Here is a 68,526-nt window from a genome sequence, read left to right on the forward strand (position 1 = left end):
TAGTTGAGAAGGATGCTTGCCTATGTAAACTACTGGTTAGGGTGGGAAAGGTCGAGGAGTAGAAGGAAGTGCATGAGATCATTGTTTCTAAATTTTTGTTTTTCTTCTTCCTGTATCTTGGGAGAGCAGGGAGACTAGGGGAAGCCACACCCAGCATCCTGTGTCAGTACCTGGGGATGAGGAATGCCCACCCAATGTCTTCCCAGGTTTCCCAATGTGGAGCATGCTCCATTCTGCTCAAGTGGTTTTGATAATTCTGAAATGCTGTTGATTTTGCCAATCCAAGGATCCATTGGCTGACACAGTCCACCTTAGAGTCTATATTCGCCTAGATATTTGCTGTCAAGCTTGGCTAGGGTAGTTGTCAAATTTGTTCTAAAAAAAGGATAACATTTCAGCAGCCAAATATGAAACACAAAGGAAATGAAACCAAAAGCAATTGCCTGGTTCTGAACTATGCTTTTTAAAATTCCTGTTATTCAAGGTAAATGATAGCTGAGCCTTCCTGTCCTTTAGCCTCTCCAGAACTCTTGAGTCAGACAGAATGAGTTGGCATGTGAAGTCTTAGTTAAAATGTTTTAGGAATTTTAACTTTGGCGTTTTTCTCGTAAAAATTGTCTCCAAGCTTTCTACTTGCTCTTTTCAGGGAAGGCTTTATTTAGTAGTTTTTCTTTTTGTGAACTTACCTTTTAGTTCCATTTTCCATGAACTTTTCAAGTTTTATTGATTTATTTGAGAAGCAGAATGGCAGAGGGAGGTAATTCATCCACTGGTTTACTCCCCAAATGTCTACAACAGCTGGAACTGGGCTAGGCAGAAACCAGGAACCAGGAACTCCATCTGGGTATCCCAGCAGGGATGGCAAGAACCCAAGTACTTGAGCCATTATTGGCTGCCTCCCAGGTGGGTTAGCAGGAAGCTGGGTGGGAAGGTAGAGGTGGGGCTTGATTCCCCACACTTCAATATGGACTGTAGGTTTCCTAAGCCTACATAACCAGCTATGTCACACATCTACTCTTGGGGGCAACTTCAGCATATTCAGTATTATGCAAGTCTGGCATTTTGGAGAAGAGTGAACTGAGGAAGGTATTGTTTTGGTTTTAGTTCTGCTCTTTCACAATGCTCCTTTAAGACACAAAATGACTTATCTCCTTTTTGAGCAAAATTCAGGAAGATTTTGCTTATGACATCCAGGTCATGAAAGTCATTGAAAGAATTCATCTTGTGACTATGTCTTACTAATTTATGTGGTCTAATGGTTGCATTTGAAGCCAATTAGTCACCTCTCCTGACATTTGTTCTTGGTAATGGTTCTCTTAGAGTTTCCTGGATCTTGTGATTGAGATGGAGAAACTAAAGCTGGTTGCTCCAGATCAACTGGATTTATTAGAAAAATGCCTAGAGACCATCCACAGAATAGACCTGAAGACAAAAATCCAGAAATACAGGCAATCTGGTAAGAATAGTCTTGGACTCTTGGTGGCCTTGTAAGGGCCTTGTATATATTTGGTATGGTTGGTTGATTTCATTTGTTGGATGGGTGTGTGGAGTGGAACAAGAAGTCCCACATCCCTCTGTAGCCTGTGGCTTCCAGATCACATCCTTCTAGATCCTTCATATTCCAGAGTGACTGACTCCCCTGCCCCTTATGACCATCACCTTAGCCATCTGCAAAATGCCTCCAGTCATGCTGGCTTTCAGGAGAGAGCCTACACCTCTGTTTTCTGCACAGGCAGGCAGAACTGTTGGCACTCAGGGTTTTTAAGTACTTGCTGAGCCCCGTTTCCTTGCTCCAATACTTAGTCTAATGACCACTGCTCCGTATAAGGGTAGAGTCAATTGAGGTTCCATGGCAGCCCTGCATGCGCCCTGCCTTTCATAAAACCTCCTTATGGAATGGGCTTTGTTGATTAGACCTTCCCCCGACCCCACTCCTCCCCTGCCTTTACCTTGAACCTTGACTTGGGCTTTGTTAGCCCTTCCCTGCTTCCATAGCATCGTGGCTGAGAGCCAGTGGTGCACCCCTTACCCCCCCAGACTCCAAATGACTAATAAAAGGCCAAGAACAGGAGTGACATTTTTAGTCCCTTCTTAGTGAACCATTATTTGTAATTTGGTAAGGTGGTCAAGAAGGTTTTGGGTGCTTTAGGAGATGGTGATTTGGGTGTTTTCAGAGATTCAGAAATGTCAGATTGAGACACTGTTGAAGAGTTGATTGTAATGCATAAATCTTAATTCCAGACCTCTTGTCTGCTTGTCGAGCTCCAAGAGTGGGAGCAAATTATACCAATGGTGTTCACGCCTCTCTCCTGAACTTGACTCTCAAAGATCCTTCATGTAACTTAAGGGTAAGTTTGGAGCAAATGTATGGGATCCCAGCAATTTAAACTCTATTTTACTATCTGAACCAACTGTGATACAAATGTATATTTGTTTCAAAAATATGCATACCTACTTATGATTACAAAACTAATATGTGTCCTTTGATATATTTGGAGAATATAGAGAATTATAAAAGGAGGAAACTAAGTCCATTGTGTCCAAAAGACAACCACTGTTCATATTTTGTTGTACTTTCTTCTGGTCTCTTTTCTTTGTATGTTTGAATGTATGTCTTTTTGTGTAGTTATATTAACTTTCATTGTTTATTTTTTCTTTGAAAGTATAATTTTTTTTTGAAAGACAGATATACAGGAAAAAGAGGCAGAAAGATCTTCTGTCTGCTGGTTCACTCCCCAAATGGCTGTAATGGCTGGAGCTGAGCTGATCCAATGCCAGGAGCCAGGAGCTTCCTACTGGTCTCCCACAAAGGTGCAGGATCTCAAGGCTTTGGTTATCCTCTACTGCCTTTCCAGGGATCTGGAAGGGAAGTGGAGCAGCTGGAACATGAACCTGTACCTCTGTGGGATCCCAGTGAATGCAAGGTGAGGACTTAGCCACTAGGCTATCGCACCAGGCCCCAAAATTTAACTTTTAAATACATAGAAATTGCCTATTGACAAAAAAATTTAAAGTATCATAAGAGCTTTTTTAAAAAAGTTTTTTTTCCTGCCTACTTCTTTTTTTTTTTTTTCCTGCATACCTCTGTTGTACCATTCCTTAAAGTGTTTTCCCAGAGGCAAGCATTGTTAAGCAGCTTCTTCTGTAATCTGCAAGTGATAGTCTGTGGTCATATCTTTCGTTTCTTTTATACAAACGGTAGTACAACATTCTGATTCATTCAAAACTGTTTCTCATTATTTTTAGTGACTGAGTGTAATTGCATCTCTTAGAAAGAGTACACATATTTAACCCTTTCTTGTTGATGTGTCTACTGTTTGCGTATGTCATTATAAATGATGATGGAAAATAAGTATCATCGTATGCTTATCTTCATGCGTTTGCTTTTTATTGAGCTTGTTTTAACTCAGCAAGAATTATTTTGTTATTGAGGGATGAAAGTTCTTTTGTTGTAGCTCATTGATATAAATATCATATAGTCATTTACATTTGTTGTGATAGATTTAGGCACTACCACGTATATTCAGAAGTTTTCTTGGGTTGATCATTTGTCTTGTAAAATTATTTTTTATGTAAATTTATCATTATCTCCACAAAAAGTTCTGTTGAATTTATAATGAGGAATTAGGCCAGAGTATAATTTCATGGTTAGATTATAAACCCTTTGATAAAATGATGCTATGAAAACATTAGTAACTCCTGTAACATCACTGGCTTTTTGGAGGATATGAGCTTAAAAAGATATCACTGAGCAATAGAATTTGAGAGATTAAATGATATTAAGGGAGTCTGGCATGGTAGCCTAGTGGCTAAAGTCCTCGCCTTGCATGCATCAGAATCCCATATACGAGATGGTTAGTATCCTGGCTACTTCACTTCCCATCCAGCTCTCTGCTTGAGGCCTGGGAAAGCAGTAGAGGATGGTCCAAAGCCTTGGGACTCTGCATGTATGTGGGAGACGCAGAAGAAGCTCCTGTCTTCTGGCTTTGGATCAGCTCAGCTCTGGCCCTTGCAGCCACTTCGGGGAGTGAATCAGCAGCTGGAACATCTGTCTCTCTGTCTCTTCTTCTTTCTATAAATCTTAAAAAAAAATCGAAGGAAAAGTGATGTTAAGGATTATACTGCCAGCATCCTCACGGAACATAGCAGGCAGACCTAGGCACAAAGAACATTAGGTGATTGTCTACTTCTACTAGCTGACCGAGTCCTGCTCTGCCAGTATACAGCTGACAAACCATGCAGGAATCAGATAATAGCTTAGATACATCTTTTTTTTTTTCTAAAAAAAAAATAATGTAGGCTTTATTTTCTCTGAGTCTCCATGATACCAAATCATGAGACTAATCTGGATTCACATTCAGATTTTCTGAGTTTTGTCTGTTCTAGTCTACCTAATAGAGATTATGCTGTCGTCATTAGTTTAAAAACTGTCATATGTTCTTACACTCTATTTCTGTTTTGAATGTGAAGTTACGCATGTCCATCGTCTCTGGGAACTCATATACGTCATGTATCAATTTCTACTGAAATTTGCTCCATGTAGTGTATCCCTCGTCACTCCCTCACTTGGAGAGCAAGCACTGTGGCATATGAATTTGGTGAATTCCCCCACAAGATTTAAGCAATGAATACCTAGGTGTTAACTCAAACAATGCTATAAAAAAAATAAAACAGCATTATATGACACAGGTTACCAAGATATTACTGAACAAAAAGTTTGTATGATGCTGCAATACTGCCTTTAAAATGTAGCCTTGATTTGTAGTTCTCTCTTTAAAAATTTTTTAACTTTAATTTTTAGCAGATTCAGTATGATTTAGATCAAGTGTAAGAATGTGCTGGTATTGCCTCCTCCTCCCTTATGCCTTCCCTGCTTCCCTTTTCCTAATCCCTTTCTTTCATTCTTTCTTTGTTATTGAGGTAGCATATTTTAAATTTACACTACAGCAAAAAACCTTAATATTTCACCAAATAAGAAGCTTAACAAATAAAATTTTTAAAAATCCCTACTTTAGTAAGAATACAGACTGGCCATAAATGATAATGAAAATGGAAAATGATCATTTCTCTTTCTGATAGTGTGTTAAAGTGAATGTACATCTGTATGGGATGCTGGCATTGCGGGTGGTGGCTGTGCTTGCTGCACCACAATGCTGGGCCCATTGTCCTCATTTCACAGATGAGGAGACAGACCTGGAGCCGGTGAATAACTTGCTCGAGGTTTCCTAACTGGGAAGAGGCACAATCAGGAGTCAGAAGCAGGTGTGTCTGACTTTTAGCTCCCACTCATGACCATACTACACTTCATTCCTGTGTTAAAGGAATAAGGTGTCAATCTCACGCCTTAAAAAGTCGCTTCAGTTTTGGTACTCCTGTAGCAACTATGCTATTACATTTGGTTTTATTGAGTTGTTTTGAAACATTCTAATATGCTGATTTAGTATATCTATATGTTGATTGCATTTTTTTGCTTTTTAGAAAAAGTAATCTGTTTGTTGGCAATAAGATGGGACTTATGGAATTTAGACTACTTGTTGTTCTTTGTTAGGCAACTTAACTGTGAAGGTGGTATTTTTATGTTTTTCCCCGAGGAAGAATCCTATTGAGATATTTAAAGAGGTGAGATAGTGTGTGCCTCTAAAAAGGAAACTCACAGGCAATGTGACCTTATTCTTTCTGTTTGAAGCTACAGAATGGAAGAATTAAAGACCAAAGGCTTGTGGAACAACTTGGCATTCAAAGTAAGACCAAATTTTCTTTATAGTTACTCCTTCCTTGTAAATGCTTGATAATTCAAGTACATAATGTTGCCTTTTTACGGTTGGCAGTTTCCTGTATCTAAATATTCTAATTAATTTTTCAAGCACATTTACTGGCTTTCCTAGGTATCAATGGGATACACTTATTTAAATGTGAACACCAGCTTGCTCTATTTTTATCATCTTGATTTTGTTTCCAAGAGATGTTATGTTTATTCCTGAAATGAAGCTATAACCAGGCTGTGTTAAATAGTAATCCGATCATGATAATAAACTGTGTTAAACCAAATACTGAGTGGCAGTAAGAAGGAAGGTCAACAGGTTCTCACGGAATAAGGCTAAAGGATAGATGATACTCCCAAAGAGAAAGAAAAAAGAAGAATCACAATAGAAAACCTTGGTCGTTCCTACCCATAGGACCTCTGTCTTCTCTTGGGGAAAATGTCTGCTCTTGAACCCAGGGTGTCATCTTGTAGACATTTATTTCCGGGACTTGTGTTGAATGATCAGCATGTGGCCAGAGACTCAGTCACACACTGAAGGGGCAGAGGCTGTGCCTCACTGGGCCAGGAAGCATTGTCTGGCAGGCTGCTGGCTGGCAGCTTGGAGGGCACCTGTGTGATGTGGATGAAGGCGGTGATGGCCCCCACGCCCGATCACTATCCTGTTGGTGGGCTGATGGGCCGCTGTTGCCCCTGGAATCTGGGCAGCATTTTGTCCAGGTGAGCTGGGTGGTACAGTTTGTACCTGTCATTCTGCTCTAGCAAAGACTACTAAGAAGTGAATAGATACTGTAAGTTATATCATATTTCTTTTATTTATTTAGTTAAACCTGATGGCCAATATACACTTGCTCATATAACGATAGGTGGAATATAACTTAGGCTACCAACACTTGGTGATCTTATTAGAAAACTTTTACCTGCAGTTTCTTGGACTTGATTTATTTATTACTAATAAAAAGCTTCTGAGAATTTGATCTTAGTCTTATGGGAATTTAAGCTATTCGAAACAGGTATTCATATGAATTTGGATTTGCCAATAGATGTCTTTTTTTTAAAAAAAGATTTATTTATTTTTATTGGAAAGGCAGATATACAGAAAGGAGGAGAGACAGAGAGGAAGGTCCTCCATCCAATGGTTCACTCCCCAAGCAACCACAACAGCTGGAGCTGAGCCAATCTGAAGCCAGGAACCTCTTCCGGGTCTCCCACGTGGGTGCAGAGTCCCAAGACTTTGGGCAGTCCTTGACTGCTTTCCCAGGACACAAGGAGAGAGCTGGATGGGAAGTAGAGCTATCGGAATTAGAACCGGTATCCATATGGGATCCTGGTGCATTCAAGGCAAGGACTTTAACCACTATTCTATTGTGCCAGGCCCTCTCACTAGATTTCAACTGAAAGATTATGATGATGATAAGTAAAACTTATCGAGCTTTTGTTAAATACTTTTAAAATGAGATATGTCACAAAGATTATTTTGTAAGTTTTGCTTATTTTGTGAATATTCATGATAAAGTACAAAAGGTAAAGTGAGATTTTCTCTTAATTCTAAATGTCAGAGACAGTACCTGTAGACTCTTTTATGTTTAAGTATGTATATATGCGTGAGTATATGCCTACAAATATATACTTTTTTAAAACAAGATTTATTTATTTGAAAAGCAGAGTCAGAAATGTTTTCAGGGAGACACAGACTTTTTTTTTTAAGATTTTTTTTTTTATTGGAAAGTCAGACACAGAAAGATCTTCCATCTCTTGGCTCATTCCCTAAGTGGCCACAACAGCTGGAGCTGAGCTGATCTGAAGCCAGGAGTCAGGAGCTTCTTCCAGGTCTCCCACAGGAGTGCATGGTCCCAAGGCTTTGGACCATCCTTGACTGCCTTCCCAGGCCACAGGCAGGGAGCTGGATGGGAAGTAGGGCAGCCAGGATTAGAACCACTGCGCATATGGGATCTTAGTGGTTGTAGCGAAGACTTTAGCCATTAGGCTACCACACTGGGGCCTAACATTCATTTTTGTACTCATGTTTATAATTAGAATAGACTTCTAGAAATAGAATGTTCAGTACAGGATATAGGCTACTACCCTTAAAAAAATAACAAAACTCTTAACTTACCCAGCAAAAGCATTCACAAGCTCGTTTTTCCTAAGCATTACCAGTATGGGCATTTCCTTTGCCAGTTCTCCTTTTACAATGCTCTTACAGGCAGATGTTAGTACTTCCGTTTCCAGTTGAGTAACCCATTGAAATTTGAAGAGGATCACAGAGTTTGTTAGGACACAGTGCTAGGGTTTGAGCCAGCCACTTTGTGGTTTCTAAAACTGGTGTACTCCACTTCCCTCAGCTAGTCAAGTTGTAATCTGGCCAAATTTGCGTTTGGCTCCTCTATATTGGCTGGTCTTACTATTTTCTAACTTGCCACTAACGAAGTTCCCTCATTGTCTCCTCGTGCCCCTGGATTGTGGGGCTTTGGTCATCTGTTCTGAGGGGCCAGCTCACATGCACCTCCATTTCTCCACCCTAAACTGTTCCCCATGGGTGTCATCTGTGACTTTGGCTCGCTGGAGGAAGCTGTCAAGACTGTTGGGTGGTGAGGTTACTAGGGACTCTGCCCAATACAAAGTCCTGAGTCTATTCTGCCAGTTAATCGCTGTTTTTTGTTCCTTGTATGGGAAGAGACATGGAAAGGATTCTTGCACTTGCTTTTTAAAAATGTATGGTTTCCACTTAGCCTCTGGGTTGCAATGTGGATTTGTGTTTTCTTATTAGGTTCTTCTGTACTGTTTGTAAACATTTAGTTTATTTTTATTTGAGAGTGAAACACAGAGAGAGGGAGACAGATCTTCCATTTGCTGGGTTGTTCCCCAAATGGCCTCAATGGCCAGGGCTGGGTCAGGCAGAAGCCAGGAACCAGGAACTTCTTCCAGGTTCTCCCATATGAGTTTGAGGACTCAAGGCCCTGGGCCATTCTCTGCTGCTTTCCCAGGAAGCTGGACTGGCTGTGTAGCCACTGGAACTCACACTGGTCCCCATATGGGTTGCTGGCAGCTTAAGCTGCTACACTATAGCACCAACTCCAGGTTCTTCAGTTTTAGTTTGGAAGCTTGGGGCTGAGAAGAGCTGAGGAAGGAAGAAATCCTTGTGGAAATGAGGGAAAAGAAGCCATGTGATGTCAACACCCTCGGGCAGCTTGGGTGTGGGCTTAGGTCTCCTGCAGCCTGCTACATGACTGCTCTCTCATCCTCAGGAAGGCCGGTGAAGAAGTCCGTTCAGGAATCAGGAGCCTCGGTGCCTCAGGTATGGTGTAAATGAGCTGATTTGGTCCTGTGTGGAATGCACAGTATGGGTGCAGAACAGTGACTTTAAAATGACCTGTGTGAGAAGAGTTCCTTGTGACAATGAGACATCAGGAGCTCCCTGAGCAGGGGACCTTGAATGTGGTGAAGAGGAAGGAGATTAAAGTGGATGCAACAATGATCTTTGGAACACAGGGAATTTCTGAAGTGCCATCCAGCTGAGTGATTGCTGAGCCCATGAGTGGGCAGCCACATGACTTTGAACTTTCACATATTCCAACCTTTGTTTGGGGTGATGCCTTTTCTCCATAAGAGGCCACAGAAGGTCACACTTTGTACTGATTTGGCAAGAGACCGCTTGTGTTGCTTCAGCTTCATGTGGCGATATAGGAACCTTTTTTGTTTCAAATTACTTTTATCCTACAAAGCTCAAGGATGCATAAAGAGACTGAAATTTTTGTTGAAGAAATTGGAATAGTTCATTAGTCTTAAGCACATTTCCTTAATAGTGGACAAATTGGTTTAAAGGAAAATGTCAGTTGCAATGACTTCATGGTGACTCACCTGCTGAAGGGGTGTTTAAGGAAATTCAGTTGAAAAGCTGTTGGATGGGGGGAACTTACGAAAGTAGAGCAGTATGTAGAGTATTTAACAACCCATGCCTTCCATTCCAGCACCTAACAGAAGAGAGATACAGGATGCGGAGCAAGCCCCTGGGAATCTGCCTGATAATTGATTGCATCGGCACTAACATAGGTATGTGTGGAAGCAAAAGGTTAACAGAAGTCCCCACCTGAGGTTACAACAGACTAATCGTGTGTGATTAACCCCAGCTGCCCTAACACATCACAGCAGACAGTGACGTGTGTCTCCTCCTGTATGTCACAGCCCAGTGTAGACTGGATTGCGTGAACTTTGGTCCATGTGGCCATTGAGTAGCTTAATCCTCATCTGAAGCCTTGAATCCTCTGCAGGGTCCATTGTCCGATGGGAGGATGGTAGAGAGGATGTGTGAGGATCTCGTGATGACTTGCTCTGAAGCTAGATTGGAATGTAGTCACTGTCCCCAGCTGACTTCAGAGGATGTGGATTAGTTGGTCCAGTCCAGTGTCAGGAGAGTGAACTGATTTGAGGAATATGTAGCCTGATCTCTGGCACCTGCTGGATGATGTAGGAGAGCTGGTGAGCTGCGATCCTGCATTTGCATCCTAGATGGTGGGGCAGGGTAGAGTCTTGAGACCCAGGGGACGTTTGCAGTGTGGGAGGCCCTCTGACTTCAGACTTTCTCAGGTGCCCCGTGGCTTACCTGTGGACTGTGAATGTGGGGACATTAGCACATGAGACTGATGTATGTTCACTAAGAGGGCTGGACATCATCTGATCCGCTTGGGTGTCACTTGGGTTTCCTGTCCTTTACTTTGGTTTTTGGCCTGAGTTTGTTTCACCAGTCTGTCACTATTGTTTGTATTTGGATGCCTTACTTAAACGGGCAAGGTATCAAAAGAATGACAATGTTTAATTATTTATCTCTTCCTTAGAAAGATTGATCATCATTTTTCCAAATTTTTCTAATTTCTCAGCAGTTTCTTAGAATACATCAGAATATCTTTTAAGATCACGTAAAATGTTATCACTGGGTTTCTAGGAAGAGTGTCTGAGAGAAGTGAACAAATATGAGACTGAATTTCCCAGGATTTCTAGTGTGACCCTATATTTTGTTAGTGAGAAATGTCCTCATCTCAGCCATAGATAAGTGCCCTGTCCATGCTGGCCATCAGTACACAGTATGAATGGGGATGTATTTACTCAGTGAGTCACTTCCTCTCAGACTGTCCTCCATCCGTGCTGGCAGTCAGTTTTGTCACATTCCTCAGTGCTGACACTCCCAAGAGCACATGATGCTGTCTGTTGGGCTTGTTACCTTTTTCTTTTAGGGAGAATCAAAAGATAAAAGTGTCCTTGGCCGTGACCTGGAAAACTGCCGTTTGTGGCTTGGATCCACAGGTCATGCATGTTTCCACACTGGGTTGGGGTCCCTTGCAGGCTGGGGTGGTGGAAGGCTCTGCATTCCAGGAGCATGAGCAGGGCTGGGGCATGACGACAAGGGGATGGAATGAACAGCTCTTCCTTGTATCATAGTTCGTGACTCTGGGCAACTGTTCAAGACACTTTAGTACTCAATTTCTTTTTTAATAAAGTAAATTAATAATAGGCCCTACCTTTTAGCAAGGCTGGGCAGAGTGAGGGAGTCCATATTTGTAAAACGCTTAGGACTGTGGCTGGAAGTCAGATTGGCTGGAGCTGCACTAATCTGAAGCCAGGAGCCAGGAGCTTCTTCTGGGTCTCCCATGTGGGTGCAGGGTTCCAGTGCTTTGTGCCGTCTTCAGCTGCTTTCCCAATTCACAAGCAGGGAGCTGGATGGGAAGCAGGGCTGCTGAGATTACAATCAGCACCCATATTGGATCCTGGTTCATATAAGGTGAGGACTTTAGCCACTAGGCTACTGCACCAGCCCACCTTTATTTACTTTTAAAAATTTATTTGAGAGAAAGAGAGAGAGAGTGAATTCATGAGACCACTCTTATCCACTGGTTCACTTCCTAGGTGCTTGGCAGTGGCTGCTTGTGCTGAAGCCAGGAGCTAGGAATTCAATCCAGGTCTCCATATGTGTAATGAGAACCCAACTACTTCAGTGTCTCTGCTGCCTCCTAGGGTGCTCATTAGCGGGAAGTCAGAATTAGGAGCTGGAACTAGAAACTGAACCCAGATAGTCCCATGAGGGTTGCTGGTATTCTAGATGGCAGCTCTACCACCAGCTCAGCCACCTGCCCTTGCTTGTTTAATTTTACTTGCAAATCCTCAGCAAGCACTTGTTGTGGCTTTGGCTTGCTTTGTGGAGTCTGGCCTCAGACAAGTAAGAGGTCGAGAATCCGGGGACTAGAGATCTGCATGGGCTGCCAGGGTGGGACCACATCCCCACACACTGCATCACACTGGAATGGAGGCTGATAACCTGAGAGATTATAATAAGGGGCAACCTTTTGGGATCTATTCCTGTTAGTCATCAATCTGAATGGCCACAACAGAGGAGATTTTAAGTATGAAATCTGAGATACAGAGCAAAGAGACTGATCAGAGAGAAAGCTACAAGAGGAGTGTAGAATTGGAAGTGGAGTTTGTGCCCCTTATCTTTGGCCCAGGAAGTGAGCATGTGTTGGCTGCGTGTGTATTGGTACCTCTGTGTTCTGCTTATGTGGCTACTGATGAGTGTGTATGTGAGCCCCAAGAATGAGAAGAGAAGTTCTAGGCAGTAGGTCCTTGCAAGTTCAACATCTTGAAGATGGAGTACTGGGCAAGCATGGGCCGGAGAGGGGCTGCCGGGTGCTCAGCACAGCCTCCCCCCTGAGAATTTGAGTTCTATGAGCTCCAGCTCTTTTTTTTTTTTAAGGTTTATTTATTTTGCAAAATCAGATATACAGAGAGGAAGAGAGACAGAGAGGAGGATCCTCCTTCCTATGATTCACACCCCAAGTGACCGCAACAGCCCGTGCATGTGAATCTGAATCCGAAGCCAGGAGCCAGGAACTTCCTCCAGGTCTCCCATGTGGGTGCAGGGTCCCAAGGCTTTGGGCCGTTCTCAACTGCTTTCCCAGGCCACAAGCAGGGGGCTGGATGGGAAGTGGGGCTGCTGGAATTAGAACCGGCGCTCAAACGGAATCCAGGTGCATGCAAGGTGAGGACTTTAGCTGCAAGGCCACTGCGCCAGACCCAACTCTTTCTGTCTTAAGGAACACAACAAATAATTAGGCTTGGGACATCTCCCAGGCCCAGGGGACTCATGAGCAAGTGACAAGCCCGACAGTACTTCCCTGGCACTGGGCTTCTTACCAGTGAAGCAGATACCAGCTGAGACTCCAAGCAGCAGGGTACTCCTCCTGGTTGTGAAGTAGAAAGATGCCATCCCCTCTTCCCACACTCTCCAAGCTTCCAGCTCTTTATTTTCCTCTCCTAGGGACCTTGTTTCCCCCCACAAAGGACTCTAGCCTAGAGCCCTGTTTTGAGTACAAAGTGGTTTTTGTTTGATGCTGTACTTTAGTTCTTCTGTTCCATCTTATCAGCAGAACACTATCAAGAATGATTATGTGGCATTTCCTTTATCTGTGTCACTTTGCCATATGGTTAATGAATGCAGAAGGCAAATAACATTGAGGCAGACAAAATAATTTCCAGTTAAAATAGAACTTTGAAAGAAGCAGTGAACGATAAAGACTAACTTGATGTGATAATGATTAGTGGATATAATTTATTAAATACCTCCATTAAGTTATTGCCTGTAATGTTGCCATCCCACACGAATGCCAGCTGCTTTGCTTCTCATCTAGGTCACTGCCTATGCACCTGCAAAAGTAGAAGAAATGGTCCAAATTCTTTGGCCTTGCCACCCATGTGGGAGATGCAGATGGAGATCCAATCTTCTGATTTTGCCTGGCCCTGATATGATTGTTGCAGCCATTTGTGGAGTAGAACAGCAGAAGGAGCCAGGCCCGAACCAGGTCAAAGCCAAGAGCTTGGAATTCCATCTGGATCTTCCACACAGATTGCAGGATCCTGAATGCTTGGGCTGTAGTCCACTCTTTTCCCAGGGAGCTGATCAGAAGAGGGGCAGTTAGGACTCCATGTGGGATGCTGGCATTGCAGGCAGTGGTCTAACGTGATACCCCATAACTCTGGGGTATCATCTAATACCTTCATTAAAAGATCATGCAAATCCTCCTAGTGCTTATAGCTTGATTCATTCCTTTGTCCAAAAAGTGTATGAGCAGTATGCTTGTTTGTGAGTGAAATGAATTTCAAGGCTATGAGGTTGTGTCTGGTCTGTTTGGCAGAGGAAAAGACTGGTCAGTCCTGGTGTGTCTTCTTTGCAAGTCCCTTGGCACACCAGGCCTGTGCTGGCCTCTGTTGTGAGTGCCAGCCCTTTTAATCTTGTTAGGAATGTGGACCCATGGACTTTGGAGGTTGGCCTGAAGCTGTAGATGTGTTGTAAACTCCCGAATGAGGAATGGTATTTGCAGATTTTATGAGGAAATGTTTTTTCTTTCTTTTTTTTTTCACATTGACTGCTTTTGAAAAGCTTGAACAATGTTCTGTGCTTTGTAAATAGGCTAAGATTTAGACTTTTCTAGTAGACATTTACAATTTCTATCACTTGCATAAGTAAACTTCATCTTACTTTTGAAAAAGATTTAACTAATTAACTAATTTAATTATTTTGCAATAGCAAGAGAGAGATATCTTTTGTCTGTTGGTTCACTCCTTTTTTTTTATAAACCCATTATTTATTTTTTTTTTAAGATTTATTTTTATTTTTATTGGAAAGGCGGATATACAGAGAGGAGAGACAGAGAGGAAGATCTTCCATCGGATGATTCACTCCCCAAGTGAGCACAATGGCCGATCCTATGCCAATCCGAAGCCAGGATCCAGGAACTTCTTCTGGGTCTCCCACGTGGGTGCAGGGTCCCAAGGCTTTGGGCCGTCCTCGACTGCTTTCCCAGGCTACAAGCAGGGAGCTGGAAGGGAAGCGGGGCTGCCGGGATAGAACTGGCGCCCATATGGGATCCTGGGCGTGCAAGGCGAGGACCTTAACCACTTGCGCCACCGCGCCCGGCCCTATTTATTTATTTATTTATTTATTTTCACATTTTATTATTATTGCTATCATTCTACAATACAGTTCCATATTCCCCTATTCCCTCCGCAATACCCTCCCCCCCCAGTTCCTTTATATCATTATTAACATATAGTTCTTCATACTCAGTCATATGTTCATCATTGCGGGCATGGACAATGGCAGAGAGTCCAGAATCCTATTGTCAAAATATAATATAAACAGTTTCACTAAGTCCATCTTTGTCTGGAAGCAGAGATGCCGACCACACTGCATCCTCACATCTGGTTGATAGTCTCCATTACATAACTACTGTACATTCCCTTAAATGAAAAGTCATGATACAGAATCAACAATAGAAAGAAAAATAGAAATTTACAATGCCATGAAGTTAAATGACATGTTACTAGATATGACAGTCTCCATTGCACAACTACTTTATCTTCCCTTAAATGAAGAGCCACAAAACAAAATCAACTTCCGGAAGAAAAAAGAAATTAACCACACCAAGAAGTTAAACAACATGCTATTAAATGTATAACGTGTAGCTGAAAAAGTGAAAATCAAGAAGCTTCTTGAAGAAAATGATGCCACTGCATGATTTATGAGTCATTGAATGATTTAATCAGAAGAAAGTGTTTTGAAGAGATGAAACCAACAGAAGACAACAAAACCCATGTGATGTAGTTTCTGCTGATCTTTGTTGGAGTGTGTCTCCTCCCAACAATAAACAGATGGGTTTTGTTTTTTAATCCAGTCTACTAATCTATGATGTTTGATTGAGCTTAAGCAATTTACATTCAGAGTTAAATATACATAGGTGGTACTTTGGTCCTGTCATTTTAGGAATGGGTTGTTCATTGATTTAGTCTTCTGTTGTCATTTTACTGGGATGTTCTTCCCATTTGCCTTTGGTTTTGGTAGGTGCTATTCCTCTTCTCTGTCAAGAGAACATCTTGAAGTATCATTTGTAGAGCAGGTTTGGAAGAGGCAAATTCTTTTAGCTTTTCTTTACTCTGGAAGAATTTTATTTCATTTTCAAAGATGAAAGAAAGCTTTGCAGGGTATGTTATCCTAGGCTGACAATTTTTTCCTTTTAGAATCTGGAATATGTCACTCCATTCTCTTCTTGCCTGTAGAGTTTCCTGTGAGAGATCTCTTGTGAGCTTAATTGGCCTTCCTTTATATGTCAATTGAGGTTTTTCACGTGCACATTTAAGAATCTTTTCCTTATGTTCAATTGAAGAGAGCTTGATAGTCATATGTCTTGGTGAAGATCGCTTTTGATCAAGCCTGTTGGGAGTTCTGTGTCCCTCCTGGATCTTGTTTCCCAATTCTTTCTCCAGATTAGGGAAATTTTCCTTGATTATTTCCTTAAATACATTTGCAAACTCAGCTTCTCTTTCTGCACCTTCCGGGACTCCCATAACTCTTATATTTGGCCTCTTAATAGTGTCTTTCAATTCTTGAATACTTTTTTTGGCCTGATCCAGCTCTGCTTCCAGCTTTTTGTTTGCTTCCCCCTGGTGACAGGAGATATCTGCCAATTCTGAGATTTTTTCTTCTGCTTGCTTCATTCTATTTTGGAGACTCTCCACTGTACTTGTAATTTGCTCTACTGTGTTCTTAATTTCTGATATACCAGCCTTGATTTCCTTTACTGCTTCCTTAAATTCTTTGAACTCTTGCATTAACTTCTCATTTTTTACCAGAATCTTTAAAATGAGTCTTATGGATTCTGTGTCCCCCATTTTCTCAATGTCTTCCTCAGTGAACTCTGAGGTTGGCATAGGGTTTTGCTCCTTTGCAGGGGAGTTTTCAGTAATATTCATTGTGCCTTTGTCTCTTCTTTTGCTCTTGGTCATTGTACTTCTGGTTAGCAGAGTCTTCTTCTTGGGGCAGGTTTCTAAGCTGTGTCACCCACAGGTCTAAATGCGATTTTACTTATTGCAGTTGGTACACAACTTTTTGCTTGCAGCCACTTGTGCCACAACCTCCAGCGAGTTCCAGGTCTGGCTTCTTATGTCAGATATCCACTGTGGTCACCACAGCCCAGCTCTTGGCTCACCACTCTCCACTTCCTGTGATACCGTGCTGAGGCTGCACTGTGGTCTCTGCAACCTTTCTCCCTCTTCTGGTTGGAGTGTGTTCCAGGATTAAAGAGACACCAGGTGTCCTATCTAGTTAGGTTGTTGGTGACGCTGATCTTTTTGGAACTTGTTGGACGCTAGGTCTGGGTGCCACACGGACCTGTTTTGACCGGTATGATGCCACAGTCGGTATTATTTTCCTGCAGGACCTCAGCGAGTTCTCGCGAGCTCAGCACATGCGCAGTTCACTGTTGCCCCTGCAGTCCCAAAGCTTTTGCCACAGTGCGCAAAATGGCGCCGGACGTGCTACCACAATTCTTGATCTGCTAGCTGACAGATCTGAGGGTTACCCAGACCTGCCCTGGATGGAACCCGTAGAATGCCTCGTTGTTGCAGTTCACCGAGTCAGAAATGAGCACACTCCCTCTCAGAGCATGCTCAGTCCTTTCCCTTGCCCTTTCCTCCTTAGGCAAAATGGCGAACAATTCAGCTCTAGGGGGCTGACTGGGCTATGAAATCCTTGCTGTTCTCGCACTGCCCACCTGGGACCTGCTGCTCTGTCTCTGCTCCTGGTCAAATCAAACGGACCAGCAGGACACACTGTTCCCTGTCTGGGTTCACCTCCCAAGCTCCCAGTCAAAGTCCCTTCCCACCTGGTTGCTGATGGAGTTCCGGCTGCTGATGGAGTTTAGATCATTCACTGCAACACCACACTGCTGTGCCCACTGCTTTCCTGTGTCTGTCAGTCTCCAGGTACCCCTTTGCTGTTGTTCTGTCCTTTCGTATTTCCTGAAATATGTCCTCTCTGCTTCATTCTGGTTAAATGCTTCTCGGTCTGTTTAAACGTGTCCTTACCCTATTCCGCCATCTTGATTCTCCCCCCTATTTATTTTTTTTTAAGATTTATTTTTATTTATTTATTGGAAAGGCAGATATACAGAGAGGAGGAGAGACAGAGAGGAAGATCTTCTGTCCAATGATTCACTCCCCAAGTGAGCGCAACGGCCGATCCTATGCCAATCCGAAGCCAGGATCCAGGAACTTCTTCTGGGTCTCCCACGTGGGTGCAGGGTCCCAAGGCTTTGGGCTGTCCTTGACTGCTTTCCCAGGCCACAAGCAGGGAGCTGGATGGGAAGGGAGCTGCTGGGGTTAGAACCGGCGCCCATAAGGCGAGGACTTAAGCCGCTAGGCTACGACGCCACCGGGCCCTGATTCACTCCTCAAATGGCTGCAACAGCCTTGGAAAGCCAGGAGCCAGGAACTCCACACAGATTTTCCATGGGTCCAAGATTGTCTTCTGTGGCCTTCCCAGGTCCCTTAGTAGGTAGCTGGATTGAAAATGGAGCAGCTGGGACTCAGACCAGCACTCCTGTAGGATTCTGGCATTGCAGACATTGGATAACCTACTATACCACAGCACCCTCCCCCAGAAACTTCTCTTGACATGCAATTGACATGTTTATTAATGATAATAATAGTGGCTAAAGTCCTCGCCTTGCAAGTGCCGGGATCTCATATGGCTGCTGGTTCTAATTCCAGCAGCCCTGCTTCCCATCCAGCTCCCTGCCTGTGGCCTGGGAAAACAGTTAAGGACAACCTAAAGCCTTGGTACCCTGCACCCATGAGGGAGACCCGGAAGAGAGTCGGGGTCCTGGCTTTGGATCGGCGCAGCTCTGGCTGTTTCAGTTGCTTGGGGATTGAGTCAATGGTTGGAAGATCTTCCTTTCTGTCTTTTCTCCTCTTTTCTGTATATCTGGCTTTCCAATAAAAATAAAACAGATCTTTTTTTTAAAAAAGGTTCATACAAAAGAAACTACTAGTAGTGATTTGTGTTTTACAAAGAAGTTATGTAGGGGCCCGGCGGGGTGGCACAAGTAGTTAAGGTCCTCACCTTGCACACCCGGGATCCCATATGGGCACCGGTTCTATCCCGGCAGTCCCGCTTCCCTTCCAGCTCCCTGCCTGTGGCCCGGGAAAGCAGTCGAGGACGGCCCAAAACTTTGGGACCCTGCACCCGCGTGTGAGACCCAGAAGAGTCTCCTGGCTTCGGATCGGCATAGTATCGGCCATTGCGCTCACTTGGGGAGTGAATCATCGGATGGAAGATCTTCCTCTCTGTCTCTCCTCTCTGTATATCTGCCTTTCAAATAAAAAGTAATAAAAATAAATCTTTAAAAAAAAATAAAGAAGTCATGTAGTGGCTGGCATTGTGATGTCAACTCCTACCTGGTCTGCTTCCTTTCTGTCTCCCTGCTGGTACACGTGGGAGGGCAGCAGTGGATGGCCCAAGTGCTCAATCCCCTGCCCTCCACGTGGGAGACCTGCATAGGGTTCTAGGCTCTTGATTTTGGTTGGAGTCAGCCCTGGTCATCATGGCCATCTGGGGAATGAACCTGTGAATAGGAGCTATTTCTCTCTCTGTCTCTCTCCTTCAATTTTTGTGTTATTCTGCTTTCCAAATAAATAAATATTTAAAAAAATAAGACATATAGGACCTGGTGTGATAGCCTACTGACTAAAATCCCATATAGGTGCTTATTGTGTCCCAGCTGCTCCACTTCCCATTCAGCTCCCTGCTCGTGGCCTGGGAAAGCAGTAGAGAATGGCGCAAGGTCTTGGGACCCTGCGCGCACGTGGGAGACATGGAGGAAGTTTCCAGTTTCTGAGTTTGGATTGCTTCAGTTCTGGCCATTGCAGCCACTTGGGGCGTGAACCAGAGGATGGAAGATTTTTCTTTCTCTCCTTCTCTCTGTAAATCTGTCTTTCCAGTAAAATCAATCAATCAGTCAATCACTTTTTTTTTAAACATTTATTTTTATTATTTTTCATTGGAAAGGCAGATATACAGAGAGGAGAGACAGAGAGGAAGATCTTCCGTCCGATGATTCACTCCCCAAGTGAGCGCAACGGCCGATACTATGCCGATCCGAAGCCAGGAGCCTCTTCCGGGTCTCCCATGCGGGTGCAGGTTCCCAAAGCTTTGGGCCGTCCTCGACTGCTTTCCCAGGCCACAGGCAGGGAGCTGGAAGGGAAGCGGGGCTGCCGGGATTAGAACCGGCGCCCATATGGGATCCCGGGGGTGCAAGGCGAGGACCTTTAACCACTTGCGCCACTGCGCCGGGCCCCAATCACTTTTTTTAAAGACATATATAAAGTAGCTTATAATTGTGAGCCTAACATGAGTTTTGAAGCCAAGTAAACTTGACCAAGACTGCGTGACTTGTTCCTCTCTTGGAGATTGCAGTGTTTATTGAGTTATTTTCCTGTGAAGAAATCCATTTCAGCCTGTCAGCCTGACATTTCCCATTCATTCCTGTCCCTGTAACCATGGAAACCACCATGCCCTTCTTGTGTTCTGCTTATGTGCTTGGTGGTGATTCTACCTGGGCTCACTGAGGATACTCATAAGTAAAGCAGAGTAGCATTCTCCGTTTCTCATTTATCCCACACTCTGACTTTAATAGAAAGTGTCAAGATAAATGTGCCCTCATTTAGACCAAGATACATGAGCCCACTGCAGTCCCTGACTGTACTTTGCTTTGAGGTTTGACCTCCAAAGTCCCCAAACCTTTGAGTAGTGCTGGCCCTGACCTCTCTGTCACAGCCCTGTACTGGCCACTAGACCTGATGGTCCCTCTCCCTCACTACATCACAAAATTATTTTCTCAAGGGCAGTTGAAACTCACGGAAATGAGGATGAATTAAGAAAGGGATTTCCAGGGTGGGTAGAAGGAGAAGTGGGATTTCTGCAGTGTCAAGTTTTACTTTCCCTACTCAGCACCCAGGTTTTTCTTTCCTTATTTGGGTCACAGTCATTGTCATTCATGGTTTTTGGTTTTGCTTCCAGTTTTTTTTTTTTTAAGATTTATTTATTTATTAGAAAGCCAGATATACAGAAAAGAGGAGAAGAGACAGAGAGGAAGATCTTCCGTCCGATGATTCACTCCCCAAGTGAGTGCAACAGCCGATCCTATGCCGATCCGAAGCCAGGATCCAGGAACTTCTCCCGGGCATTCCCACACAGGTGCAGGGTCCCAAAGCTTTGGGCCATCCTCGACTGCTTTCCCAGGCTACAAGCAGGGAGCTGGATGGGAAGGGAGCTGCCGGGATTAGAACCGGTGCCCATATGGGATCCTGGGTTGTTCAAGGCGAGGCCACGCTGCCGGGCCCTGCTTCTAGTTTTAGTCTTCTTTCTCCCCCACTCCTGTTCTGTTAGGTAAAGATTTTCCTCCTGGCACCTGGGAATCCTGTCCCCAGTTTAGTCTGTCTGGTTGTGGAGGTCAACCTTCAAAGGCAAGTTCAGCCCTCAGAGAAGGGAGCAGGCAAGATTTAAACTCAGATGGAGTTGATCTCAGATTGGTTCCTTTGGCCCTCTACTCACTGTGTCTAGCCAGGGCCCCAAGGAGCCCAGATAAAGCAAAGAGGCAGAGGCCTGGAACACGCTTGTTTTGTCCATCTCTATACATGGTCACAGAAATGGAGAGAGACCCTGGTGATGCTTTGCTTCAAGGACTTTGGTCAGGGAGGAAAGATCAGCAAAGGGAGAGCTTGGAGAAGTGAACCAGTGGAGACCAAGTAGAGTGCGATGTTTCCCTGTTTGCTTCCGCCCCCTAGAGGAGAGGATTTGTATGCTCTGAGGTGTGTGAGTCTGCAAGGAAGTATTGATGGGACTGGCAGAGATTCTCTCCTTGTTCTGACCTGTAACCACCTGAGCCATCAGAGGCGGTGGCTGGGAGATAACACAGCCAGGCCTTTTCTGTCCCGTGGATATTTTTTGAGGGAAAGAATGTCATTGAATAGGTTATTAGCAGCCTGTCAGTCAAGTCTCCCAATGCCTTGATAATGATGACTGAAAACAGGTGTAAGGATGCTAGCTTCTTCTTTGTACCTCTTCAATATTAGATGGTCAATAATTCCATTGTTAAACTATCCACTTTGGGCCAGGCAAAGGGGAAAAGGACATCGTGTAACTATGGACTTAGATTACAGTGATTGTCATTGTCTTCATTGCCAGGAGAGGTCTGAAATCCTACTTGGCGGATTGTTGTTCCAATGATGTGTGCGTAACACTCCAAAGTATGGCTTTATTTGTGCTGCCCACTCCTTATAATGTCTTGTGAGGTGGCTGTTACCACTGCTGCCTAAAACTGGGGAGAGCAGTGTTAACGTCACATAGATGTGATACACTTCCCTTCATGCTTTGCTCACTCCAGCATTGTTCTCCCTGTTTGTTTCCTCCAGAGGGTCTTCAAAACACCTTCACTTCTCTGGGCTTTAAAGTGCAGCCCTTCAAGTATCTCCGTATGTGTGACATCATCAGCGAACTTGACAAAGCTGCCAGGGAACCCAAGCATCAAGACTATGACAGCTTTGTGTGTATCCTAGTGAGCCGAGGAAGTGCCCAGAGTGTATTCGGTGTGGACAAGTTTGAATCGGGCTTTCCCTTGCACAACATCCGGAAGATGTTCATGGGGGACTCGTGCCCTTATCTCGTAGGGAAGCCTAAGCTTTTCTTCCTCCAGAACTATGTGGTGTCAGAGAGCCTGCTGGAGGTGGATGGACCGGCTGTGAAAACTTCCGAACCCAAGATGCCACACCTGGGACCCTCCACCATTCACCGTGAAGCCGACTTCTTCTGGAGCCTGTGCACGGCGGATGTGTCCCTGCTGGAGCAGGTGCCCAGCTCACCTTCCCTATACTTGCAGGTCCTCTCCCAGAAGTTGGGACAAGAAAGGTGAGCCCAGTGGAGGTGGCTGGGCTTTGCCTGATCTTTGCCCTGCTTGAACCATTTACCCCACCATGCTGGGTTGGATGTTCTTTTCTTCAATGAGGAAAGGAGATTTATTTTTCTTCCGCATTGGAGTTGCCTAAAGAATAGGATACAGAGCCAGTGTAACTATGAGTATTTTGTGGTAGCTCATCAGTTAAGTATTTTTCTTCAAAATGAAAAACTTTAAAAAATTATATGAGAGGTAGAGAATCAGAAAGAGAGAGAGAATACTGCAGAATCACTCACCAAGTATCTGTGACAGCTTGTACGGCACTGGGCTGAAGCTGAGAGCTGGAGACTCAACCCAGGTCTCCCATGTGGGAGGCAGAGTTCCTTGAGTCAACAGGGCTGCCTCCAAGAATGTGAGTTTCTGCAGTAATCCCTCCTGTGAGGTCTCACTTACCTAATGTCAACCTCAGTTTGAGAATATGGAATGAAAACATTCCAGAAATAAGTAATTATACATTTCAAATGAAGCTGACCATAGTATATTGTTATTGCTAGTCTATTGTTAATTGTGTTGCTAATCTCTTATACTGCCGAATTTGTAAGTTAAACTTTGTCATAGAGGTAGATGAGTATATAGGAAAAAACATACACACAATATAGGGATTGACATCATCTGTAGTTTCAGCAACCACTGGGGTTGTTGAGTTATATTTTCCAGTGGATGAAGAGTCTGCATTGTAACTATTTTTAATATAACTTAAAGAATACTTGTCTAAGGGAAACATCAGCGATCTGTTTTTTATTTAAGCTAATGGAAGCCACAGTGTACCTCAACTATAAGATTAACTGGCTTTTTTCCATTGACTCCTAATTATAATTTGGTTGTTTCCAAGCTACTTATCAAATGCATTCTGGGTGTGGTTGTGACAACCCCATGAATGGATCTCATAGTCTTTTCTCCTCATTCTGCCTAATAATGATGTTGCTGTAGGAGGAGCAACCTGATCCTTTAGGATTGGCCTTTTATATCCATAATGATCCAGGTGGGGTGTCATGTGAATGGTGTATTCCCAGAGTAAAACTTAGCTGCCCTTTGTGCAAAGGGACTGCGTCTCTTGAGCCAAAGCTATGTCAGCCTGTTTAAATCATTCACAAAGTAGCTTATAGAGTGTTTAAAAAGGAACAGTTCCAAAGCACTTACATTTTTTTTTTTACCATCATGACATTCTGTCTTCTCATTGATATTATCGTGGCATTAACATTTCACTTCTTCTTACCTCCAGAAAACGCCCACTCCTGGACCTCCATGTTGAACTCAACAGCAAAGTGTGTGATTGGAACAGTCAAGTTCCTGCTAAGAAGAAGTACCATGTCTTGCTGCAGCATACTCTGCGAAAACAACTCATCCTTTCTTAACCAAAAAACAATTCAAATGCACTGAATGCCACTATGTCCCTCTCTAGGGAATGGGAGCTTTTCTCACAGGCATAGAGGTGCTTGGTGCAGTTGACGGAAGATCTTCTCTGTCTCTTCTCCTCTCTGTATATCTGACTTTCCAATAAATAAATAAATCTTTATAAAAAAAAAGTTTATTTTCATATGTGTTGCCATGTTGTGTCAGAAAGAATTAAAACAGTGAAGGGACAGTTATTTCTCTTGCAAAGTAGTTTTGTTGGTGTCTTCATTTGTGGAGGATGCCTTGGGTGCCTGAAGATTTCTTCACCTGTAGGGCCCGTTGCAATGGCGCAGTGTTTAAGGTCCTCACCTTGCACACCCGGGATCCCATAAGGGCGCCGGTTCTAATACTGGCGGCCCTGCTTCCCATCTAGCTCCCTGCTAGTGGCCTGGGAAAGCAGTCCAGGATGGCCCAAAAGCTTTGGGACCCTGCACCCGCGTGAGAGACCTGGAAGAAGTTCCTGGCTCCTGGCTTCGGATCGGCATAGCATCGGCCGTTGTGCTCACTTGGGGAGTGAATCATCGGACAGAAGATCTTCCTCTCTGTCTCTTCTCTCTGTATATCCGCCTTTCCAATAAAAATAAAATAAATCTTTAAAAAAAAAAAAAAAGATTTCTTCACCTGTAGCTTAAGGACACCAGTAGGTAGTGAAGTGTATATTTGGCCTCATGAACCAGAACCCTGTGTTAATTGTGTTGGAAGGAAACTATTGGAATGGAATGGTTAATGATTGGACAGATTTTGTGGCTTTGTCAGTCCCCTCCAGACAAGGTGAAAAGTGTCTTTGTTGTGGCTCTTATCATTAGGCAGTACCTTGTTCTTACTTTTGCCCTAAAATGCCATTTATAGTATCTTCTTTCAATCATTCAAGATTTACAAATATAGGAAACAAGTGAAATGTGATGAACTTCACATATGATATTCTGCATATAAATATTGATGACATATATTATTTGAGCCTTGAATGCTGAAAATCTCACATTAATATGTACCTTCTGAGCTCATTGCAATGGCTCAATTGGTCAATTCTTCCCTTGCAAACACCAGGATCTCATATAGGCACGTGTTTGTGTCCTGCCTACTCTACTTTCCATCCAGCTTCCTACTTAACTAAGTGGTGGAGGATGGCCTGGAGCTTTGCAACCCTGCATCCATCCACATGAGAGACCCAGAGGGGCTTTTGGCTCCTGGCTTCGGATCAGCTCAACTCCAGCCATTTGCAGCCATCTAGGGAATGAACCAGTGGATGGAAGACTTTTTTCTCTGTCTCCTTTCTGTTGGTCTGCCTTCACAATACAAATAAATAAATCCTCTTAAATGTGTACTTTCTTAGCTGTAGATTATTAGCTGTTGAATCAGTCACAGGCTCTTTGAGGCCAGGAAGGCAAGGCATAACACCATAAAGAAACCTGTTTGGGCTGTTTGTTTAACGTCATGAAGCAGGAAGTCCAGAGAAAGGGTGGATTCATTAAATGGCTCCACAGTATCCTCAAGGACTTGATGTTTTCCACCTTTTCTCTTTGAAACTATACCACTTTGGCTTTTGTTTTCAGGTTTGTCATGTAATGGTTACAGGATAGTTACAGATCCAAGTGTATCACCCAGATTTCAGCAGAGAAAGCATCTCATCCTTCTGTCGCCTCTTAAGATTAACGGGAAGCTTCCTTGCTTCACCTCTGACTACAGTCACAAGATATTTCCAGTTTTCAACCAGTCATGCCAATAGCCCAGCGTGATCATGCTTGGCTGATAGCAAGTCAGATTCAGTCCATTAAAACTGAGGAGGATTTCTGCCACCCTGAGATGCATAGCCTCCACAAGCTGGGGTTCTGTTGATAAGGAAAAGCAAAGTATGGCACTCCCCTGTGCGGTAGACAACCATAGTGGTGCCAAAAAATGAGAACACCGGAATTACTAACACCAATTCAACTGCTAATAGCAATTCAGCTCTTCTCTCAACTCTCAGAGGAAATCCGTGGGAACACCAGTTTGAGAATGTAAACGACCAGTCTTATGAGCTAATGTTCTTCAGAAATTTGAGCAAATGTTAGCAGTGTGTAGCATGCATTCCAGGAAAAGCATCATATACCTGTCTGCTGTTTGTGAAGGCTGCTGTCTTAACCTCTCCAGCCCCATCTTCTCCCTCCTCCGACACATAGCCTGTAACATGCCTTATTCCATCTTGCCTGGCATGGGAACAATGTAGAGATCATCAAACAGTGTCTCTTCTTTCCTCGACATGCCTCTTATTAAATAATCATTTATTAAGTTATTTATTATTGTATTGTCTATTTATTTTTTGTTTTTTAATTATATAGTTTTATTAATTTTAAACATCGGTTAATCCCCTGACCCCAATGAGAAGAATACTAGCAATTCTTTTCCTTGTGCCTTCGCTCACTGGCAGGGGATATGGTGTGGAGAGAAATTGCAGTTTAAGGCTCAGGTTGACACAAGGGAGAAATAAGACCACGCCTTCTTTGCCTACCTTGCAGAGATGTTCTGAGGATGAAATGAGAGCTTCTTTGTGATTGTGCATTGCTAAGGTCATGCAAAGATAAGCTGGGGCCATTAGACCACACTGTGGAGGGGCTATTTTAGGCTGAATCAGAAATGGTATAGTAGATAGGATTTGCATAGTTGAGATGGAATAGAGAATATGTCATGGGAAAGGAACTAAGTTGAGTGAAGAACAAACAACAATGCAGGGCCTGTTTAAGAATCTTTGGGTATAACTTTGAGTGGGAGTGAGGAGATATGAGGAAGGGTGAGCAGTGGCTGAGAGGTGTCCAAATGCCCACTATGGAGTAGGCTGAACTAAGTCAGAGCCAGGAGCTAGACGTCAGCCCTCAGTCTAGCTCTCCCACATGGGTGGCAGTGATCCAGCTGTGTGAATCATCATCTCTGCCTCCCAGGGTCTGCACTAGCAGCAAACTGGTATTGGGAGCCACAATCAAGAATCACATTCATGGGTCCTGGGACAGGGCATCTCATGCCTGGATCCCACAAGCCAGCCACCACGTGCACGTGGTGAGCTGGGCCCAGGCCTGCCTGGGCTCTGGGGCTGCTCCCTTCGGGGTGAGTACACTGACCAAGGGGGGAGGTTTCCGGAGCAGGGCTAAGCAGGCCCACCTGCTGCTCTCATTGGGTGGTGGACGGGATTGGGGTGGGATGCGACTTTGGGCTTGGGAGTTTAAACTTCCTGCAGCCTCTCAGCTGCGGGTGGGTCCTGGGACAGGGTGTCTCATGCCTGGATCCCACAAGCCAGCCACCACGTGCACGTGGTGAGCTGGGCCAGGGCGGCCAGTGCACCATTTGGCGCCAGGCTTTGCTTGCTGGCCGCTCGGCAGGGGAGCTCTGGAATTTTGGTGTTTTGAATTGCTGCTTATGTAGCTCCACGTTGAACCCAATGTGTTTCTCTGAGGTGAATATATGCTAAAGATTCCCAATGACAGTAACTCTTCCTTTGAAGAACGTGTTATCACTTAGCAATGCTGACCACCAAATACCAGTCCGTGCAAAAGCTATGGCTTGGGGCTTGTCCAGCAGAATCATATCCTGTTACCTGACATGATGATGGATCAGGAGAATGGTCACTTTGGTCAGGGCCATTACATTAACTAGCACTCGAGAGCCATATCCAGGGGTAGATTCTGTGGGGGCTGTGTGGGCCAAGCCCTGTGGAAATTCTAGCCCCACTGGCTAGCTCAAGAGTTGCGGAGGTGATGGAATAAGCTCAGGGTGAACAAGGAGCCTGCCATCAATCACAGGTAAAGGAACCCACAGCAGTCTGGACTAGTCAAGGCAACAGCACCTGAATGTGCATCCTGATTAGGGTGCGGGGTGGGCCGGGCTGCAACGTTCACCAACTCATACAAGGCCAAATGGAAGGCCAGACTTTTCCGGGCACTGGCCTAAAAACCATTGGCATGTATGAGAACTGGGTTTGCGAGTGGATCAAGTGGAGGAACTTGGGAAACTCCCCTGGCGGGTTATAGCTCCTGCTGGTGAACATGTGGTCCAGACCTAGGGGTCGGACAAGCTGGGCAAGGGAGCTTCAATGGCTGGCTAATGTGTGGGTTCATAATGGAATGGGATGTACCCGGCAGGACTGAGCAAGCCTTAGCCCACTAGCAAAACTGGAAACCAGGATGGAGCACAGGTCATGCCGAGCTAGGCTCTTGCACTTACTGGTCTGCATAAGTAAAGGACGCTAAGCCACAGTGTCCAAGGCAGAGGCTGGTACAAGTGAGGGGCTGAGTCAGAGCAACCACTGGCATGCACATGACCCATGGTTGGGAATAGGCCCAGTTGGGGAACTAAGGGAACACCCTAACTGGATTAAGGTTACCACCAAGGAGCACGTGGACTGGAATGGGGGCTGCATTCTGATCAGGAAACAGTTGAAATCTCCCTTGTCACAAGTGTGGACTGGGACTGGATGCACCAGGTTGGGCCAGACCCAACACTGTCTGGTGTCCTGGAGGACCAGGTAGATGTGTGATGGACTAGGCTAGGTCTCAACCCCTAGTGAGCCATGTGTGAGCCATATGTGGGTATGGACAGCTGTGGCTGGGCTGAAACATCCAACCAGAACCAGCTTGGGTCAAAGGCTAGTCAGGAAAAGCCACTGTTTCTGCTATGACAGGAGGTGAACTGAGTAGGGCTGGCTCATGGACCCCCTGGCATGCGTGAAATCTGGCATTGAGAGAGATTCTGATGGATGAGCCTGGGCAACTCCTTTGGCAGAACACAGACCCTGCAGGTAAGCACAAGAAGCATGAATGGAAACAGCCCAGAATAGGCCATGGAAAGTTACCCACTGGCATACATTTGGCATGGATCAGGCAGAATCAGTTCACATCACCCACTGGCAAATCCAAGCACCAGAATAGTATGGATCGAGCCAGGTTTTGTCACGATAAAAACCAGTCCACAGTATGGAATGCCAAGGTGAGGTTGCCTGTACCGGATATGACTGCAGTGCCCATCCAGCACATGTGAGAACCAGGAAGGGAGGGGGCAGAGCCAGCAGGGGAACAAAGGGTGGTTCCCCTGCTGGACAGCTACTTCCACTAAAGAGCATGAGCTGGGATGGGGGCAGACCAGACTAATAGGGCTACAATACCTGTGTGCCTCATGTGGCCTAGATCAGGGAAAAGCCAGGCTGGGCTGATTTTTCCTACTGGTGTAAACAAAATTAGAGTGGGTGAGGGTTGTTTGGGCTTAGCCGCAGCATCAGCTGGCAGAAGCTGGCACTGGAGCTAATTCTGTCAAGTCAAACCACAGAACCACCTGGATAATGCATAATCTGGGAGTGAGAGACCTGGGAGGGAAATAGTGGGTTCCCCGCTCTTGGGTTACCACTACCACAGGAGGGCACGAAAACTAGGACAGGGACTGAGGTGGCTAGACAGAGAGGCACTCAACAACACCCACGAGGGCTTGATTGTTGAGCTGGTTAGATGGATCTAAGCTTCAATGCCAATTGACATGTATGAGAGCCAAAGGGGATGTGGGACAGACTGGACTGGTCTGCTACACATACTGGCAAACCAGGGTAGGGGGCGGGCCTGGTGGGGGTTATTGTGGGTCACTCTCACTAGGCTGCAGCTCCCACTGGTTTATGTGAGGGCCAAGTATGTGCTGGGCAGAACCAGCCTGGACTGCAACACCCATTGGTTCCAGTGGAATTCGGGGCTGAAAACAGAACCAACCCAGCAATTGCAACCACCAGCTGATTGGGGCGATGGACTGTGCTGGGCCCTGTACTTGCTGGTATATACAAGAATCTGGCCTGGGAACACCTCCGATGAAGTTTCTTTGGGGATCTCCCCAATCGAACTGCCGGACTCAGAACCCTAACCATGAAAGGACAGAAGACGGAGCAAGTCAACCAACCACCTCAGCTGTATGTTGGCAGCAAAATACCAGGCAAATGGAGATGCTATGATAGACAATGTCAATTAGTGGATTCTTCAACGACCTCATTGTGTTTGGAGAGGTGAGATTGACAGCGATTCATAACTGGTGAACTATCGAAACCACTTAGTGAGTATCTCAGAGCATGCCCCACATACGGGACTTGGGGTGGGTGGGAAACTTGGAGGGGCTTCTCCCTTAATATCCCCATTTACCTCAGATACATGAAGGAAACAATATGGAAAAAATAATCTTTCCCACTTTCTTGTAGCCCTTGAACCTTTTTACCCAAATTAACTATGTAAAGACTGTCAAAAGAAAAAAAAAAAAGAAGAAAAGAAAAAAGAGTATGCTACATAAAAAAAAAAAAAGAATCACATCCACGCACAGGTGTCCTCACTGGTGTCTTAACCGCTAGACCAAACGCCTCCCTCCTGTGGAGCTTTTGTATGTGAAGTTTTGATGAGTAAAAGAAGTCAGTCCCGAAGATACACATGGTGTGAGGCCATTTATGTAAAATAATCCTAATAGCTAAATCCATATAGACAGCATGTTAATGGTTATCAGGCACTAGGGAAAGAAGAGAATAGAGGGAGAATGCTTCATGGGTAGGAGATTTCCTTCAAAGAGGATGATAATATTTCATCTCTAGATAGAGGTGGTGGTTGCACAACACTGTGGATTTCTTGTTATTGAACTGTGCTTTTATTAATATTATAATATAATAATTGACCAATTTTGTTTTGTATAAATTTTACCATAGTAAAAAAGAGAGAAGAGACTAGAATTTATTTACTCATTCATTAATAATTCCACAGCCCCCCATGTTTTTGGTTTTTGAAAGGAGCTTTTTAGAGCAATTTATGGTTTACAGAAAAACATAGTATAGAATGTATTAAGAACAATCCTGTCTGTCCAGTGCTCCTATAATTAACATTTGATATTAATGTGGACGATGTGTCACAGCTGATGAACCCATGTCAATGCCCTAATATTATCTAAGTCCGTGCTTTACATTAAGATTCACTCTTTGCAATGTATAATCCTCTTGAGTTTTGCTAAATATCCAATGTCATGTATGTGCCCAAAGTGTGCCCTCTGGAACACTTTGCTGCTGTGAGAACTGCCTCTGCACTCATCTTTTTTCATATACCCGAAGCCTTGGAAACCACTGATATATTTTTTTAAGTAAATTTTAATTTTTTAAAAATAACGATTACATGGTTGATCAGGGTGAGAAGGATTGAGGTTTAGGGAAATTGGGTGAATTCATTGCTTCCAAATTTGCTATTTCTTCTTGTTGTTCCTGAGAGAAGGGGAAAAAACAAAGGGGAAACCACTCATGACTTTCCACACGTCCCAGTTCCCAGGGATGAGGAACCGCCACCTCATACCAACCCCGGCTCTCAATGTGAACATCTCCCAAGGGTTCTGTCCAAGTGGCTTGGATAGTTCTGAAATGCTGCTGCTTTCACCGATCCGAGGACGATGTCACCCTCCCAATGTCCATTGGCTCTGTTCACCAAGATTTTTTGCTGTCATCGTTTGTTTGGCGTAGTTGGCCAGTTAGTTCTGTTCTTCTGCTACAGTTCCAAATATGCTGCCATATTCTCCCTTTACAACAGGGCCTGTGTCCACTGCTCCACCTTTTTCAGTAAGTAAGGCATGTTCTTGCAGGCGAGTCCAAGTAGCTGGGTCAGGTGTCCCAATTATCACAGGATCCCCCACTTCTGAGGCTCACACCCCCGACATCCACGTTGTTGGCAGGCCCCAGGGCCAGGGCCAGGAGACCCTGCCAGATCTACCACCCCTGGGGCTCATGAAACCAACATCCACCTAGAAGGTGGGTCCCAGGATCTGAGTTAAGCTGCCTGAGTCCTGTCAGATCCCTTGACCCTAGGACTCACGTACCTGGCCCCCACTGGGCCCAGGCTGGCATGACTTGCCTCACCTCAGCATCTGCAGTCTCATTGCACAGCCTGGCCTAGTCTAGACTATCCACTATTCTAGCTCCTATTGGTGGGTGCTGCAGCCTATCCCAGCTCAGCCTGATTGTTGTCCTGGTCTTAATGTGAATTGGCTGGTGTTGCGGCCAGATCTGGCTCCTCCTGCCCCCTGTCCTGGTTCTCAGATCTGCCGGTGGGTGTTATGTGCTGGCCCAAACTGACTCACATTATGCTGGTGGTTACTGTGACCTGCTATGGTCTGGGATGCTCCTTGCCTTGCTTCTTGTGCTTACCTTCAGGGACTGCATCGCAATGAAGGAGTTTCCTAAGCACCTCCATTGACACTCCTCCCAGTGGCAGTTCTTATGCACACTTGTGGGTCATTGGCCCAGGTTGACTTTGTCCACCCCCTGTCCTGACACATCCATTGTGGATCTTGTTGGTTGTTGCAGCCCAGTGCTACCTGGTCTGCACCCAGACACAGCTTTCATGTAGTTCAGTGGGAGTCAAGGCCTAGTCTGGCCTGTTCTATACCCAGCCTGGCTCTCATGTGAATCAGTGGGTTTGGAGTCAAGCCCAATCCATTGCTCCACCATCCCAGTGCACACCCATGCCGGTGCATTCTGGAGCCATGTACAGCCATGCCTGCTGCCCTCAATCCTACTCTTGTTCCTACCAGTGTGAACCCCAACTCAGCTGGGGTGCCCCCTTAGCTCCCCAGCAAGGCCTGAACACATTATCAGTTCTAGGAGGAGCCAGAAGAGATCGTAGTTCCACAGGGCTGAGCCACATTGCCTCCACAGATTCTGCTATCAGACCCACTTCTCTCACTCTCGTTCTCTCCTCCAATGGAAGTCCCTCAGCTGCAATTCCTAACCTGGGCATAAAAACCACAGGGCATCTCCCTCTGCCACCTGTGTGATCACACCATTCCCTCATAAATCAAGTCCCTCTAACCACAAGGGTGTGCCTCCAGGCGGCCAGAAGGGCTTCACCCAAGACCTTTGGCACCCCGGCTGCCTGGCTACAGGTACCCATGCAGGTAAAAAAAACCTGATCTCTGGAATGGGTGGTCCTGGAGGCTCGTTGAGCTTCCATCCTCCTGAGAGAGCCAGTGTGCTTAGTTGTACATACCTGTGCTGGGTTCAACCACTGACTTTTCAATGAATCTGTAGCTCTACCTCTTCCAGACCAGGAATCACACGGTATAGGCTTTTCAGGCAGGCTTCTTCCTTAGCAGTATGCATGTAAAGTTCTTCTATATCTTTTTTACAGCTAAGTATTGAATTACTTGCTGCTGAATAATATTTTATTTTATGGGTATACATAATTGATTCATTTACCTGATGAAGGATGTCTTGATTGTTTCTTTAGCCTCTCTGTCTCTTGGGTGCTTGAATCTAAGAACCAGCTCTGTTCCCCAATCAAATAATTCCGTTTCCTTCATGCTCCTATGCTATGTCATCTGTGGATCAACCAACATTCTTTCTACTTCCTCCTTTACCATGAGTGTCATACATCTGCCATCTGCCTCTCAGCTTAGCCATTCTGCCACACTTCAAGATTCTACATCTCCTGCTGTTAGTTACCAAGTCAGGGGTCCTTGGATCCTAAGGGGGCCACTGACCCCTCCCCACTTTCCCAGGATATGCCACAAAAGCAGCTCTACACTTGATATTAGCCAGAAGGCTGAGAAATGATACACGACAGAAGTTCTATCAAGAATGTTTTGGTGTTTCTTTTTTGATCCTCAAATGAGGTTGTTCCCAAGGATCCATCCTTTGTTTACTCTTTTGACAAATCATACAGCTTTCAGTCTCTGTTCCTGATAGTGACTCCAAGATGAATGTTAGTAGCACAGATTGCTTTAAGTTCAAATCTTAATTTTCTTTTTTTTTTTTTTATTACAAAGTCAGATATACATAGAGGAGGAGAGACAGAGGGGAACATCTTCTTTCAGATGATTCACTCCCCAAGTGACCGCCATGGCTGATGCTGCACTGATTTGAAGCCAGGAACCAGGAACCTCTTCTGGGTCTCTCACATGGGATCCTGGCACATCCAAGGCAAGGACTTTAGCCACTGGGCTAACATGCTGCATCCTCAGGAAATATTTTTAAAGATTTACTTATTTATTTGAGTGATAGGTAAAGAGGGACACAAGAAGAAACACAGACAGAAACACAGAGAGTGAGAGAATGTGTGTCCACCAGCTGGTTCACGCCCCCAAATGCTCACAACAGTTGAATTGGCCAGGTTGAAGCTAGAAGCTAGAACTGCATCTGGGTCTCCCATGTGGGTGGCAGGGACCCAAGTATTCAAGCTCTTCTTGGACTGCTTGCCAGGTTCATCAGTAGCAGGGAGCTGTATTGGAAACAGAGTCGCCAGACTTGAAGTGTTGCTCCAACAGGGGTGAGGATATTTCTAGCAAGAGCTTAAGCTGCTGTGTCACAATGTCTCCCCCTAGGGGGTATTCTGATTAGCATCAAGTGTTTGAAACAGAATGTAAGTAACATAATTTTTACATTGTGAAGTGCAAATAGTTAACACCGTGAGCTTGGAATATATCCCAGTTGTCTTATATTGATATATAATTCACATGCCATAAAATTTACCCTTTCTTTAAAAAGATTTATCTAATTTTATTTGAAAGGCAAAGTTACAGAAAGGGGAAGAGGAGAAGCGAGAGAGGGAGAGATCTTCCATTCACTGATTGACTCCCCAAATGACAGCTAGGGCTGGAACTGAGACAATGTGAAGCTAGAACTAGGCACCTTCTCCAGGTCTCCCACATGGGTGCAGGGTCCCAAGGATTGGGCTATCCTTTGCTGCCTTCCCAGACTATAAGCAGGGAGCTAGATTAGAAGTGGGGCAACTGGGGCTCAAACTGGCACCAACATGGAATGTTGGCATGACAGGTGGAAGCTCAACCTGCAGGTCCAGAGTTCAGAATCCACCCTTTGGCAGTGCATACCGCATAGTTTTGTTTTTGTTTTTGTTTTTGTTTTTTACTGTATTCATAGAGTTGTGCAGTCACTGCCCCAGTCTAGTTACAGAGCATTTCCATGCATGGAAACTCCATATCTGACTAGCTGTCACTGTCGGGTCCTCTCCTTCTGGCAGTGTGAAATCTATTTCTGTTTGTGCAGATTGGCTTGTTCTGAGTAGTTATGTAACAGAACATGCAAAAAAATGATGTCTTTCACTTAGCAGCAAGGTCCAAGTTTTCTCTATGATGTAGAATATGGATGAATTTGGGGGCTATTGTGATGGTGTAGTGAGTAAATTGCTGCCTGCACCTCTTTGAGGGTGCCTCACTTCCAATCTAGCTCTTTGCTAATATATCTATTAATGTTGCAAAAGAGAGCATAAGTGTGTGGGTCCCTGTACCATGTGGGGACTTGGAAAGAGTTCCTGGTCCTGGCTTCAGGCTGTCCCAGTCCTGGTTGTTGCAGCCATCTGGGGAGCGAACTGGCAGATGAAAGGTCTCTCTCTCTCTCTCTCTGTATCTCAACCTTCTCTCCTCTCTATAACTTCACCTTTCAAATGCATAAAAACATATACATATTATATATACTAAAGGTTATGGATAAATTTCATTCCATTTTATGGCTGAGCTATATCTTAGCATATGAACATACTACACTTTTTGCTTATTCATTAGTTGTTGGACAATGTTTTGCTTTTAAAAAAAAGCTGTATTTTAAAGGATCAGGAACTCCAACTGTCCCTTTGTTTTTTTTTAATAATTTTTTTTATTAATTGCATTGCATTATGTGACACAGTGTTATGGGCACTGGGATTCCCCCCACCCCTCCCTGAACCCTCTCCCCATGGTGGGTTTCTCCACCTTGCTGTGTTACCACAGTTCAAATTCAGTTGAGGTTCTTTCATTGGAAGTATTTACCAAGCATAAAGTCCAGTGTCTTATTATCCTAGTGGGTTCAATGATTTCTTGGTAAGACCATCTCTGGTCCGAAGGTAAAGCCAGCAAATTATCATCACAATCAATTAAAAGCCCGAGCATAACATCAACAGCCATTTTCAACCTTATGGCATTAATTGACATGGTATTGATTAATAGTATGTTGATAGGAAAATGCGGTTTCTTTACTACATCCTGTGACTTCTTCATAGACATTTCAATTTTTGGTTTATATTCAACCTGATTCTATAGTTATCAGTTTAGGTACAGTACATTTTTTTAGGATGGGTGTGCAGAGAAATCCCCAATACCCCAGTGAGGCGTAACTAATCTTTGTGTCCCACCTAGTGAGGCATGTTTGGATCCATGCTGGCCATTTCCTGTCTGATTCTAAGCTTTCCTTGTTGTTGTCTGTCCATTCTAGATTTGTTGTTTGTTTGTATGTTTGTTTGTTTGCTTGTTTTGAGGGGTTACTGGAGCGATCCTGATGGTCACCATGAGGGAGGGTGGGGAACCAGAGTGGGAACCAGGCAAGGACCAGAGAGAGCTCGCCTCCCTAGTCCCGAAGGAAGTTTATTATTCTTCTGCTTCTGCAGATCGCTCAGGACTCCTGGCCATCGTTCCGATGGTGCTGGTTTCTGCACGGCAGAGTTTGGACTTCTTCCATCCCCTGTGGAGGTTCCAGATAGGGGTGGGTGACCTCAGAGTTCTCGGCCTCTAAAGGCACTCTTATTCCCCATGGTCTCCTTAGCGGTTGGGATGTAGTCCTTGGTGTCCGTGTTGATGGTCCTTGGTGAGGATCTGGGAGTCTTCAGGGTTGGGATACGAGCCTCCCCCTGACCTCCCGCTCCACTCTGGGTCTCCCCCCTGCTCCGTAAGCATGACCTCCTGTTAAGAAGCTTTCAGGGTCGCTCCCGATTCCCCCCTTATGCCTGTGTAGCTTTACTATTATCTAGTGCCGACTTGAGTCTGTTGTCCATGGGTTATCAGATTTGATCCTGATAGGTTATATTTCACGTCTTCCTCTCACTTTTTAGGGAGATGGAATATTTCTCTGCATTTCCTCCCCATTACAGAGTAACATAGGGCATTGAGAATGTTTTACATTTTACAGTTCTTTGATGTAGATCATAAGCATTCTGACTCACATTAATTGTTGTTGTATAGGTTACCACACATTATCTTATTGCATTGGATACATGTTGTCAGAGATTGCAATAATATTACAATGTATAGGTATTATTTTCCAGATTAACAACTTTTCATCTCAGATTAAGGCAAACATGTGGTATTTAACCTTTTGGGATTGGTTCATTTCTCTCAGCATAATGGTTTCCAGTTGGGCCCATTTGGCCACAATGAACTGCATTTCATTTTTTTTTTTTGATAGCTGAGTAGTATTCCATGGAGTATATGAACCATGGCTTTCTTATCCAGTCCTCTGTTGATGGGCATTTTGGTTGCTTCCAGGTTTTTGCAATTACTGATTGTGCTGCTATAAACATAGGGATGCATGTTGGTTTCTCGTAAAACAGGTGTTTTGGGTATGTTCCTAGGAGTGCTATTGCTGGATCTTATGGTATGCTGATTTTCAATTGTTTCAGTATCCTCCATACTGATTTCCATAGAGGCTGTACAAGTTTGCAGTCCCACCAACAGTAGAGTAGGGTTCCCTTTTCCCCACATCCTTGCCAGCAAGTGTTGTTGGTGGTTTTTTGTATGTGTGCCATCCTTTCTGGTGTTAGGTGGTACCTCATTGTTGTCTTCATTTGGATTTTCCTTATTGCCAGGGAACTTGGCCACTTTTTCATATGTTTGTTTGCCATTTGGGTTTGTTCTTTTGTGAAACATCTGCCCATTTCCTGTGCCCATTTCTTGAGTAGTTTGTTTGTTTTGGTGTTTTGGTTGTTCTGTAGATCTTTGCATATCCTGGAGATTAGCCCCCTATCACCTATGTAGTGTGCAAAAATCATCTCCCATTCTATGGGTTGCTTTTTTACTTTGTCAATTGTTTCCCTTGCTGTACAGAAGCTTCTTAGTTTGATGAAGTCCCATTTGTTTATTTTGGTCTTGATTGCTATTGCCTTTGGAGTCCTTTTTAGGAAGTCAGGGCCTACACCTAAATCTTGTAGTGTGTTTCCTACATTTTCTTCCAAAAGTTTGAAGGTTTCTGAGTGTAGGTTTAAGTCTTTTATCCATTTAGATTTTTTTTCGATTTCTATTTCTTTTCTTTTTTTTAATTCTTATTGACATTGTATTATGTGATACGGTTTTATAGGCACTGGGGATTCCCCCCACCCCTCCTGCCAAGTGCAGTCACCTTCCCGCTATAGATTTACCCAGTTTCTCCCCTGCGATAGCAGTTTACCAAAGTTTCTGCAGTCTAGGGCTCCCTCCCTGCTGCTTTCCGGCTGTCCAAAGGGCAGGCCCCTCCCCTCTTTAGCGATTCACCATTCACCACGGCTCGTGCTAGCCACTCACCAAAGTCTGCAGTCCAGGGCTCCCTTCTTGCCGCTTTCTGGCTGTCGATCCCAGTATTTCGTGATTGTTCTACTGCCGTGTGCCGTTTCTCTCGCTCCTGCGGGACTGGGGAATTTCCCACAGTGTTCCCGGTGGTTCTTTTCCTCTCAGGCTCACTGCAGCCTACTCGCGTCCCTATTGTCCAGGACCCTCAACTATGTCCTCTAACCCCAGCGGCCATCTTGACTCCTTCCTAGCTGTCACTTTGATATGGATGCTATGTTCCAAGCTAACACACTGATCAGTGATAACAGGCCACTTCCACTCTTTGGCTGCTAGGGGTGATGTTGCTAGAAATAGTTACATACAAGCTTCTGAATTGCTCCGTTTTTTTTTTTTTGTTTCTCTAGGGATGTACTTCGTGATGGGATTGCAGGGTCACGTAGTCAGTTTGTGTTTAGGGGTTTGAGCAACTGTACAACTATTTTGTAAAGCAGTGGCATTATCTCACGTTTCCACCAGCTGTGTGTGAATGCCCACTGTCCCCAACATTGCCCAAACTTGCTGTTACTTTGTGTTTTTACTGTAACCATTAAATTTGATGTCAAGTGGGCATCTCACCCAGGTGTCACTTGGCATTTCCACAATGACTAGTGCTATCAAGTAACTGTGTGTGCTGATGGGCTTATTGCTTCTTCAGAGATATAAGCCAACTTATTTTAATAAATAAAGCCTATTTAAATTCTTTCTGCTTTTAAATTGAGTTACTTGTCTTTTTTGAGTTGTGTTCTTTTAACATTCTGGGAACTAGTTTTATATGCAACATAAGATTTGCAAATATGATTCCTGATTCTGTGGATTTCACGTTCTGAGTAGCATTCTCTTCAGTTCAAAGGTTTTAAATGTTGATGAAAAGTGTTACGTCTATGCTTTTTCTAAAGGTTTCATGATTTTAGTACTCTGATTCATTTAGAGATTTTTTTTTTTTCTCTCGTATGTGATTGAGGCAAGGGTGCTACTTCACTCTTCCGTGTGTAATGTCTACTTGTTTCAGCGTCATTTACTGAAAAGGCTAACCTTTCCTCTATTAGATTATCTTTTCATGGTCATCAAACATTGGCTGACTGTCAAGATTGTTTCTGGTCTCTTCATGCTGCTGCTTTCATCCCTCTATACCTGTGCCAGTACCACATTTTTCAGATTATTTAAATTTTGTAGTAAGTTTTGAACTTGATGAGAATGAATCCAATGACTTGCTCTTTTTAAAAGATCATTTCCTTGCATTTTCTATGAAAGCTTTGATGACCAGTCTGTCCATTTAAGCAAAAAGAGCATTTGGACCTTAATGGTTATTATATTGAACATGCAAGTCAACTTGCATTGCTGTCTTAACCAAACCACCCCACACTTTTGTGTATATTGATTTCAGTGACATTTATTGTCATTTATTTCATTATGGATTTTTACAAATGTGGGTAAGTCATACGCTGCCCTTTTGAAAAATGGTTAAACTAAATACTGAAGCAGCTTTTCCCTATTTGCTGTTTGAGCAACAACAAAATAGCCTCTAATGAAAGGCTTTTCTGCCTTTGTCTTTGGATTCTGCTATTTTGTTTTGTTTTTGTTTGTTTGTTTGTTTAGCAGAATTAAAAGCATGTTACTCAAATTCAACCAGGGGCATGTAGCTCCCTAGCCAATTTACTGTTCATTCCTTCCTTTTAGGAAATAGTGCCATCTACTGGAGGTTTGCAGTTTTACTGTACCAGAATTACCAAGCTGTTTTTGGTCATATGGTGAACACAATATGAGCTGAGTTTTATTTGGTTACAATCGTGTGCCAGGTTACTATTAAAAAACCTTTCCTGGGCCTGGTGTGATAGCATAGTGGTTAAAATCCTCGCCTGGCACATGCCAGGATCCCATATGGTTGCCGGTTCTAATCCCGGCAGCCTCGCTTCCCATCTATCTCCCTGCTTGTGGCCTGGGAAAGCAGTTGAGGAGGGCCCAAACCTTGGGACCCTGCATCTGCGTGAGAGACCTGGAAAAAGCTCCTGGCTCCTGGCTTCAGATTGGCTCAGCTCCAGCCACTGCGGCCACGTGGGGAGTGAATCATAGGATGGAAGATCTTTCTCTCTGTATATCTGCCTTTCCAATAAAAATAAATAATAAATCTTAAAAAAGAAAAAAAAAGCCCTTCATGGGACACTTGCCAGGAAAAGTCTCTCTCTTCAAAACTTAGCATTCTACTTCCATATAACTCTGTTCCTGTGTACCTTCTGGGAAAGTCTGAAATGCGTGGGCTGAGGGAGGGAATGTTGTGTGTGTGTGTGTGTGGGGGGTGGTACGGGGGACAAGGGTTAGGGGTGAGTGTCAAAGAAGTCCTGAAAGTTGTGGTGTCCTTAAGGTGGAATTTACACAATAATGATCTCTTTTTTAGGCTGTACATTCATCTCCCCCACAATTTGTATCATTTTTTTTCTCTTGATTTTTTAAAAAAATTTTATTTTTAAAATCTATTGTACAATTCTGGGATTCCCCTCCCCCCCATTTTCCATCCCCTGATTAATTTTCCCATAATGGCACAACTCTTCGTACGGAGGTATAACTCCATTCGCCTGTTATTTAAGTGTGCCCCAACATTGCTGGTACAGAAATGTGACAGTCCATCATGCCATTGTCTAGATATATCCAACACTTTCGTTGTGAGTCCATCTTTTGGAAGCAGAGTTGCTTGTTGCATTCTGTCTTCACTTCTGCATATGATAGTCTCCATTACTCCATCACTATACATTCTAATTTGCATGATAGATTACTTACATTAGAGAGAACATATGGTGTTTTTCCTTTTGTGATTGACTTATTTCACTGAGCATAATGGTCTCTAGTTGGGACCATCTAGTTGCAAATTGTATAATTTCATTTTTTAATGCCTAAATAATATTTCATGGAGTAGATCTACCATAGTTTCTTTAGCCACTCCTCTTTGGATGGGCATCTGGGTTGTTTCCACGTCTTTGCTATTGTAGATTGTGCTGCTGCAAATATAGGATTATAGATCCCTTTCTCATACATGGTTTTAATTTCTTTTGGGCATATTCCTAGGAGCAGGATAGCTGGGTCAGTATCTTTTCTTTAGTTCACGAGTCTACTTTTATGACATTTCCCTAGACAAAGGATTGGAAACTTTGGCCAGAGCCTGGATATAAAGGAAAACCAACTGCTGCCCCTTCTCCTGCCCAGGCATAACTACAAAGAGCTGGGTATTTCCAGGAGAGTGTCACAGACATCCACCACTACAAAAAGCATTCGCGGTTTTGATTGGTTCTTCAAGTAGACTTGGTTGACTACAACCAATCAGGGAAGAGACTATAAGAAGTGTTTAGTCTTCTAGAACTCAGCCTTAGTGTACTTTCCATAATTGTATCCTCAGTGGAAGTAAGCATGAATATTTATTTATTTATTTATTTTAAAGACTTATTTATTTATTTGAAAGTCAGATATACAGAGAGGAGGAGAGACAAAGAGGAAGATCTCCCCAAGTGAGCGCAACGCCGTGCCAAGCCGATGCCAAGCCAGAAGCCAAGGAACTCTTCCAGGTATCCCACACGGGTGCAGGGTCCCAAAGCTTTTGGGCCATCCTCGACTGCTTTCCTCAGGCCACAAGCAGGGAGCTGGATGGGAAGTGGAGCTGCCGGGATTAGAACCGGCACCTGTATGGGATCCTGGGTTATTCAAGGCGAGGACTTTAGCCGCTAGGCCACGCGGCTGGGCCCAGCATGAATTTTTGAATACAAGCATGCACGCTGCACATGATCTCCCTATGGTAACTTGCTTCAAATACTGTAATTGTTTCAAATTACTGTGGCTTACTGCTTGAAGCACCCACATTGAATATCAGGATGCCCAGTTAGAGTCCTGTCTGCTCTGCCTAAATCCAGCTTCTGTTCAGGTACCCCTAGGAGGCAGCAAGTGATGGGTCTGCGCTGTCCATGGTGGCAGACCTGGTCCAGCTTCAACCTGGCCCTATCCTAGTCGTTCAGGCATCTGGGGGAGTGAACCAGCAGACAGAGGATCTCTATCTCTCTACCTTTCAAGTAAAGTCAAAATAAGTATGTTTACCCATTTAATTAATTGTTTAGGAAGGCCAGGTCAAGATCTTGATCCAAGAAAATTTCACAGCTCTACTAGACCTTAGAATGTATGCAAAATAGGTGCTTTTCAAAGTGTATTATTCACAGAAGGGTGTGATTTTATTCTTTCAGAAATGCTTTTCCTCTATTTGTTTTTTTTTCCCCCAGTCAGCAGGTATCAACTCAGACTTTCATTTTCCTCATCCCCAGTCTTTCTACCTACCCCACCAAGTGGTTGAAATACCTGTCGCAGCTTTGTTGAGCCATTACTCAAAGGGATTCTGTGATGAGTGATTTCAAGAGAAACATTTTAAGTTGAAAGTTTGGAATTTTGAGCATAAAGTGGGTCATACCTGTGCTTCGTATTGGTCACAGCCCAGGATGCTGTGAATCATGGCACAAGATGCTTCAATGCTTTGTGTGAGCACCTAGATGAAAGTTTAAGGTCTACTTTCCGTGTATTTATTCTACCTTTACTCTCCAGATCTTGACCAAATATCAGCACCCCTCAGGAAGTTCTGAGTTTATCCTTTGTCCGCTGGGGTTCCTGTGGCTCTGAGGCAAAGTCTCACTGTTGGCATTGTCACACTGTTTGATGGCTCCTGAGGTGACCTCCTGTCATACTGAGTTCAGGCAGGAATATGGAGTTTGGATTCAGAGCCATGAGTCAGAGCTACTGAATTTCCACATCTTCCCAGCTTCAGGGCAGTGGCCAGATGCTTTGCCTCATGGGGCCTTGATTTTCTTGCCAAGTGCACATGAGTAGTGATGTTGGGCAGTTTATCAGAGAGGAAGACTTGCTTGTACCATGGAAGGTAGGCACTCTCTTTCGTTGTTTGTTACCTGCCAGTTGAATCTGCATCAGGGCTTTCTATGTGGGAGATGTTTGAGCAATAGATATTTTCATTGACTAAAAGTTGTGTTGGTGAACTTTATCAGTAAGATGAAAGAGAGGAGACAGTTTCACTAAATTGGTCCAAGAGATGAAGCATTTATAATTGACCACCCAATAAAATATAAAGACTTGGTGTACTGCTGTCTTCTCTTAAAAAATCATAATAAAACATATGTCATATAAGAACTGCCTTTAAAACCACTTAAATTTCTTTTTTTCCTTCTTCCTGCCTTCCTGCCTTCCTGCCTTTCTGTCTTCTTGCCTTCCTGCCTGCCTGCCTTCCTGCCTTCCTGCCTTCCTTCCTTCTTGCCTGCCTTCCTGTCTGCCTGCCTTCCTGCCTTCCTTCTTTCTTTCCTTCCTTCGAGACACACAAGGAGAGAGCTCCTATCCATGGACCTATCACAGTGCCCACAGGGCTTTCTACCACAGCAAGATGAAACTCTAGGAGCCAGGAACTCAACCCAGTCTTCCATAAGGGTGCCATGATTTGTCCAATGCCTTGAGCCATCACAGAAGGTCCCCAGGGTCTACATTAGGAGGCAGCAGGAGTCAGGAACCAGAGCCAGGGATTGAACAGCATTTCTTTCTTTTTTTTTTTTTTTTTGAAATTGCTTTATTTTGGCAATGTTTACACAGTTGATTAGGGCACAAAGGGTCAAGTGCTACAGGAAAGTGGGTAAGACCATTGTTTCTACATTGCTTCCCCCCCCCCCCCATATCTGGTGGGGAGATAAAGGGAGAAGCCCCACACAGCCTTCTACCCATCCCAGTTCCCTGACATGGGGCATGCTCTGAGGGTCCTGCTCATGAGGTTTTGATAGTTCAACATTTCTGAACTGCTGCCAGTCTCGTCATTCCAAGTATGATGAAATCGCTGCAGAATCCACAAGTTGACATTGTCCACTTTTGAGTCTCCATTTGCCCATATTTTCACTGCCAACACTTGGCTGCGGTAGTTGATTGATTTATTCTGTTCACTGTCCTCTGTTGTGGTACCACGTGTCCTCTGCAAGTTCCGATGGACTGCCATATCCTCCATGTGCACCTGATTGTTTTGTCTTCTGCTCTGTCTGAGCCACTGAGGAGACTCAGCTTCAACACTTGCACTCCAAGGTCACATCATGGAACCTGCACTTCTCTTTATGATTGGGGTTCTGAGTTCAGCAGTTCAGTTGGGGAGATCCCCAAAGAAACTTTGTCATAGGTGATCTCAGACCAGATTCTTGTGTGTGCTTGCCAGTATAGGGTTAGGCCCAGTTTGTCACCCCAATCAGGTGGTGGTTGCAGCTGCTGGGTCAGTTCTGCCACCAGCCCTGTCTTCCACATGAACCAATGCGTGTTGCAGTCCAGCCTAATTCTGCCCACCTCACACTCGGCCCTCATGCAAACCAGTGGGATCTGCAGCCTAATCGGAGTGACCCACAACCCCCTCACTGCCCTGGTTTCCATGCTTGCCCGCATGTACCACAGACTTGTCCAGTCTGTCCCACTTCCCATTCAGCTCTCCTACATGTCAATGGGCATTGAAGCCTAGTTCAACCAAACCAGGCCCACTATCCAGCCCATGTACATGCTGGTGGGTGCTGCTCTGTCCAGCCACATCTACCCCAGTCCTGGTTTTCATGTTCTCCAGTGGGAATGATAACCCAAGAGGGAGCTGCCCACTATTTTCCTACTGGGCCTACTCCTGGATCATGCACTTTCCAGGTGATTCTGCAGTTTAACTTGACAGAATTAGTCCTCAGTACCGTCATCTGCCAGCTGATGCTGTGGCAAAGCTCTAGCAACCCTCAACCATTCTGATTTATGCTTGCACCAGTAGGGACAGTCAACCAAGACTGGCTCTTCCCTGATCTGGCTCACATGAGGCCCACAGGTGTAGCCCTGCCTGGTCTGGTCTGCCCCATCCCAACTTATGCTCTTCAGTGGGAATGGTTTTCCAGCAGGGGGCCCTCCACATTTCCCCTACCAGCTTTACATATGTTGATTGGGTGCTGCAACCCAGTCTGGCATGGCTTGTCTCACCTTGACTTTTGCCAGTGGGTGCTGTAGCCTGGCCCAACCTGGCCCTCCCCCAATTCCAGCTGATGCTGGTGAGGGTTACAGCATAGTCCAGCCCAGCTGGTACCCAATCCCAGCTGTAATGTGTATTGGTATGTGTTGTGACCAAACTTGGCCCAACCCATACTCTCTTCTGGTGCTCGGATTCACCAGCTGGTGATGTGAACTGATTTAGCCTGGTCTGCCTCCAATCTTTGCCAAATGTATGCTGGTGGGTGCCGTTCCCTGGCCTGGCCTGGGCTGCTCCCTATTGTGGCTCTTGCGCTCACCTGCAGGGACTGTATCTTGCCAGAGGAGTTGCCCAGGCTCCTCCATCAGAATCTCTCTCAATGCCAGATCTTGCGCATACCAGCTGGCTCCAGGGCCAGCCCTACTTAGTCCACCTCCTGTCTTAGCAGGAACAGTGGCCTTTCCTGACTCTCCTTCAACCCATTCTGGTTCCTACTGTTGGATATTTTAGTCCAGCCAAGGCTTGTCCATACCCAGACAATGCTCACACGTGGCTCAGTAGGGGCAGAGACCTAGCCTAGTCCATCCTACATCTACCCTGGTTCCCCAGAGCACCAGATGGTGCTGGAGTCTAGCCCAGATTGGTGTGTCCAGTCCCAGTCCACACTTGTGCCAAGGGAGACTGCAACCATATCCAGACCAGAACACAGCCTCCACTCCAGCCCCTACACTCCTCAGTGGGAACCCCAACCTAGGTAGGGTGTCCTCTTAGCCCCTCAACCTGGCCTGTTCCCAACCATGGATCTGGCCTGCTTGACAAACCTGTAGTCTTCGCTTTTGCATGGTGTGTGGTGGTCAGCATTTTTCGGTGATAACAAGTTCTACACAGGACTCATAAGTAGGCTGGTATATCACTCTGACCCATAAAGATCATCCGGTCTCTCTCCTCCAAACCACCAGGTCTCAATACCCTTGCTTACCTTCAAGGAAAAGTTATTCTGTCATTGGGAATCCTTCAGGATTGATTTGCAACCCACAAGCACAGTGGGATCAACATGGACGTACCTAGGCAGCAATTCCATACCCCCAAAACGCCAGAGCTTGCTGCTGGGCGGTCTGCAGGTGGAGCTTGGCACCAAATGGCGCACTTACTGCCAAGGGCCCAGCTCACCGTGTGGTTGCGATGGCTGGCCGCAAGCAAGGAGTCCGACCCAGCCTCGCCTGGGACCTCCCAGCAGCTGCTGGAAATTCTCTTACCCAGACTCCAAGGTCTCACACTCCTGGTCCCATCCACCGCATGATATTGGTCATGGGTGGAGCTGGGGCCTGCCCTGTTCCCAGAGTTCCCGTTTCAGCATACTCACCAGGAAAGGAATAGCCTCTGGAGCCCAGGCAAGATTTATTTATTTTTGTTGAAAAGTCAGATATACAGAGAGGAGGAGAGTCAGAGAGGAAGATCTTCTGTCCGATGGTTCACTCCCCAAGTGGCTGCAATGGCTGGAGCTGAGCCAATCCAAAGCCAGGAACTTCTGTGTCTCCCACGCAGGTGCAGGGTCCCAAGGCTTTGGGCTGTCCTCAACTGCTTTCCCAGGGCACAATCAGGGATCTGGATGGGAAGTAGGGCTCCCAGGATTAGAACCGGTGCCCACATGGGATTCTGGTGCATGCAAGGTGAGAATTTTAACTGCTATGCTATTGCACCAGGCTGGAGCTGGTACTTAATAGAGGATGCCAGAGACTCAAGCAGGGGCTTACTCCCCTGCACTACATGCCCATCCTAGGGCTTGTGTTTCATTTAAGAATGAAATTATTGATACAAAGCCCACATTTTCACATATATCACAATGCAGTTTTGGAAATTTGGCAATACTTTCCATCCTACCGTACCCGTCCTACCCATATTCCCACCCAACCTCTTCCTTCCTTCTCTCTCTTCCTTCTTCTTCTTCTTCTTCTTCTTTTTTTTAGTTTTTACAGTAGTATACTTTCATTTCACTTTACAGTACAGGCTTAACATTCTATTAAGTCAAGAGGAGGACTTGCCTCTCAAACACAGCTGATTTCTAGATGGTGTGTAAGATATGAAAATGATATTGTATTTGCTGATTAAGGCATATTTTTCTCCTTTACAGAGATAAAACTTTTTTTTGAAAGGTTCTGTATATTTTCCCAGAGCTGTGCACATTTTATTTAGCATAATAATAATGTAGTGACTTAGAATGCAACTTGCTGGTTTAAATCTTGACTTTCGTATTAGCCCACTGCATCACCTTAGGCAAATTATTTAACCTTTCTAGACTTTATTTTTCATGTGGTGCAATAGGAGTCATAGCAACAGTATTTGTCTTAGAGAGTTGTTGGGATGACTCATTGAATAAATATTTGTAAATACCATGTGCCTGGTACATGGTAGGTACAGTAAAAATATCCATTGTTTTATTGTTAGAAATCATATCTTCTATGGGAATGACATTGTGGTATAGTGAGTGGAGCCTTCTGTGGTCATATAGGCACAGGATCCTGTCCTGGCTGCTTTGCTGCTGATCCAACTCCCTGCTAACAGGCCGAGGAGAGCAGCAGAAGGTGGCACAAGTGTTTGGGTCCCTGCCACACATGTGAGAGACCTGCATGAAAATCCTGGCTGAGGAGTGAACCAACAGATGAAAGAACTCTCTCTGTCTCTCCCCACTCTGTTTCTAGCTCTGACTTTCAAACAAACAAATAAATAGATAATGAAATAAGTAAATAAAAATTCAAAAAGAAATTATATCTTATAGATCTTTCTTTCCATTAGATTCAGTGTGCTAGAAGAGCAGAGAGCTTGCGGGTTTCTTTTGTTTGCTTTTTTACTTTTTCTTCCCTGGCTCATCTCATCACCCTGATTTTCATACTTTGATTTCATGGTGACTGACACAGACACATGTGTGGGGGAGTGTTAGACATGTGACACCCCTCTCCACCCTGCCTTGCCTCTTTTTTCCCTACCATCGATTCGCATGCAAATATCTCCATGAGGACTTGTAGTCCACCATCCTCACTCTTACAAGTTTCATTTATTTATTTATTTGCACATAGACGTAGAGGATTAGACTGCTATTTTATGAGCCTTTTGGTTTTATTTACAGGTTAAGAGAGTTTGCAGAAGAGAGTTAAAAAACGTAGACATGTTCCTCTTGACCCAGAGGAAAGGTGGGAAGGGGCACTTGGTGGCCTCTTTGGAACTTGTCCTCTCCTGAGAAAATCCTGAGCTCTAGTGTTAGAAAGTTGGGTGCTGGCCTTTAGGAGACGCTGTTGTCAGGGTTGTTTTAACCCAGGGAAGGAGGCGGGGAAGAGGAGGGGGAAGAGAAGAAGGCAGTGATGATGTCATCAGGAAATTAACATGAGTCACTGGCAGCCAAGAAGTCAGTCTTCACTCGTCTAGGCGAGGTTCCCTTCCTGCACAAATAGGAGTGTCGTTGGTCTTCGTAGTGCGCAGAGATTTCTGACTTTTTTCCATTTCAAACTTAGATTTTGTTTACGGCCATACCACCCTGAACACGCCCGATCTCGTCAAACTCAGTTTTCAGGAGGTTTTCCTGAGCACCACTGACCTTCAGAAGAAGTGCGGGAGTTTGAACTGAAGCAGGTATGTACATTTCTACCCCACCACCCTGGGATCTCACGCTCTGAACTTCCCTTTGTCACAGGAACTTGCTCAAACTGTCACACTGGCACGATCGGTGCCCAGAATTCTTGGGACCTGCTGGGAAAATGAAAGTTAGTAAGAGTAATTAAAAAAAAAAAAAAACAAGCTAAGAAGTTCCCAACATAGGTAACTGGTAGCCATTTGCTACGAGCTCGGACCATGTTTGGCAGGTTGACTGTCACAAAGAGACTATAGGATGCGTGTATCAGAAACCAGTCATTTAACCTCAAGGTTAAATGAAGAAGACTTCAGGATGATTACATTAAGAGACCTTATCTAACAACAAAGTAATAATATATTTGTTGCATAAAGTCTGAGAAAGTTAGATGTGGGTGCAGAAGATTGATGCAATCTCGAGCTACACCCCCAACTTGGTTCCATCCTTGACTCTAGTTTTCAAATAAATAAATAAATTCTAAAGGAAATGAAAAAAAGAAATCAGGGTAAATTGAGTTCTGATTAACAATCCCCCTTAAGCCTTCTAATGGACACTTGTAAGTTCTGGGGGATGCTGGAGATGCTGGGGTCGGTTTTCTGGGCTGTTGGTCCTTGGAGAAGCCTCAAATTTCTCAGACTTCCTGGGATGTCTATTGTCTAGGAGAGAGGAAGCTGGGGGTTGAGCAAGAGGCGGTGAAGCCTGGTCTCCTGGTCCTCACTCGTGCTGAGCCCTCTCTGCCTCTGGCAGGGTGGCCATGGCATCCGGAGATCGGAGTCTGAGTTTCATCTTGGATCAGAAAAACCTTCGTGAGCTGCTTCTGGAGCTCGACTCACAGCTGGGGGCCCAAGAGGTGGAAAGCCTCAAGTTTCTCTGCCTGGATTTGGTCAGTAAAAAGAAGCTGGAGGAGGCAGACTCGGCCTTGGATATTTTTGAGCTCCTTTTGGACTACGAGCTCGTGCAAGAACAGAATATTTTCTTCCTCGCGGAACTCCTCTACATCATCAAGCAGATCAAACTGTTGCAGCACCTCGGGTACAGCAAAGAGGAGGTGGAGCATATGCTGCCCACGCGAAGGAAGGTGCCTTTGTTCAGGTGAGGCCGGGAGGGAGGGGCCTGGCTGGGAGGAGGTGTCTCTGTTTCTAGCCACTGGGCTTTTTTTTTTTTTTTTAGTTAATTAATTAATTAATTAGAAAGTCAGAGGGGGAGAGATTGAGAGAGTGAGAAAAAAAGAGAGAGAGAGTTGTTTTATCTCCTGGTTCACCCACTCCCCAATTCCCCGCCAAGAGCCAGGAGCTGGGGCTGCTCCATGCTGAAGCCAGGATTTAGGAACTCCATCAGAATCTCTGATATGAGTGCGAGGAACTCAAGTATATGGGTCATTTTCTACTGCCTCTTCCCATCCCAAAAGCAAGGTGCATTAGCAAGGGGTAGGATGGGAATCCAAGCAGCCTGAGTCTCAAACTAGCTCTCTGAGAGGTATGCCAGCATGGCAGGTGGTGACTTCATTCCCTATGCCACAATGCTGGCCTCTGAAAGTGTCTAGTGACTTGGTGATTAGAATCCTTCAAGTCCTTCAGCATATGGACGACTCTTGGTCAGCTAAAGGAATGATGAATTCTGGAAATCCATTCTATTTGTTAAACATCTGAGGGATATTGGTGTTGGGAATGAGACACTTAGCTTTTCTGACTACAGATGATACGGCAAGCTTGATATTGCTGTGATTCCCTTATGTTAAAAAGTTATTTATTTGAAAGACAGACAGACAGACAGACATACAGAGATATCTTCCATCCACTGTTCAACTCCCCATGCTCAGAGCTCAGTCTGCACTGCCCACGTGACAGGGATGCACCATTGGAGTCCATTGCTTGCCAACACCCAGGGCGTATGATGGCAGGACACCAGAGCTGATATGGGATGTGGGCTTTCGAAGTGGTGTCTTAATTTGTGGCAAATGCCTGTCCCAGTCCTTTTTCAACCTGTGGTGGGCAATCCAGTATTGGCTGCCTTCAGGTCTTCTCCCACAAGGACATCTAAATTAATGTTGGATTTCTAAGATGGGACCCAAAGCTGGTGGGAGTGGGGGATGGGTTGAAATTGGGTATATCTTCCTAATGTGCTGGAAAGTAGCACTAGACCCAGAATCTGGAGACATGCCTTGGCAGCTTGCCATGCTAGTGGGCACCTTGGAAGCTCAGAGTTGTTTTCAAGTCTCTAAACTACTCCCAGAGTTGATCCTTCACATGCCGGATAACATGTGTAAAAATGCTTGATTGACTGATGTGTGCAAGTATGAAAATTTATTTGTCATTTTGGGTGTATGTCTTAGAAAGATGCTCTACGACCTGTCAGAAGGCATCAGCGCAGAAACCTTAAACAGCATGAAGTTCCTTCTGGGAGGGTCACTGCCCAAGTCTGAGATGGTGAGTGCGTTTTGGAGATGGGGACTATGTAGCACTGTGCTGCTTGGCAGTGACTCCGAAGAGGCTGGAAGGGGATTCCATGGAGGCTTCTTCCTCACAGTATGCAGACTTACCAGGGTTAAAATATCTGTTTTGTTGGATGGGCCTGGATTCTACACTCTTTCTCCTACTCAATCTGTGGTGTGGGCAAATGACCGAAGCGCTCTGGGCTTCTGTCTTCTTACATGTCAGATTGTCCTGGGTGTCCTTCTAGGATTGTTGGGCTAATAAGATGAAGTAACACACACATCAGGTATTCACACGAGGTGTGTATTTATTATAGCAACCATGAAATCGATGCTAACTGTTGCTGACATCCCCTGTGTTTTAGTATGTAGAACTGTTCAAGGCATACCTGGTAAGCAACAACCAGGTGAGAATAATCTGAGGTAGTCCAGGAGTCCTTTGCAGGGGCTTTGTGGTGTCTCTCCTGTAGGATGTTTGTGAAAGTCAAAGAAGACAGCACTGAGATGTGCTTTGTAAAGGGCTGTGCACGCCTTTGAAGTTACTACTAGTGATGCACTGGATATTAACATAGTGGCTATCAACTAATTATTCTGGTAGTTAAATTTAAATGCAGAAAAGGAGCTGTAAACCTGCTTTCTAAGCCTCAAGACTTTATGCTTTGTTTGGCTCCACCAACAACTTGTGAGGAATAGTTTAGTTAGTTTGAGAAGGGGCCAAGTTTCAAAATGTACCCTAGAACATAGTGTTGCTTGCTACTTTTTGAAGTTTTACGTTATGTAATTTTGATCATGCAAAAGAAGATGTGAAATATGTGGGGATGTTAAGAAATGTAGTCACAAAGCAGACATACATGAGCCCACTGTTTAACTTCTGAGAAGGCTCCTGGGCCATCTTCCCCAATCCACTGACATTACTGACAAATAAAAGGTTTGCCCCACGGGAGGCTGTTTCATGTGAAGTCAGTCCAACAAGCACAATGTGAGCAGTTCTTCAGACATTTTTCTGTAGCACAACGTGGTTGATTCCATTTTCACTATAATCTTGGAGTATTTCCGCTCTGCTCTTCCTTGCTTTAGAGCCCTCAGGAAATGGAATTGCAGCCTCCTGTGTTCTCACTGGCCTGCCTGCTTGGGGTTCCTTGCTCCCAAACCCTGGTGTCTTGAGGCTGGCTCTGAGTCTTCCTCACCTTTAGAGCCCAGCACGTGGTGCCTCTGAGATGACCTGATGCTCAGCCGATCTGAATGAAGCATGAATGGATGAGTGTGTGTGATTTCTCCTACCACGTCTTTCTGAGGAAGCTGCACACGTGCAGTGTAGACTTTGCAATGAGTGCTGATGGGAACTGTTGCTGGGGATGTGTTAAGAGCTACTTACAGCATCTTCACATTTGTTGCTCCTCTTCCTCACATGGTCTCTGGACGCTCTGGACTTCTTGTCTTATATACCTTTTAAAATATCTTTTTCTTATCTTTTTGGTTTTTTTTTTGTTTAAAAACATCCATGACAATCAACAGAACACAAGTATTGACAGATGACAGAAAGATAAAGTTTGATGTATGATTTATATGGTTAATCCCTTTAAAATCATCACTTAAGAATTAATTTTTAAATAAAACTATTTAAATTTATTTTATTAAAAATAAAATATATAAATTTGAAAATAAAATGTTTTTAAAATATTTATTTATTTGAAAGAATTACAAGGAGAGAGAGAAAGAGAGATCTTCCATCCACTGATTCACTCAAATGATAGCGCTGGCCAGGGACGAGCCATGTCAAAGCCAAGAGCTTCATCTGGGTCTCCCTCATGTGTGGCAGGGGCCCTGGCATTTGGACCATCTTCTGCTTCTTTTCTCAGGTCAGTCTCAGGGAGTTGGATGGGAAGTAGAGCAGCCAGGGCACAAACCGGTGCTTATATGAGATGTCAGCATCGCAGAAAGAGACTTAATGAGCTATGCTATCATGTTGACCCCAAGACATTAACTTTGGGCATTAAGCAAAATGATACTTTATAATGTGCCATGTGAGTTCTCTTTGTATGCTCCTGTGTCACATGCTTTTATCAGGAGATACAAAATGCCTAGTTCTCTTGACATTAGCAACTGCTGATGTTCAACAATTTTATATACTGTCACATGTGGTTTCATAGGCAAGTATACTTTCTGAGAAATGTGTGATTAGGTAATTTTGTGTGAACACCACAGAATGTGTTTACAGAAACCCAGATGGTACAGCCCACTTTATAATGTGGGCTATGTGGTATACCACATTGCTTCTGTGTAACAGGTTAGTGTCTTAAATATTGTAGCCAATTCTAACACAGAGCTAAGTGTTTATGTATCTAAACATAGAAAAGGTAGAGCAAAAGATATGAGGCAATAAGAATTTTCCAAATCCATTGTGATCTTAAGGTACTTAAGGTGGTCTGTCCTAACAAATGTTGTCATGTGGTGAGTGATTGTGCTGATTCTTTTGCAGTTGCAAAATGAAGATATTAAATTTCTATCATTTTGTTTCCCTTTTGTCTATCATTGGTTACCCAGATATAAAATATATATGTATGTATACATACACATAGTATATGCTATTTTTAAAAATATTTATTTTATTTTTATTTGAAAGGCAGAGTTACAGAGGGGAGACACAAAGAGAGGTCTTCCATCTGTTGGTTCATTTCCCAAATGGCCACAACAGCTGGAGCTAAGCTGATCTGAAGCCAGAAGTCAGGAGTTTCTTGCGGGTCTCCCAAGTGGGTACAGAACCCCAAGAACTTGAGCCATCCTCTGCTGTTTTTCCAGGCCGTAAAAAAAAAAAAGCTGGACCAGAAGTGCAGCAGCTGGGGCACAAACCAGGATCCAAATGTGGGGGCTGGTGTCACAGGTAGAGGATCAGCCTCCCAAGTCACTGTACCTGTACCAACCCCATAAGTTCTTTTTTTTTAAATTTATTTATTTTTATTGGACAAGCAGGCATACAGAGAGAGAGACATACAGAAAGAGTTTCCATTTGCTGGTTTACTCCCCAAGTGACCACAGCAACCAGAATTGAGCTGATATGAAACAAGGTGTTTCTTCTGGGTCTCCCATGTGGCTGCAGAGTCCTGCATTATGTGGTACTTGACTACTTTCTCGGGCCACAGGCAGGGAGCTGGAAGGGAAGTGGAGCAACAGGGACACGAACCAGTGCCCATAGGGGATCCTGGTATGTGCAAGGTGAGGACTTTAGCCACTAGGCTACTGTGCTGCTCCCACCCGTAAATTCTTGATGTTTTCATTTACTTACTCAGTTTTCAAGATGGTTAATTGGTTTCTTGTCATTAACAGAAGATGGCCCTTTAGAAAAATCACATGCAAACTTTCAGTGGATTTAAGCATATATGAGGGTTTTCAGTCTGCTGTAGCTGTTCTGATTTAGTTTAAATTGTCTCATTTTGGTCCAGTGACAGCCTCTTCAAGTTGGTCTTGACTCATTTTGATGGAATCCTTGTCATTTTCACGTTCCTTTACTGCCCTGTAATGATGCCCCAGGTTCATTGTATGTACTTTTTTCCCCCTAGTGCTGGATTCTATCATTTCTCTAAAAGGCTTGGTTTTATTAAATTAGAAATGTTATTTCCGAACCACAGACAAGTGCTAAAAGATGCCCAATGCCCCCAGGTTGATATTTCCTCTTTTTTTTTTCTTTCTTCCCAAAGGTCAGAAGTAGGAAATACGTGTGTGTGTGTGTGTACTTTTGTATATGATTCTTTTTAAAAGATTGTTTTTGCAGATTTATTTTATTTAAGAAGCAGATTTACAGAGGGGAGAGACAGAAGAGAGATTCTTCATCTATTTGTACATGGTTCAAAAGGCCTCAATTGTGGGGAGTGGGCACCGGAGCAGACCAAATGAACATGAAAGGCCATTGCAGGATGGCGGCTGGCCCAGGACCAGGAGGTGGGGTTGGTCTCGCCAGCAGGTAAACAGGAAGTCACAGGGATAGGCTGATGCCCTCGCTGTGATTATGTCATTGCTACTGGCCTATCAGGTAGCACTACGTGGACCCACGGGGAGAAGTGATTGGTGGAGAGTAGCAGCTGCTAAAAGCAATAAGAAGAACAAGAAGAAAGGGGCAGCAGAGAGGGCTAGAAAAGCTAAGATCTTCAGGGAGAAAAGCTAAGGTGTACGGGGAGAAAAAGCAGAGAGGGGTACAAAAGCAATAAGACCTACGGGAACAAGAGAGGGGTACAAAAGCAGTACAAAAGCAGTAAGACCTACGGAGAGAAAAGTACAGGGAGAAAAGCAGTGGAGAAAGAGCATAAAAGCAGCTGCTTTTGGCAATAAGGGGTCCGGTTATAGTTCTGGCTTTTCCCAGAGTGTGCCGTGTAGGTAGTGTTGCTGCTGGTCGGCGACACTCAATGGCCAGAGCTGAGCCAGTTCAAAGCTGGGAGTAAGGAGTTTTTTCCAGATCTCTCACATATATGCAAGAATCCAAGGACTTGAATCATCCTCCGCTGTCTTCCCAGGCCATAAGCAGGGAGCTGGATGGGAAGTGAAGCAGCAGAAACATGAACCAGCACCCATAAGGGATGCTGGTCCCATTAGTGGAAGATTAGGATGCTATACCACAGCGTCCCTGAGATGATGATTTTTCTAAAAAGAAAATGTTTTAAAAAGTACTGTAAGGTTATTGGGATTCTGCCATATAATTTCAGTGTGTAAAACTCATGTTTGCAATGTTTATGCTTGCACTGCAATTATCTGCCTTAAATGTAACATGTGTCAATATGAGAGGAGAATCCTACCGGTTTGCAAAACTCTCTGGGTGTTTCTGATTATTTTATGTTCCAAGTTGGAGTATCCTGTCCCAAATTTCCAAGAGTCTGGGTTTATCAGTAAAATGTCCTCTCTTTACTGTTGTACCCTTGCCTTGCCAAGGGGAGAATGGGGTGGTATGGATGGTAGCAGTATGGGGTAGCAAGGGGTGGGAGGTGAGGGGAAAGGCAAGCAGCTCTGTTACAGGAGGACCTGGCACACTCAGCACTGCACATTTTCCTCTAGGAAAAGTCTGGCAATGAGTCCTTCTCTTTTGCTTTTGCAGCTCCTAGGCATCTGTGGCTACAGAATCAAGTTCAGGGTCAGAAGTGCCCCCAGACGTTTGCCTCCCTATTCCATCATCTTTTAAATTTTTACTTACTATTTTACATATGATGATATTTATTTCTGCCAAGGGCATCTGGTTATGTATAACATCACTAGTGGGCAACACAAAATTATCAACTTCAAAACTAACCTATTGCAGATGAGTTCATGAATTTTGAGTTCCGTAGCCTGTGGTTTCCTTAACAGAGCCAGACCACATGATTTCACAGGCCTACCTTTTATGGCCCACCCCTGAGTGAAATGATCTGACTTATGCCCTGCCCAAGCAGCCAAAACACTGTCTAGGTTTTTCTCACTCAGTACCACAATGGAAGGGGGGAAGTTCCTGGGCTTAGCTGTGGCATAGATAAGGCCAAATACAGGAAAGCTGCACTTCCTTCTTGGACCCCTGATGATCACAGGATCATATCCCAGTTTTGGCTCTGCAACACATGCCCAAGATTGGTCTGGGCTGGTTTCCTCTGAGCTCTGCTATTAGGCCAGCCTTTCACAGAAAATAAAAGATGATCTCAAGCCTAGGGGAGTTTCCCACCTGGCTTAATCAGGCAATGTTTCCTGTCATGGGACCTCAGGAAAAAAAAAAAAAAAAGCAACCTATCAGTTGCTTCCTAGCCTTTGGAGAAAGCGCCCGCTTCTTTGCTGCTTGTTTAAAGAGTTATTTATTTTTTACTGGAAAATCAGATTTACAGAGAGAAGGAGAGACAGATAGATCTTCCATTCACTGGTTCATTCTTCAAGTGGCCGCAATGACTGGAGTTGAGCTGATCCAAAGCCAGGAAGGAGCCCGGAACTCCCTGTAGGACTCCTGTGTGGGTGTAATGTCCCAAGGATTTAGGCAGTCCTCAACTGCCATGCCAGGCCACAGACACAGGGATTTGGAAGGGAAATGAAGCTGCCAGAATAAGATCTAGTGCCCATATGGGATTCTGGCGCATATAAGGCAAAGATTTAGCCAGTTGGCTATTGCACTGTGCCCTGGAGGAAATGTGTTTTAGTCAAGAGGGAAAGCACTCAAATTTCCAGTCTTTCCTGGAAGTCTCTTGCAGGCTGGGTAGGGATACCCCTTTGATAGCAGGCTGACCCATGTAAGCTCACACACATCGTCAGATGCCTGACCAGCTAGCAGCAAATCCACTCTCAGAACAGCATGCAGGAGGTAAAGGAAGCCACACCCAAATCTGCTGGCTTTTTAGCAAAGTAAGAGCTGGCAGATGTTTCCTGCTAATGCTTAACCTAAACTGCAGTAGTGCACAGGCTCTGTGTAACTTGAGTGTGTGTGTGTGGTTATTTTCTAAGCGTCTAAGAAACTTCATGAAGTGATGTGAATTTCGACCATTGCTTCCGGAATCACTCTTAGCCTTGTTTCTTCATTCTGTTGGGTTGTTATCAAGATGTATGAGTTTCTGTTTCGAGGTACAAAGCTCATTTGCACGTCACCGTGGTAACGCCTTGTGCACTTTATGTGAGGAGGGCACCTTCTGACCTCTGCCTCACTGATGCACTCCAGTGAGTCTTTCTCCACCTCTCCTCTGTCCAGTGTCCATTACCTGGCCCAGCCCTAGCTGGCCCAGCCTGCAAGGGCAGCATGTGTACTCCTTTTAGTTCCTCTTCCCTGTCTCTGGAATTTCTTGAAAAGTTTCTCTCTCCCTCTTTCTTTCTTTTACGAGACTTTTTTTTTTATGATCTTTACATAGTTGATTAGGGCTCAAAGAGACAATGGCTACAGAAAAGTGTGTAAGATCATTGTTTTCACATTCTCTTTTCTCCTTCCTCTATCTGGGGGAAAGTAAGAGACAAAGGGAGAAGTCCCATTCAACCTCCCAACCATCTAAGCGTCTCTGATGTGGGGCATGCTCCTAGGGCACTCCTCAAGTGGTTTCAACAGTTCAACTGTTCTGAATTACTGCTAATCTCGCTATTCTAAGCATGATGAAGTCTCTCTAGAATCCACTGACTGGTTTGGTCCACCTTAGCATCTCCACTTGCCCAGATTTTCACTGACAACACTTGGCTGGGCTAGTTGATTAATTTGTTTTGTTCTCTGTTCTGGTACCAGGTGTCCTCTGCAGGCTCCAATGTACTACCACATCTTCCATGTGCACCTGGATATGCTGTCCACTGCTCTGTCTGAGCCTCTGAGGAGGCTCGGCTTTGACACATGCACTCCATGGTCACACCATGGAACCTGCAATTCTTTTCATGGTTGGGGTTCTGAGTCCAGCAATTCGATTGGGGGATCCCCAATGAAACTTTGTCAGAGGTGATCCCAGACCAGATTCTTATGTGTGCTTGCTAGTACAGGGTCCAACACAGACCATTGCCCCAATCAGCCTATGCATATGCTAGTGGTTGCAATTGCTGGATCAGTTCTGTTTCCAGCTCTGTCTTCTACACAAACCAATGGGTGTTGGAACCTATCCAGATCCTGTCCACCACACACTTGGCCATGTAAACCATGTAGGAGCTGCAGCCTAATCAGAATGACCCTCATTACCCCCCACCAAGCCCACTTCCTGCCCTGGTTCCTATGCTTGCCAGTATGTACAGCAGACTGGTCCAGTCTGTTCCACATCCCATTCAGCTCTCCTGTGTGTCAATGGGCATTGAAGCCTAGTTTAACCCAAGCAGGCCCACTATCCAGCCCACACACCTGCTGATGGATACTACTCTCTCATGCCTGCCCCATTCCTGGTTCTCATGCTCACCAGACAGAGTGGCAACCCAAGAGGGAGGTGCCCACTGTTTCCCTGCTGGGCCCAATCCTGGATCATGCACTCTCTAGATGGTTCTGCAATTTGGCTTGACAGAATTAGCTCCCCAGTGCCAGCCAGCCTCTGCCAGCTGATGCTGTAGCAGACCCCAATCAACCCACACCCACTCTGACTTACGCTTGCATCAGTAAGAACAGTCAACCCAGCTTGACTTTTCCCTGGTCCAGGTCACATGAGACCCAATAGGTGTTGTAGCTGTCAGGCCTGATCTGCCCCCATCCCAGTTCATGTTCTATAGTGGGAATGGTGATACAGCTGGGGAACACCATGCTGCCCTCCTACTGGCTTTGCCCTCTCCCTCTTGGGTCTTACGTTTTTGGTTGGATGCCGCAGCCTGGTCTGGCATGGCCTGCCTTGCCTCAGCGTTTGCCAGTGGATGCTGTAGTCCGGCCCAGCCAGCTCATCCCCAATTCCAGCTCAGGTTTCTCTTTTTTTCATCAGATGAGATAGAAAGCAGTCAAGACTGAAACTTAAAAATTTAGGGTTTCTCTGACTTGTTTGCATCTTGGATGGTTGGTTGAACACACACACACACACACACACACACACACACACACACACACACACACACAGATTTTCTTTAACTCTTCCTTTTCCTTCTGTTACTGCTCCATCTCCCCCTTTCTGCTCAATTTATTGCAGTAATAGTTCACACACACTCCTTTCATTAACTCAACTCTTAGTTCCATTTCAACACATTCCAGTTTGACTTCAATCTAAAGCAGATGAAACTCAGCTTGCTAAAATCCCCAAGAGCCATCTCATAGCCAATTTTCAGATTCTCAGCATTTTCTGCCCTTGGTTCTCTTCCTGGAATGCTGTGTTCCAGCCATAGCGGCTCATCATCTTTCACAAAGCAGTCCAGGAATGCCCTCCCATGTGTGGTTTGTGTGGAGCTTGTGGTGGGGAGAGATGGATGATAGTAATGAATGATATCACTACTTAAGTCATCTTTGACTCTTACCTCATTTCTTCACACATTTCCACTTCATCCTCCCAATTCCCCAGAACAGACTTCAGCAGCGCCTCTCCAGTCCAGCACCATTGCAGCACCACTGCTGTGGATAGATCTTGATCATTTCTTCTCTAATCCATTTCTTCTTCCAGCCTACCGCCTAAGACTTCTATTTAGCAACAGATCTGTTCATGCCATTGATATCCTTGATCCCAACCCTTGACCACATGCTCATGTGATGTGTATGATCCTTTCTCATTTCAAACGAGATCTAGCTCCCACTTGGTATGGGTTGGTGTTTGTACCCATATCTTCTTCCTAGCTTCATAGAAGGCTCTGGCCCCTTGCAGCCTTTAAACTGTTCAGTGTGATGGGTGGAGACTTCCTCCCCAGCCTATGCCGGCAGCCTGATGGTGGCATTGGATGCTCACTTTCTCAGCATTCTTTTCTGTGGGCTCCATGATAATTTTGTTTACATATATGTTTTTCACAGGCAAATCAGTACATTGACTGGTCCTGATCTCTGGAAAGTTTATGGTAACTTCCACCCCATAGATCATTCAGATTTCGAAGAATCTTAGCTGGTTTGTGATTTCTTCCCTATCCAGGAGTGCTTTGAGATATTTTCTTTCAAAATACCAAATGTAAAAGTTTCTCAAGCCAAATTTTCTTGGAGCTTATAATCAGTTCTTCACTGACAGTTGTGAGAAAGAGGTGGTGTAGCTCGATGATTGATGTTGGCATCAGAGTGTATTGACTCAGCCAATTATAGACTTTGTGACCTTGGGAAAATGATTAAACCTTTCTGTCCTTCAGTCATTTCATCTTCAAAATGAAGAATATGATAGTTTCTCCTGCATTGGGTTGTTTTGACATTGCTATTTAGCAAATGCTGTACTTGGTGTGTGTAGAGTTACCTATCGTATCTATATAGGGTGTCTGGTATTAATAGGATCACAAAGAGATTCGTTTAGATAGAGCTCTTCTCTTAAACTACTGAACCCCCGCAGTGCATGAAATACACTTCAAACATGACTGCAAAGCTTGGTTCTTAGTGGCCACACAGGTGATTTATTTAATCATTGCTTAATATTTGAATGTATAATCACTAGTCAGGTAAAAGTGGCTCCCTGGATTCTCTTGCAGAACTCTCTGAAGTTTTTGGACTATCTGGAGAAACAAGGTAAAATACGGGAAAACGATCTGACGTTCCTAGAAGAACTCTGCAAAAAAGTCACCCCGAGCCTTACAAGAATAATAGAGAAGTATATAGAAGAGAAAGGTAAGAAGTGGACACTTGGTGACTTGCACCCGATTATGAGAATTCTTAAAACAATTTTGGCCATGTTTGCTCACCATTTGGTTAATGTCCTCTTGGGAAAACCATAAATCTCCCCTTTGTTCCTTCAGCATGTTTATTGGAAGCACACTTGATGCTTGGCACTGTTGGAGAAGTTGGAAGTATAGCAAGAACTTAGCATCACTCCCACCCATAAAACTTACTTCAAGGGGAGAAAGTAGTTTTAGATAATTGTCCGTGTGTGATTTTTTTTTTATGGTAGTGAGGGTATAGAAAGTTGTTTTCAGTGAAATGACAACAAAGAAGGAGGCAGGATAGCACAGGGTTAAGAGTGGGGGCCGAAGACTCTAGTGGCTAGGACTGCTTGTGTAGCGTGCTGGCTTTTTCTTTAGCTTTTCCATGTTTTCCTTCCCCCCATTTGTAAAGTGGGCATAGTTCTAGCACACACCTCATAGGGTTGTATGAGAATTGAGTGAGTTAATCCCTATAAAATGCTTCTCTGGTGGGAATTGGCATTCAGTGCATGGTTTTATGGCTGCATTTGTTAAAGGGATTCATGAAGAAGTTTATTTTATTGTTATATTTTTTTCTAGTCTGCATTGTAAAGACAGTTTTTGCTGTGATACTATATGGAGGTGGAAGCCCACAGAACAAATCAAATATGGGTTAGCATGATATATATTCAGGTGTGTCTTTCTCCACTGTTGAGCTGGAACTCAAATGCTGAAGGACATATTTGTGAAGATTTTTATGCCACACCCAACTCATGCTTAATACAGTGAGTCAAGCTGTTGTGCAGATTTCTTGGACTGCAAAAGGAAACTAAGAGGAAATTCTCCTTTAAGAATTCATTGAATACAAAGTGAGGGACAAAAATACTGCTGTCAAGTTGATAAAATCTCAAAATTGAAGCATTGAAGAAACATGTAATTAAAGGAAAAGTTACAAAGAATTCAAAAATTGCTGACCCTGCAGTTATCGAGTGAGAACTAAAAAGCAGGAAGTTGATAGTGAAAGAGTATTTCACTGGCCTGCAGGTGAACTTTGAGTACTGAGGTTGTTTTCTGATGTTGTTTTCCTGTAATGAGTTATCATTAGGCGACCATAATATTTTGGATGTATGAATTATGGAGGAGTTGCCTAATTTCTATGCAATTAGTGATTGGCTCAATGAGTCTTGAGGACTGAGGTTTCTATCAGGAGAGTTTTTTCTTCCTGCTCTGTGTGTGTGTGTGTGTGTGTGTGTGTGTGTGTGTGTGTCTGTTTTTCCCACCGGCGCACCTATCCAGCTGCTTGCCCACTCTTCAATCCCTCCGTCACTTTTGTTTAAATATCCATTCTTCCCTATTGGAAAAGCAGATCAGATCCACAGAGAAAAAGGAAAGATAGAGAAAAAGGTCTTCCATTGGCTAGTTAACTCTCCTAGTGACCCAGAGCTGAGCTGATCCAAAGCCAGGAGACTGGAGTCTCTTCCAGATCTCCCACGTGGGTGCAGGGTCCCAAGGCCTTAGGCCATACTGTACTGCTTTCCCAGGCCACAAGCAGGGAGCTGGATGGGAAGTGGATCAACCGGAACACAAACTGGTGCCCATAGGGAATCACGGCACTTGCAAGGCGAGGACATAGCTGCTGAACCATCGTGTCAGGCCTTATCCCTCTCTTTTTAAAAATTGTTATTATTTCCATGATACAGTTTTGTAGGTATAGGGATTTCTCCCTTCCCCTCCCCCAGAAGAAGAGTTTTAATTTTGAAGTTTTGTGTCTCTAACCTGCTTGCATGTGATCTTTTTGGGGTGTCAATTATTATAAAGAAGTAATGTTAGTTTTCTACAATGCTAAGGGTTTGGTTCAAGTCTGTTTAAGATGAGAAATAAAAGGACTGCATAGGGCTGCAGATTTTAAACTTCTCTGCAGGTCAGTGTGATTCCAAGTCCAAGTTCTCTGAATGCAATTGGGACATAGGTTGATTTGGAGACCAGTAGGCTGAAATTCAGAGAATTCTTGAGTGTCAGTGTTCATCTTAGTGTTTTAAAGTTTTTAAAATAAATTATATGATGATAATGAATTAACATTCAAATAGTGAAAGTAATACAGAATATAGAGGGAGAAAGTCTCCCTTTTCCTCTTTTCTCAGTTACCAACTTATTTCCCAGATATAATCATGGTTTGAAATATATTTTTGCAGAATTTTCTTCTCTATAGAAACAATTGTGTATGTATATATGTAGCATACATAAACTTAACTAGGATCATGCAAACCATATTAAATAATTTGCTTATTTTTCATCTAATATAACTGACATTTTCCATAAATATGATCAGGTAAAACATTATTTCTTTTTCAAGATTTATTTTTGTTTGAAAGGCATAGTTACAGAAAAAAGAAGAGACAGATACACAAACACAGGGAGAGAGAAGAGATTGAAACAGAGCTCTCATTTGCTGGTTGCTGGTTGCTCCTTCTAGGCTGAAGCTGGGAGCCGGAACTCAATTCAGGTTTGCCACAAGGGTAGCAGGAACCCAAGCATTTGAGTGTCACTGCTGCCTCAAGGGTCTACATTAAGAGGCAGCTCGAGCCGGAGCTGAGAACTGAATCCAGGTCCTGACACGTGGGATGCAGGCACCTTAATCAGTGCCTGAATCATAGCCGAGTATTCACTCTAGCTCTTTTGACGGCTCCTCGGAAATCTATTTTACGATGTAACAGATTGATTTAATTATTGCTTTTGCATAATATCTCCCTTTTTTCCCTTTCCTTTCGTTTTTTTTTCCATCTGATGTTATCTGAACTCTGATATCATTTTTAAGATAATCCTTTAAGGATCTCAATAATTATCTTGCACATTAAGCACTGTTAAGTTCTGAAATCATATTTGATAAAGTATATGGCAACTTTTAAGGAACTAATAAAATCACAAAAGTAATAAAACAAAAATCATAAGAAAAAATATACAGGAATCAGTTTTAACAAAAATAGTCAATAAAAATAACATTTATTTCTTGTTTGCATACTCTTATGTACACATTCATATGAAAGTAGTGTTAGAATTTTACAACCTCCTTAAAATAATTACTCTTGATGGTTGTTTTTGATGATTTGTTATTCCTGGGCTGCTAGCAGTCAGAAATTGATTTTGTTTTACTGTCTGGTTTTATTTCCAGCTGCTGTAGACAAGGAAACTGAGCCATTGCAACAAGAAGAGGAAGAGATAATTTCCCAGGCAGACATTGAACAATTCAATGGAGCCTTACCGGTGGGTACAGTGATGGGCTGGTCAGTGTTTAACCATTTGTTTTACCTTTTGCTTCCAACATCCAAAAAAGAAAAGAAAGATGAAGCACGAGCAAAAGAGAGGCGTAACTGTGCTTGACTCTTGCACAGCCCTGGGTTTCTTTGACATGGTTCCTCTTTGCTGTAGGAGAAGCTCAGTCAGGGTCAGTCTGCTGGGTGTCCAATCTGTGGGGCTGTACAGGCATGTATGCTTTGTTTAATGCTCTACTGTCATCACTTAGAAATTCTTAGAAATGCATGAACCAGGGCCTTGCAAATCATGTGGCAGGTCTTTCCCAGAGAGCAAGAACTGGGTTCCTGCTTCTTACCATGCTCAATCTGTCCTTCACAATGTGACCATGATACTTGGGAGACATGTGGCATGATTAATGTCTCCCCTCAGAAAACTTGGGTAGCTCTATTATGCCAGCACTTGTCTGCAGAAGTTAGATTAGCTGTAAAGATTGTTGTGTTTTCAACTATGACATATAGGTAGCACAAAATTATCACTTACCTTGCTTTAGAAAAACTGTGATAAAGACATAATAAAATAGCACAAAGTATATATATATATTTAAAGATTTATTTTACTTTTATTAGAAAGAAAGAGAGACAAGGATCTTTATCCACTGGTCTGCTCCCTAAGTGGCCACAATGCTCAGAGCTGAGCTGATTCACAGCCAGGAGCTTGCTCTGAGTCTCCCATGTGGGTGCAGAATCCCAAGGCTTTGGGCCATTCTTGACTGCTTCCCCAGGTTACAAGCAGGGAGCTGGAAGGGAAGTGGGGCAGCTGGGATATAAACTGGCACCCATATGGGATTCCGGTGTCTGCAAGGTGAAGACTTTAGCCACTAGGCTGCTGCTCTGGGCCCAAATTTATTGTTTTAATCATAAAAAATTATTATGGTAAGGTACTAAAATACACATGAGATTTGCTGTCTTAGCCAGTGGTGAGTCCACGGTTCAGTAATGTTAAATAAGTTCACATTGTCATGTTAACATCACTCCAGATTTTTCTCATCTTCCCTAACTGTGATTTTCTACTCATTAAATTGTAACTCCCCTTCTCCTCTTCCTCCCAAACCACGGGCCCCACCTTTCTTTACGTCTCTACGTACTTGTCTATGACAAGTGTCTCATAACTGTGGAATGGTACTATATCTGTTCTTCTGTGACTGGCTAATTTCACTTGGCATAAAGTCTTCAACTTTCATCTGTTTCAGTGTGTTTCAGAATTTTTCTTTTTTAATGGTTGAATAACACTCAGTGTACAGATGCAGTGTATTTGTACTGCATTTTATGCACCTGTTCATCCACTGGTGGATTCTTAGGTTACTTCTGTCTCTTGGCTATTGTGAGTGATGCTGCTGTGAGCACGAGTGCAGACATTTCTTTAAAAAAATACTTTAAGATTTTATTTATTTTTATTGGAAAGGCAGATTTACAGGGAAAGAGACAGAGGAAGGTCTTCCATCTGCTGGCTCACTTCCCAAATGGCTGCAATGGCCAGAGCTGAGCTGATCTGAAGCTATCCTCCTAGGCCTTCCTAGGTCATAAGCAGGTGACTGGATGGGAAGTAGAACAGTCAAGACATGAACCAGCATCCATATGAGATGCTGGCACTTGTTGACAGAGGATTAGCTAGTTGAGCCATTGTGTCAGCTGAGTGTAGACATTTCTTTGAGACTCTGTTTTCCATTCTTTTAGGTGTATGAAAATAAGTGGAAGTGTTGGATCATATAGTAATGCTATTTTTTCTTTTTTGAGGAAACGCCACACTGTTTTCCACAGTGGCCGCCCCATTTTATTATATCTTCTTTACAAACTTTGCACTATACTTCTAACTTCTACATATCTTCATCAACACTTGTTTTATTTATTTGCTTTTGACAATAGCTGTCCTGATGGATCTCATTCGTTTGGTTAACATTTCCCTCATGTCTAGTGCTGTTGGTGGTTTTTTTCATGTGCTTGTTGTCTATCTGTATATCCTCTGTGGAGAGATATCCATTCAGATCCTTTCCCTGTTATTTGTGGAAATTCTATTTTTTCTTAATTTTTTTAATGGTTTCTTTATTTTCATGTTGTTTTCAGAGTTACAAATTTTGAATTTGCAAAGAATTTCAATCTTAATGAAAAATTGCAAGAATGTGAATAATACAAAAAAATCACATATTGTATTAGTTGGTTTGCTGTTCCTGCTGTGAACTACCCGAGGCGGGATACTTTGTCCAGAAATAGGCTCATAGTTCTAGAGATTCGAGGGCATGGTGCCAGTGTTGGCTTGGCTCTGATGAAGGCCTAAGGGTAGACAGGTGACAACACAATAGCAGGAACACTTGCCATCAGATGGTGTGACAGGAAGCCCAAGCTTGGGGAGGAGCCAGTCTTGCTCTTGATAATAAGACTTTCACAATAACAGACTCCTTAGGGCCCCAGCTCATAAAATGCTCACCACCTCTAAGTGCTACCACATTGGAGAGCAAGTCCCCAACACGTGGGCCCCTGAAGGACAGCCTGTGTCTAGAACTCTGTTTACCACCCCGTGGATGTGCTGCTGCTCATGTACATGCTCACTCTCTCACACCTTTTCCCTCCACACACATAAGTTTTCTCCAGACTTTGTGACAGTGGGTTGCATACAGCATGGCCCTTTCTCCTCCTGGTGTGTAGTTGTTAAGAATAAAGATTTTCTTTTACTGCAATATAGCACAGTTGTCCATGCAATCAAGTGAAATTTGTACAATACTTTTGTACAATTGATGGTCCACATTGCTAGTTTTGTTTGTGAAACCAATAATGTTCTTCTTTGTATTTTTCCTCTCCAGAACAAAATTTAGGATCACATATTTTATATATGCAAATACCATACATACAGACATACTTACAAACCAATATCTGTAATATAAATATTAAATGTGCTTGTCACGTCCCTTTAGAGTCCTTTAATCTTGAACATTTCTACAACTTTTCTTCCTCTTTTAGGACACTGAAACAGTCGAAGAACGCAGCCAATCCTCCTGACTTTCATAAAAAGCACAGAATCTGGCTCTGTTTTGGTGTGGTGTTTCCTCATGATTAGATTCAAGCTTTGCATCCTGGCCAGCCTATCACCTGATTGATGCTATATCTGGCTTAGGGCCTAATGTCTGGAACTGCATGTGTCCATCTTCCTCCTATTAGGGATGCTCCTCTATGATATTTCTTCACTTTGCAATTCACTTGGTATCTTTTCCCCTGCCCACCTAACAAATGAGCAAGGGGGAGACATTTTAACACTCCACAAGCATCCTGCTCTGCATAAAATCTCTTCCCTAGATTGAGACTCCTCTGTGGAGTTTTGTGTGATCTAGGATTTAGCATGTTGGTGAAAAAGCAATCCTTTCCAACCACAGGATTCTCACTTCAATTACAAGTCAGCACTCAACAAGGTCCTTCCGTTTCCCTCTAGAAGTGCGTTCTTGTTATTTTCTATAAAGGAGGTGATGGAGACCCACAGATGACCTGTGGATCCAAGACAGGCAAAGGACATCAGGGAGATGTGCATTCCATGTGAGAATGTGACATGGAGTCTGAGTCCCCATGTGACAGGTACGGGTGTTTAGATATCTAAAGGGATCCAGCTGGTGGGAGGGCATTGTGTACATGATATTAAGAGATTAAATGCATCATTTATTAAGAACAATGTTGACATCTCTTCCTGCCTACTGAATTTATGAGTCCCATCTGCTTTCTCTGAAAGAACATAACATAG

The 68,526-nt window shown here is 44.0% G+C and overlaps 2 protein-coding genes across 5 annotated transcripts; both read left to right on the plus strand.

The window, feature by feature from the left end:
- Positions 1-1,235: 1,235 nt before the first annotated feature.
- On the plus strand, positions 1,236-23,968 carry LOC121167007 (CASP8 and FADD-like apoptosis regulator). Of its 2 annotated transcripts, none has more exons than XM_040996366.1 (7): positions 1,236-1,456; positions 2,263-2,348; positions 5,687-5,741; positions 9,010-9,059; positions 9,733-9,814; positions 22,058-22,550; positions 23,819-23,968. In XM_040996366.1, the coding sequence occupies exons 1-7, from the start codon at positions 1,345-1,347 to the stop codon at positions 23,949-23,951; spliced, it is 1,011 nt and encodes a 336-aa protein (XP_040852300.1). In that variant the 5' UTR covers positions 1,236-1,344; the 3' UTR covers positions 23,952-23,968. The 2 variants fall into 2 exon arrangements, with proteins under 2 accessions (XP_040852300.1, XP_040852290.1); XM_040996356.1 differs by having other exon boundaries at positions 1,237-1,456; positions 2,242-2,348.
- Positions 23,969-49,582: 25,614 nt separating this feature from the next.
- Positions 49,583-68,505, plus strand: LOC121167019 (caspase-10-like). Of its 3 annotated transcripts, none has more exons than XM_040996396.1 (5): positions 49,583-49,994; positions 51,235-51,328; positions 61,348-61,483; positions 64,664-64,755; positions 68,252-68,505. In XM_040996396.1, exons 1-5 carry the CDS (start codon positions 49,657-49,659, stop codon positions 68,273-68,275), a joined length of 684 nt encoding a protein of 227 aa, XP_040852330.1. In that variant the 5' UTR covers positions 49,583-49,656; the 3' UTR covers positions 68,276-68,505. The 3 variants fall into 3 exon arrangements, with proteins under 3 accessions (XP_040852330.1, XP_040852321.1, XP_040852311.1); XM_040996387.1 differs by lacking the exon at positions 68,252-68,505 and adding an exon at positions 67,758-68,245; XM_040996377.1 differs by lacking the exon at positions 68,252-68,505 and having other exon boundaries at positions 64,664-65,248.
- The last annotated feature ends 21 nt before the right edge of the window (positions 68,506-68,526 follow it).

This window comes from Ochotona curzoniae, unplaced genomic scaffold, assembly GCF_017591425.1.
Source record: "Ochotona curzoniae isolate NIBS_2020 unplaced genomic scaffold, NIBS_Ocur_1.0 contig_1213, whole genome shotgun sequence".
NCBI lineage: Eukaryota > Metazoa > Chordata > Mammalia > Lagomorpha > Ochotonidae > Ochotona > Ochotona curzoniae.

Excerpts from the sequence above, each read along its gene's own strand:
- LOC121167007 (XM_040996356.1), top strand. The coding sequence starts at position 1,345 with ATGGAGAAACTAAAGCTGGTTGCTCCAGATCAACTGGATTTATTAGAA. Across the intron at positions 1,457-2,241 it reads CCAGAAATACAGGCAATCTG|ACCTCTTGTCTGCTTGTCGA; the intron begins GTAAGAATAGTC and ends TCTTAATTCCAG. Across the intron at positions 9,815-22,057 it reads TTGCATCGGCACTAACATAG|AGGGTCTTCAAAACACCTTC; the intron begins GTATGTGTGGAA and ends TGTTTCCTCCAG.
- LOC121167019 (XM_040996377.1), top strand. The coding sequence starts at position 49,657 with ATGGCATCCGGAGATCGGAGTCTGAGTTTCATCTTGGATCAGAAAAAC. Across the intron at positions 49,995-51,234 it reads AGGAAGGTGCCTTTGTTCAG|AAAGATGCTCTACGACCTGT; the intron begins GTGAGGCCGGGA and ends TGTATGTCTTAG. Across the intron at positions 61,484-64,663 it reads GAAGTATATAGAAGAGAAAG|CTGCTGTAGACAAGGAAACT; the intron begins GTAAGAAGTGGA and ends TTTTATTTCCAG.